General features: G+C 43.4%; 2 protein-coding genes across 2 annotated transcripts; one reads left to right on the forward strand and one right to left on the reverse strand.

Moving 5' to 3' along the window:
* The first annotated feature begins 1,285 nt into the window (after nucleotides 1–1,285).
* On the forward strand, nucleotides 1,286–29,917 carry Cd244 (CD244 molecule). Its single transcript, XM_051148354.1, has 9 exons — nucleotides 1,286–1,322; nucleotides 19,638–19,970; nucleotides 20,100–20,375; nucleotides 22,205–22,309; nucleotides 22,784–22,938; nucleotides 24,906–24,971; nucleotides 26,636–26,698; nucleotides 28,188–28,244; nucleotides 29,305–29,917. The coding sequence occupies exons 1-9, from the start codon at nucleotides 1,286–1,288 to the stop codon at nucleotides 29,383–29,385; spliced, it is 1,173 nt and encodes a 390-aa protein (XP_051004311.1). The 3' UTR covers nucleotides 29,386–29,917.
* Nucleotides 29,918–35,553: 5,636 nt separating this feature from the next.
* Nucleotides 35,554–59,658, reverse strand: LOC127190707 (T-lymphocyte surface antigen Ly-9-like). The gene is made up of 10 exons (XM_051147885.1): nucleotides 59,501–59,658; nucleotides 57,509–57,838; nucleotides 52,891–53,166; nucleotides 52,081–52,404; nucleotides 50,389–50,658; nucleotides 48,895–49,002; nucleotides 47,763–47,816; nucleotides 45,135–45,463; nucleotides 44,715–44,786; nucleotides 35,554–36,072 (listed from the first exon to the last, which is right to left on the reverse strand). Exons 1-10 carry the CDS (start codon nucleotides 59,622–59,624, stop codon nucleotides 36,007–36,009), a joined length of 1,953 nt encoding a protein of 650 aa, XP_051003842.1. The 5' UTR covers nucleotides 59,625–59,658; the 3' UTR covers nucleotides 35,554–36,006.
* Nucleotides 59,659–71,580: the final 11,922 nt, after the last annotated feature.

The following is a 71,580-nucleotide window of genomic DNA, read 5'->3' on the forward strand; positions in this document are numbered from 1 at the left end:
ACACTCCTCTCCTTCAACCGTAATGCCCAGTTACTCAGCATTTTTCTTCACAGCCCACCCTAACCCTAGGTTCCTTCCCACTTCTCCTTTCACAGTGTGTGGTGGCTTGGGGGCAGTCTGGGATAATGGCTGTTAGTTTCTCTCCACGCTGCCAGAACGGTTGAGGGCCAAGCACCAGGTTGAGGCAGACCAAGCACTAAGAATATGCCGCTGGTTCTGTGAGTCACTGTGCACGCTGAGCACCTGCCCACCGGAGGCAGCTTAGCTTGTGGGAACTGGTAGGCCTAGTGGAGGGCCTGAGGCTTTTTTCAGTGACCTTGTTAGTGCACAGCAGAAGTGAACAGCCTTGAGTTGAGGAAATTGTGGCTGGACGGGCAGGGAGGTAGATCTGACTGGTAGCTGCAGTGTCTATTGACATCTGAGCGCTTGAAGAGGAGAAGGGACCCATTAGCCTGCTCCGTCCTTGTGGGGGATGTTGGGGCAAGCTGTCTTGTTTGCATTCTTTCTGCTCCTCAGGGGCCATCAAAGCCAAGGTAAGGATTCCTATGCTGGGATGGGGCATGGCATGGACTCATGGGTGTATGTGTCTGGGAGATCAGAACTTGGAACCTCTGGTTGTGCCTTCCACATAGTCACATGGAACACAGGGAGCAACATTAGAGAAGGCAGTCAAGGTTCTACAGGCGCATGGCGCTCAGTCTGTGTGAGGCGTGGAAAGCTGCAGTGATGTGTGCACTAGGCTGCCCTTTTCTCTCCCTGAGAGCTACTTCATCACCAGCCACAGGCTTTCTTCTTCATCCTGCCACAGTTTTGCCCGAAAGCCACCTTGTCACAGTTGTTCTCCCCACTGAGAGTGTCATCAATCTTTCACTCCATTTTCTCCCATTTCCTGTCCCCACGTTACATAGCACAGTGCGTCTTTACACTATTTTCTGCCCCCTCAGCGTCTTCTTCAGCCCACCAGAATGTGAGCCCTTAGAAACAGGACTGGAACCTTTTTGCTTCATTGCTGTTCATTCTCAGCACTCAGAATCACCTCTGGCACAAGTAGATCTTCAACACACATTTATTTCCACACCCACAGCTCCCTCTCTGTTCCCATCTGCCCTCTGGATCTGTTTTGAGCAACGCTGAATTGGGCCGGGGGCTAGTCATTGAGGACTATGGTTGAATAAATTCTTTGTGTGTGAGGTCCACACGCTGCCAGCACAGAGCCATCCATGCCTGTCAGAGCGGGTGTTCAAGGTACGATTGCTGAGTGAGCAAGTACATTATTTTCTGTAACATGGAGGTGGATGAGGATGATAACTTGGGTCAGATAGGTAAGAACAGAGTTCATCTGGGGCCCTGCATTTGGATTTTTTTGGTTGTCCATTCTGAGGAAAAAGATGGGTTAGGAGTTTCAAGTGCCCGGATGCTTTGGTCTGGGTGAGATAAAGGAGATAAGAGAAGGAAGGATGGGATGTGAGTGGCTCATCCGTCAGCACTGAGGCTACTGTGCGTCACATGGGTAAGTGTTGAGCCTTGCATTTCTCAGTGACTGGTTTCTAGTTGTCACCACTCTGGAGGGGTACCCCGGGGGAGGCTCCAGCAGGTCGGAGTCATTTTCACCCGACTTCTGCTCGTCATGCCTTCTCCAAAACAAGGGGTGAGCGGAGAAGCAACTGGGCGTGGGAGAGATTTTGGCTCAGGGACCCAAAGAGGCTCTGGTTCTGCAGAAATCACTCCAGGGGAGAGTCAAATGGTGTACGTACAAACAAACCTTTCTTACTAAAGTGTGAGCTATGTCCAGAAACATTGCTTCAAGGCAACTGACTTTTTGTTTCTAGGGCCTGTGAACAGGAAATGAAATTGCAATGTCATAGCAAAAGGCCAAAGGCAAGGGGTCCATACTTTGGAACTTCTTTGACATTTGCATGAAATCCCTATAATACAGCCACTCTTGGGAGTTAGATGAAAGACCACCTTGAATTATAAACAGATTCACTATGGGCTTATTATGTTCTGAGAACTAGGCAAACATTTGCAAGGAAACCATTGAAGCCGATGTCTTATTTTTGTTTTTAAGATGGAATGCCATGTATCCCAGGCTGTCCTGGAATGCAGAGCTTTGGTCATGGGAGGCAAAAGCCCTACTAACTGAACTATATCCCACCCTCAGATTTTACTCATGAGAATCTTCAGGCAGGCAAACAGATGTGTACAATATCCACTACAAGGAAAGGCAGAAGATGCCCTGGCACATTGAAAGGGATCTGAGAGGATGATGGATTCATCGAGGTGGAGCTACAAGGGGACCGATGTGGAATGATAAGAGTTCAGGAAACTAAATAAAGTGGATCAACGCAGGCCCAGGAAATAGCCTAAATAAAAGCAAGAAAAACCCAGAGTTGGAGTGAGAGGTGTAACACAGTAGTTACCTTAGAGAAAGAGAGATACTGCAGTGAACTGGGAGTGGGAGAGAGACATGGGCTACGTTAGTTTTGACAGAAGAGCCAGAGTCAGCTTGCCTGAGAAGAGACAGCGGTCAGTCAGTACAGCGCTAAGTGGAGAGGAAGAAGGAAGTGGGCTGTGGCCTCTGGGCTTGCCTTGGCTGCTGCTGGCTCTCCCAAGAGCTCACCAGCACTGACCCGATCTGTTGTCTCCCCCCTGAACCTGGTAACACAAGCCCAACTGAGAAAAACCTCAACATCCTTTTGCAGGCTGGTGGGATTATATTATACCCCGCCCTCCCACGCACCCCGCTCCCATGCACCCCCACCCTTAGCCATAGGAGACTTTTCCCATGGCTCCCCTCTCAGGGACTTCCCAGCTTCCTGTGGGCAGCAAGTCCGGACTGGAGAAAGCTGAGCTGACTGTGATCCCTGTGGAGTGTCAGCACAGCAGCGACCCCTCTCCTTGCTGACTCAGACAGTTCCCAGAGTCACCTTGCTGCTCACTTCCCCAAGCTGCAGTGGAACTTCAACTGTTGTCACTCTCCCAAGCTGCAGTACCGGCTCATCAAATGTCCCCTGGCCTTTTATAGACTTAATATTTTACCTTATCCGTTCTTAAACACCGGAAGAGAGCCAAGGCTGTGAGCAGCAGCAGTGGTTGTGGAGTCCCTGACCACCGGAACTGGCTGTGGTCACTCCCTTCTGAACTGGCAATCACTCTTCATCTCGCCCCCTTTCTCACTCTGAGCATGTAAGAACTTGTGAACTTCTTTCTTTCTCTCAATATTTTTTTATATTAACATTTCTTATTTCTTTTCCTCCCTTGAAATGCATACCTCCCTGGGATGAGGACTAGGGTCTTCTGTCTTGCGCAGTTCTTGTCTATCTGTATCTACCCCACGCCCCAGGGTATGGCCCCTCCACAAAGTCCACACCAATTCAATTGCTTTTCTCCTTTGACTGGGCTGTTGAGACCTACAGGAGTAAATCCAGCAAAAACCAGGCATACATTCAGTCTCTGAGCTCAGCTGAGCCCTTAATGTCCTGGGAGTTCCTTTTCCCCCTTTGAAAAAAAAAATCAATTTATTCTTTGAGAAATTTATACAATATATTTTGATTACATTCTTTCTTCTTTCCCAGCTCCTCCCAGATTCTCCCCTACTTGGCAATATACCCACCCAACTTTATGTTTTTCTTCTCACTTGAAAACAACAGAAACACACACACACACACACACACATACACACACACACACACTCACTCACAATGTTGGTCAACTACTCTTGAACATGGGTCCTTCCCTGGAGTGTGGTTGATATACTCAATGTCGGTTACTGAAATTCTTCCTGCCCCTGGCAGCTGTCAGTTGTCTGTCTTAGGTAGGGGTGCCCACTTCCCTCTGGGAATTCTTGTTTGTTTCTGGTCTTCAGTCTTTATCTTCCCAAAGGTGGTTCTGTTTTCAAGGTTGCCGTTTAGCTGCTGAAGGCTGAAAGGCCCAGAAAATGCAAGCATGGTTAGGGATTTTTTTTTCTGTCCTACCCGCAATTTCCTGGTGTCTCCTACCTCGTCTGCTCCTGCACACAGTCACTTGGAGAGTGTGATTGCTCCTGTTGTTCTGTTTTTGTCCAGCACTAGCTTTCCACTCTTAGTCAAGTTTTCTCCCATTTGAAAAAATCCAAACGAACAACTGTAAGGACATCTTGGGTCTGTCTAACTTTCCCAGCCCTTCTTAGACAGGGCCTCATCAGTCCAGGCTGGTCTCAAACTTGTAACGTATCTGAGGTTGACCTTGAACTTCTGATTCTTCTGCCTTAATGTCCTAAGTATTGGAATTATTAATGAGTGCCACCATGCCCACATTATGTGGTGCTGGGACATCCCTGTTGGACTAGTTCCAATTATAAGTGAGTATATACCATGTGTATCTTTCTGGGTCTGGGTTAGCTCACTCGGGATGATCATTTCTAGTTCCATTCATTTGCCTGAAAATTTCAGGATTTCCTTGTTTTTAATAGCTGAGTAGTATTCCATAGTGTAAATGTACCACAGTTTCTTCATTCATTCTTTGACTAAGGAATATCTACGTTGTTTCCAGATTCTGGCTATTACGAATAAGGTTGCTATGAACATGGTTGAGCATATATGTTGTTGTGTGGTGGAGCATCTTTTGGGTATATTCTAAGGAGTGGAATAGCTGGGTCTTGAGGAAGCCCTATTCTTAGTTTTCTGAGAAAGCATCAGATAGATTTCCAAAGTGGTTGTACAAGTTTGCACTCCCACAAGCAATGAAGAAGTGTTCCCCTTTCTCCACATCCTTGCCAGCATGTGCTGTCACTGGAGTTTTTGATCTTAGCCATTCTGATGGGTGTAAGATGGAATCTCAGAGTCGTTTTGATCTGCATTTCTCTGATGACTAAGGACATTGAACATTTCTTTAAGTGTTTCTCAGCCATTTGATATTCCTCTGTTGAGAATTCTTTGTTTAATTCTGAGCCCCATTTCTTAATTGGGTCATTTTATTTTAGCTCTTTATATTTTGGATATTAGTCCTATGTCAGATGTAAGGTTGGTGAAGATCTTTTCCCAGTCTGTAGGCTGTCACTTTGTTCTGTTGATAGTGTCTTCTGCCTTACAGAAGCTTCTCAGCTTCATGAGGTCCCATTAATTAATTGTTGACCGTAGAGCCTGGGCTGTTGGTGTTCTGTTTAGGAAGTTGTCTCCTGTGCCGATGAGTTCCAGACTCTTCCCCCACTTTTTCTTTTAACAGATTTAGTGTCTCTGGTTTTATGTTGAGGTCTTTAATCTACTTGGACTTGAGTTTTGTGCATGGTGATAAATATGGATCTACTTGCAGTTTTCTACATGTAGACATCCAGTTAGACCAGCACCATTTGTTGAAGATGTTATCCTTTTCCCATTGAATAGATATGGCTTCTTTGTCAAAAACCAAGTGTCCATAGGTGTGTAGATTTATTTCTGGGTCTTCAATTTGATTCCATTGATCAACCAGCCTATTGCTATGCCAGTACCATGCTGTTTTAATTACTGTTACTCTATAATACAGCTTGAGATCAGGTATGGAGATTCCTCTGGAGGATCTTTTATTGTATAGGATTGTTTTAGCTATTCTTGGTTTTTGTTTTTCCATATGAAGTTGAGAATTCCTCTTTCAATGTCTTTAAAAATTGTGTAGGTAGTGTGATAGGGATTGCATTGAATCTGTAAATTGCTTTTGGTAAGATGGTCATTTTTACTGTGGCTCCCAATCCATGAACAAGGGAGATCTTTTCATCGTCTGATGCCATTTTCAATCTCCTTCTTCAGAGATTTGAATTTTTTTCAAACAATTCTTTCACTTGCTTGGTTAGAGTTACTCCTAGATACTTTATATTACTTGTGGATATCAGGAAGAGTGTAGTTTCCCTAATATCTTTCTCAGCATGATTGTCATTTGTGTACAGAAAGGCTACTGACTTTTTTGAGTTAATTTTGTATTCAGCCACTTTGCTGAAGGAGTTTATCAGCTGTAGGAGTTCTCTGGTGGAATTTTGGGGGTCACTTATATACACTGTTATATCATCTGTGAATAGGGATAAGTTGACTTCCTCCTTTCCCATTTGGATCTCCCTTTGTTGTCTTATTGCTCTGGCTAGAACTTCAAGAACTATATTGAAGAGATATGGAGAAAGTGGGCAGCCTTGTCTGGTCCCTGATTTTAGAGGAATTTTCTTGAGTTTCTTTCCATTTAATTTGATGTTGGCTATTGGCTTTCTGTATATAACCTTTATTATGTTTAGGTATGTGCCTTGTATCCCTGATCTCTCCAAAACCTTAAACATGAATGAGTGTTGGATTTTGTCAAGTGCTTTTTTGGCATCTAAAGAGATGATCATTTGGTTTTTTTCTTTCAGTTTGTTTATATGGTGGATTACATTGATGGACTCCCATGTATTGAACCATCCCTGCATGCTTGGAATGAAGCCTACTTGGTCATGTTGAATGATGTCTTTGATGTGTTCTTGGATTCTGTTTGCAAGTATTTTATTGAATATTTTTGCATCAATGTTCATAAGAGAAATTGGTCTGAAATTCTCTTTTTTTTGTTGAGTCTTTGTGAGGTTTAGATATCAAAGTGACTGTGGCCTCATAGAATGGGTTTGGTAATGTTCCATTCATTTCTGTTTTGTGGAGTAGCTTGAAGAGTATTGGTATTAGCTCTTCTTTGAAGGTCTGGTAGAATTCTGTGCTGAAATCATCTGGACTTGGGCTTTTTTTGTTTAGAAGACTTTTAATGACTGCTTCTATTTCTGTAGGAGAAATAGGACTATTTAATTTGTTTATCTGATCTTGATTCACCTTAGGCAAATGGAATTGATCAAGAAAATTGTCCATTTCCCTTAGATTTTGAAATTTTGTGGCATATAAGCCTTTGAAGTAGAACCTAATGATTCTTTGTACTTCTTCAGTGTCTGTTGTTATGTCTCCCTTTTCATTTCTGGTTTTATTGATTTGGGTAGTGTCTCTTTGCCTTTTAGTTAGTTTGGATAAGGTTTGTCTATCTTGTTGATTTTCTCAAAGACCCAGCTCCTGATTTGATTGATTCTTTGAATTCTTCTCTTTGTTTCTAATTTATTGATTTCAGCTCTGGGTTTGATTATTTCCAGCCATCTACTCCTCTTGGGTGTTTCTGCTTCTTTTTTTCTAGGGCTTCCAGATTCATCATTAAGTTGCCTTGTGAGATGTTTCCAATTTTTTAATGAAGGCACTTAGTGCTACAAAGTTTCCTCTTAGCACTGCTTTCAATGTGTTCCATAAATTTGGGTATGTTGTACCTTCTTTTTCATTGAATTTTAGGAAGTCCTTAATTTCTTTCTTTATTTCTTCCCTGACCCAGTTGTCATTAAGTAGAGAGTTGTTTAGATTCCATGTGTATTTAGGATTTTTGTTATTTCTGTTGTTGTTGTTGAAGTCCAGCTTTAGTCCATGATGATCTGACAGGATACAAGGTATTATTTCAATCTTCTTGTATCTGTTGAGGCTTGCTTTGTAACCTACTATATAATCAGTTTTGGAGAAGGTTCCATGAAGTGCTGAGAAAAAGGTATAATCTTTTGTGTTTGGGTGAAAAATTCTGTAGATATCTTTAGATCCATTTGATTCATCACATCGGTGAGTGCCATTATTTCTTGGTTTAGTTTCTGTTTCCTTTGGTGAAAAGTGGGTTGTTAAAGTCTCCCACTATTAACATGTGGGGATCAATGTGTGGTTTAAGCTTTGTTAATATTTCTTTTACAAATGTGGGTGCCATAGTATTGGGGGTGTAGATGTTCAGAATTGTGATATCATCTTGGTTAAATTTACCTTTGATGAGTATGAAGTATCCTTCCTCATGTCTTTTGATTAATTTTGGTTGAAAGTCTATTTTCTTAGATATTAAAATGGCTACCCCAGCTTGCTTCTTGTGTCCATTTGCTTGAATACCTTTTTCTGGCCTTTTACCCTGAGGTAATGTCTATCATTGTGGCTGAGATGCATTCTTGAATGCAGAAGAATGTTGGGTCTTGTTTATGCATCCATTCAGTTAGTCTGTGTTTTTTTATTGGAGTATTGAGACCATTGACATGGAGAGATATTAATGACTAGTGACTGTTAAGTCCTTTCATTTTGATTTTGGTTGCAGCAGAGTGTTTTTGTGGTTATGTTTTGCAACAGTGAAGTTATATATTTCCTGTGTTATTTTGGTTGTAGTTTGTCACTTTGGGTTGGAGTTTTTCTTCTATTAGCTTCTGGAGGACCAGATTTGTGGCTAGGTAGTGTTTGAATTTGTTTTTGTCATGGAATATCTTGTTTTCTCCATCAATGGTTATTGAAAGTTTCGCTTGGTATAGTAGTCTGGGCTGGCATCTGTGGTCTCTTAGGGTTTGCAGGACATTTGCCCAGTCCTTTCTGGCTTTTATGGTCTTTGTTGGGAAGTTGAGTGTAATTCTGATAGATTTGCCATTATATGTATTACTTAGTCTTTTTCCTTTACCACTTTTAATATTTTTTCTTTGTTCTGTACATTTTGTGTTTTGATTATTATGTGGCAGGAAGATTTTCTTTTTTGGTCTATTCTATTTGGTGTTCTATAGGCCTCTTGAATGTTTACATGCATCTCCTTTAAATTGGCGAAATTTTCTTCTATGATTTTATTGAAAATATTTTCTGGGCCTTAGAGCTGGGCATCTTCTCTTTCCTCCATTCCTATTATCCTCAGGTTTCATCTTTTCATGGCATCCTTGATTTCTTGGATGCTTTGTGTCAGGAATTTTTCAGATTTAACATTTTCTTTGATGGTTGCATCAAGTTCTTCAATTGTATCTTCCAGTCTCAAGATTCTTTCCTCCATCTCTTGAATTCTGTTAGAGAAGCTTACCTCTGAATTTCGGCTTTCTAAATTCTTTCGTGACCAGCTTTTTTTCCTGTCTGTGCTTTTATCATTGTTTCCATTTTCATCTTCAGATCTCGAGCTGTTTTATTGGTTTCCTTCATCTGATTTTTTTGTATTTTCCTGAATTTCTTCCAGTTATTTCTTCATTTCCTCTCTATAGGCCTCTTTAATATCCTCAATTTGTTTGGCTGTACCTTCCTGCATTTGCTTATGGATTTTATTCATTTCCTCCATTATCATCTTCATTACTAAGGATTTGAGGTCATTTTCTTGTGCTTCAGTTGTGTTTGAGTTCTCAGGGTTGAATTCTTTGGGAGAGCTGGGTTCTGGAGATGTCATATTGTTTTGGTTTTTGTTGTTGTGTTTTTATGCTGGCCTTTAGTTTTCTTGCTTTCTCTGACATTGGGAGGTAGTTTCTGGTGTCCTTCAATGGTTGTTGAGAGCAGTTCCTTGGTGAGTGTCTATAGGTTGAGAACCCTTACTTGTGTAGATCAGGGAACCCTTCCCTGGATTGGGCAGGTGACCTAGTTTCAGCTCCAGGGGACTCTACTCTGCTCCACACCCTGGGCTCCCCACTGGGTCAGCAGAGACCGGTGCTGGTGCTCTACAGGTCAAGGATCAGTTCAAGGTAGTGTAGATAAAGCCAGTTATCCTGCCTTTGGCTGGGCTTTAGAAACCCTGCCCCCTGGCACTGGGGCTTTGGGGGCCTAGGTTCAGTCCAGCCTGAAAGACCAGATACCACCCTCTAGCTTGTGGAAACTGGTTAGGCTTCTGCCTGATCTGTTTAGGCCAGGTCAGTCTTACCCAAGTGTGTGGCAACAGTCCACTGGGGTGGCTGGCTAGGTTTCTGCCGGATCTGTTCAGGCCATGTGGCCTTAGATCAGTCAACCCGAGAGTGTGGCTATGGAGCTGTATCTGGAGAAAGTATCATCAGCCGCTGGGGCCCCCGTGTGGGCCCTGGGTCTCTCTGTGGACTGGCGGGATGATCTGAGATCAGACCGATCTCAGATCCACACTCTCAGCTCCCGCTGGTCCAGCAGACACTGATGCTGTTTCTCTGTAGCCCACTGACCAGTCAGAGAGGGAAAGAGAAAGAGTGTAGGTACAGCAAGATAGGCTGCAGTGGGCTTTGGCTACTGTGCCCCTGTTGTTGCTAGCCCCTGGGGTTTTCTGTGGACTGGTGGGGCAGTCTGAGTTCAGATCCACCGGTTTTTTTTTGGGGTTCTCCCCAGGCCAGCAGATTCAGAGTCTGGGGCTTCACAGCCCACAGTTTTGTCCCAGATACCAAGTCTGTGATACAGAGCATGGCTGTAGTTCACAGGTAGGTATGGGTCCAGACTCTGGGGACTGGGTACCTGTCCTCCGTGGGCCAGTTGGATAGCCTGAGGCCGGAACCACCTGTGTTCTGCGCTGTGTGGACCTCTCTCACCTAGGGCTCTCCAGGTCTTGTGGTCTGTAGCTCCCAGCCTGGTTCCTAGTCTTTGTCTTGCAGATCAGATACTGTGCATGTTTGGCACTGCCATCTTGGATCCCTCAAGATTTTGGATTTTTAGAGAGATTGGATATTTTATTTGTTTGTTGGTTTGTTTTGGTTTTTCAAGACAGGGTCTCTCTGTGTAGCCTTGGCTGTTCTGGACTCACTTTGTAGACCAGGATGGCCTCAAACTCACATCGATCCACCTGCCTCTGCCTCCCTAGTGCTAAGATTAGAGATTGGATATTTTAAAGAGACTGAACTTTTAAAATATTTGAATTTTTAAGGATAACTTTTATAGTTATCTCATATTGTGATCTTAATATTAACATGCCATCTTATGGATAAATGAGAAAGATTCTAAGTGAAAAATGATGTGTTCATGTGTCAACTTGATGAGGGGTCAGTTGTAATGGTTACTTTTATGTCAACTTGACACAAGCTAGCATCATCAGAGAGAAAGGAGCCTCAATTGGGAAAAGGCCTCCAAAAGATTCAGCTGTAAAGCATTTTATTAATTTGTCATAAATGGGGAAGGGCCCGGCCCATTGTGTGTGATGCCATCCCTGCCTTAGTGGTCCTGGATTCTACAAGAAAGCAGGCTGAGCAGGCCATTTGGAGAGAGCCAGTAAGTAGCAACCCTCCATGGCCTTTGCATCAGCTCCTGCTTCCAAGTTCCTGGCCTGCTTGAGTTCCTGCCATCACTACTTTTGATAATGGACTGTTATATGGAACTATTGAGTGAAATAAGCCCTTTCCTCTGTTTTTGGTCATGGTGTTTCATCATAAAAATAATAACCTGTTGTTGGACTATATAAAAACATCTAATAATATCTGGATTATTAAATCTAATTAAATATCTGGATTGTTGCAATGCTATTATTTAACCTACAATCATAATCAATAAAAGACAGAGACACCTGTTTATTTTAGAATAAGCCTCATTTTACCTGGGGCTGGGCAGATATTAACCCCCTAAACTACCTCCCATTATCTCCCAGCCCCCATCCCAAGCCATCTGCTTTAATTGTTTCTATCTTGATCTGGGTTATTCCCCATCCACAATCCCAAAATCCTTGCTTATGCTGGTCATTTGGGCTGCTCCTTTCCATGCACAACTTCAGAGTTCCTCCTGAGTTCTTTCCTATCCCATAGCAATTCTATTCTTTCTCTCCTTTGGTATTTTTCTCTCCTCCCAAGATCTTTCTCCTCAAAGCTCTCAAACCATAGCTCTGCCCTTCATTTCTGTCCTGGTTTTGGCCTTTCCCCCCTGTAAATCAATCAACTTTAAATTAGGTGGAGCCAGGTTTACACAAGGACAGGTGTACATGAAAATTGCTTGCCTGGAGCCGGGCGTGGTGGCACACGCCTTTAATCCCAGCACTCGGGAGGCAGAGGCAGGCGGATCACTGTGAGTTCGAGGCCAGCCTGGTCTACAAAGCGAGTCCAGGACAGCCTAGGCTAACACAGAGACCCTGTCTCGAAAAAAAAGAAAATTGCTTGCCTGGGCAGCAATCAGATCTCAGGTAGCAAAATAATAACAATCAAATACGAAGCACCAGGCCATGCTGTTACAGTGACCGTAGCTAAGCCACGAACCAATGGCCTGATAACTCCATTCTTAAAAACAGAAATGGTAAAAATGCAAAAAAAAAAAAAAAAAAAAAAAAAAGCCCAAACCAAAAACAAACAAACAAACAAACAACAACAACAACAACAACACAGGTGCAGGGAAACAGCCAATCCAGAGACATCCTTGTTGATGTGCACAGATGGGAACTTCTGGCCTTGCCTTTGAGCTAGTAAGGTACATCCATGCACCAGCCAATGATGTTGGATGGTTATGGCTCCCAGCCACTACCCTTACATCCTTCTATTTCCGTTCATTTCCATTGACCAAGATTTCATTTCTTATTAAAACCCTGCCCTGCCTGTGGATTTTTAATTCTCTGGTGAGAATTTCAGGCTCTTTTCTCCAAGTCTCTAGACTTGGCACTGCTGGCTGCTCTTGGCATCTCTTCCTGTGATCCATCTATACTCTCAGTCATATGTGGGGTGGAGCTTTCAGCTTAGCAGATGGTTGATGACTTGCACATCACTGACATGGCTGCTTTTCTACTGGATCTTGCTCTTGACTATTCTTGTGGCTGGTACTTCTGGTACCAGTAGTTAGTCCCGGTACTGCTGGTACCAGTGGTCAGTCCCGGTACTGCTGGTACCAGTGGTCAGTCCTGGCTGCCCCAGGTCTGCACCTTCTTCACTTGATTGCCTGTGTTCTGAGAGGAGCACATCTATTGGTGTGTGTGTGTGTGTGTGTGTGTGTGTGTGTGTGTGTGTGTGTGTGTGTATCAACCAATCAAAAACTCCCCTCCAGCCCACTTACTCAGTCTCCTCAGTGTAATCGGCTTCCTATCCCCTTTCCCTTCTGTAGCACACAGAGTAATGTCCTGCTTCTCAGACTATTTCTTCACCAGTGCTGACAACCACAAGCCTCGCTAGGCCTGGTTATTTTACCCCCAATGTTCTGCATAGGGGAGGAAAGCTTGCCTCTCATGCATGAGGACTGGGGTTCAGACCTCAATACTGAAAAAAATCTGCAATAGGTTCATGCCCTCTGCTTGGTTCCTTTACCCCAGAGGGTTTAAACTTGTTGTGATTCATGTCCTAGAAATGTTGTTCTAATAGCTCTTGGCTAGGGATCGTTCTTATTTTCGCTTCTCAGCCAGACATATGATAGGAAGGAGGTCTTCCCTGACCAGGAATCTACAGAAATCACCACACTCCTCCAGACACTCTGGTGTCACCTTTTAAATTACAAAGGCTTTCTTTCTTTTTCTTTTTTCTTGTTTTAAAATTATGGCACTTAGGCTTCTCTGAGAAATCTTGTTGAATTTCAGCTTGTTTACAGCAAGCACTCCATCTGGAATGTGAGCTTCATGGGAAAAGAGACCTCGACTCTCTTCCTCACGTTCCACCTCAACGGCCAGAACAGCACTTCTCAATGAGGACAGTTGTCCCCTAGGGGACATTTGGCAACATCTGAAGACGTTTCTTTGTTTGTCATAACTGAGCCTAGGGTACCACCGGCATCTAGTGGGCAGAGGGCAAGGATCCTGGTAAATGATGCACTGCACAAGGTTTTTCCCAATACCAAGCAAGGTATTCTTGGGCTCTGATGATGAAGACCTGAAGTCAGGAAATCCGGTCATGCCTGGCACAAAGAGGAAATCTGATTCCCACTTCTGGTTTCTGTGGGTGACTTCATATGCCCACACCCACATATAATTTTTCTTTCTATTTCTGCAGAACTTTCTATTTCTGTTTCTGCATAATTTTGATATGGCTTGCATAAATCATTTTATGCAGTATGGCCATTTTAATAATAATGATGATTCTTTGAGTCCAAGAATGTGGGATGCCTTTCTATTCTTTTGTCCTTTTCGATTTCTTCCATTATGTTTTATAAATTTCATTATGGATATCTTTCACCTCTTTAGTTATATTTATTCCTAGGATATTTTTTGGTAGTTAGTCTGTTCTATGATAGGAGTGAGGCTACTCTCTTCTTGATTCTATTTTTATGGAAATTTTTATCCTACCCTTTCATTTTCAGGCCATGCATTTGTGCGTTTTCTTTCATTCTTTTTGAGACAAGGTCTCACATGTCTGAGGCTTGCCTCAAACTTATTAGGGAACCAAGAATAACCTTGAACTCTTGACCCTCCAACAACTACTTCCAGAGTGCTAGGATGTAGTTTATGTAGTGTTGGAGTGTAGGGAACCAGTGACATCCAGACTGAGTGAATGTATGTTTGACATGAGCTGGCCATGCTAAAAACTAAGACCTTGGGCCCCTAAGAAATTGGCAAAGCCTCTGCCCTGTGTCAAGTTGTGTTGGTGAAGTCAGTCTGTGACAACCTAGATTGATGCTAGCCTGGGTCATGCTTGGGTTTCATAGTTTCAAGGACCTGCACATCCTTGGGGGATGCACAAGGACCATGGCACAGCTGGGGGTGATGTAGGCTAAGATACACATCTGGTCTCTTAGTGCCTAGGTCTTCATTTGGTACAGGGCTTGTGTGTATGTACCTTGTCCTGCATTGCTGTTTCTACTTGGTTCTGGTTGTTACTGTGACATGTTAGTCACTGAGCTCTAAGACAAGCCTGCCTACAACCCAGCCACTGGAGTCTTACTTCCTGCCCTGCTTCTGGAAATTACCAGAAGGGAAGTGGAACATTCAGCCTCTTGGCCTAATGTGGTTCCGGTAACTCAGTCTGTGGTACTGGTTTGGTGGTAGGAGTCGTGGGGGCTCTGTAGCCAGTGGATTTCACTGCGTCAGGCCTGGTACAAGTTTCCTAAAGTCTGAGTTTAACTCGTTCATGTTCCTGAGTTGGAGACATCCTATTTTACGCCAGACTGGTTAGAGTTGGGCTGTGTGTATGTGACATGGACAGCTGTTTCTTTGTGTATTTGCATTTTGTTATAATTGGCCACTGTGGACACTCACCGGGTTTTCTTAGGTTTGATCAGGGTAATTTGGTATGGAGAGAAGATGCTGGGAGATCTTAATTAGCCACTATCTTCTTCTCCTTCTGTCTTATTTTCTTCTTAATGTGATACATTATTAAGAACCATTTGTATAACCGCCTTTCTCTCTTGCTTTATTCTCTGATCCCTTCCACCTCCACTGCACTGTCTTTAGCCTAAGACTGTCATTTTTGTTGCCTGCAGCCTCTGGGCGATGCCACATAAACTTCCTTACCAAATGGCTTCATTTACTGCTCTGGGCTGCCCTGAGGTAACTATTTAAATTTTACCACCACATTAATTAAGTCACATCTTGATCCCTAGAAGGGGAAGGGCAGACATACACCTTGGAAAGCATAGTTTAAAATTTTTTTAATGAGTATTTTTGCAGAGGCCTTCTGGTCACTAAAATGATGGCCAACATTAGTAAGGACTGCCCACCACGCAATGTGCTAAGTGCTTTGAGAGGATTGTCCATCTGTTTCTATTGTAGGACACAAGAAGGGCTATGGATTCAGTATTGTTGTTGGTCTTCTTAAAAATATTTGTTTATTTCACATATATGAGTCCTCTGTCTTCATGTACACCTGCATACCAGAAAAGCACATCAGATGCCATGGTGGCTCACAGCCACCATGTGGTTGCTGGGAATTGAACTCAGGACCTTTGGAAGAGCAGACAGTGCTCTAAACCACTGAGCCATCTCTCCAGTCCTCAGCATTGTTTTTGTTGGGTCTCACTGGCAGTTCACTATTGGCCATGCTTGGTTGCCTCAGTGTTCTGGGAGTCAGTCTTTTTTTTTTTTTTTAATCACTGTGACTAATACCTGGGCGGGTGAGGGAGCCAAATTTAAAATGGGGAAAATTTATATTTGGCTTATTAAAGTGTTTGCATTTGCCCCTTTCTTTTAAGATGAGGTCTCACATTGCCCAGACTGGCCTCTGACTTGCTATGTAGCTAAGGATGACCTAAAATTTCTGATCCTTCTGTCTCTACTTTCTAAGTGACGAGAGTGCATTTGCGTGCCATTGTTTCTGGTGTTAAGCAGGGCTGAGGGTTGAATGCAGGGCCTCGTGCATGCTAGGTAAGCATGCTACCAACAGAGATGTATCTCTAGACATATTTCAGATGTTTTAGTTCATAGTTGGCTTGCTCCTTTGCTGAGGGCCTGTGGCGAGGCAGAACATCATGGTGGGAGAGTGTGACAAAGCAAAGGTGTTTACTGTCTAGCAGTTGGGAAGCAGAGAGGGACAGTAAGGAATAGGAAAGACATAGCCTTTGAAGATGTGTTGTTAGGGGTCCACTAGCCAAGCCCCACCTTTGTGTAGCTCGTTGGTGAAGTTAGTGCCATCTCCCAATGATGTCATCATCTGAAGACCAATCCTGCAGCATATGAATCTTTTGGGGGAAACTTGACAGCCAAATTACAATGGAGTGAGTCCTATCAGTAATGTGGTGCTTTAACACTGATGGTTAAAAAATTATCCTCTAGGAGCTGAGCATGGGGGAACATGTCTGTTATCCCAGCTACTCAGTAGGGTTGTGAGTTCATAGGCAGCCTAGGCTATGTAGGGAGACCCTCTCTCAAAAATCTGAAAACAGCACATGCAGTGATGCACATTTGTAGTCCCAGCACTCTGAGAGGCAGAGGCAGGTGGATCTCTATGAGTTCAAGGCCAGCCTGGTCTACAAAGCAAGTCCAGGACAGCCAGGGCTACACAGAGAAACCTTGTCTTGAAAAACCAAAAACCAACCAACCAAATAAACAAAAAGAAAAAGAAAAAAGAAAAAAAAAATCCAGAAACAAGGGTCTAGGGAGAGGCTTAGTGGGTAATAGCACTTGCTCTGAAAGCAAGAAGTCAGTCTAGTCCAACCAATGAGTTTCAGGTTTAGTTAGAGCTCCTGTCTCCAAAAATAAGGCAGAGGGCCAGCAAGCTGGCTCAGTGCGTCGAGACGCTTGCGTCACAATCCCAACAACCCGAGTATGATCCTTGGAACCCACAAAGCGCCGATGTGGCGGCTAGCATCTGTAATACTAGTGCTTTTATGGTGAAATGGGAGGCAGAGGCAGGAGAATTACCTGGGAGCTCACGGGCTAGCTAGCTCGGAGGATGCGGAGTGGGAGAAAGAACAAGAGAAGACCCGCCTCAAAAGCATGCGAAGGGAGAATCTGTCTCTGAAAGTTGTGCTGTGGCTTCCATATGTGTGCTACAGCCTGAGCATGGCCCACAGTCTCACCCCCCTCACACACACAAACAATGTGGAGAACAATAGAGTCCTAACGTCCACCTCTGGTCTCCACATGCACAAGTGAATGCACCTGTAAACACCTATGTACGTATATAGTAAGTTATATTGAAATGAGAGCGGAACCAAAATCTCTCACTAAAGTCAAATCAGCTTCTTATCATTTTGCAGTATGGTTGGGGTTATGTACTAAACGATTTTCATATATATGTACATATATATGTATATATATATATATATAATTTTATGTTCGTTGGGTGTAAAATGTGTTTTCAAATTTTTTTCCTTTAAATGTTTCTGTTAATGTCTCCTTTCCCTACAGTGAACAATTCTCTTAACTCCTGGCCAGTCCTCCTCCCAGACTCCAGGCAAGCCCCTTGCGAGGTTTCTTCCGACTGTTCCTCCCTCAGCTCTCCAACAGTCCCTTCTCACAGTTTCCCCAGTACGAGCAGCTCCAAACTGTAACAGCTGTTTTAGCCTATCTGCTCAGCTTCTCCTGGCTCAGCTGCCACCCACTGTCTTCTCTTCCTCTGCTATCGCAATTCACTTTCAACTGTCTCCTAACTGCATCTTCTCTGGCTCAGTTGCCTTCTCTTTTCCTGCTACTCGTCCAAACCCAATCCCAACCCTCTTCCTCAGCCTCAGCTGGCTTTTTAATATCCTCTCCGGGTCTCAGAAATCCAAGGGGACACCAACACTGAAGGTCATAGGGCCAAGCAGTTCTAACAGCTAAGAGTTCTTTAAAAAAAATTATTATAAATTATTCACATTACATCTCTCACTTTTATCTTCCTGTTCTGCTCCTACTCTCCCTCCCTCTTCCATTGTATTCTTCTCCCCTAGACCTCTGACAGGTGGGGTCCTCCTCCCCAGTGGTCTGACCACTACTTATCCTGTCTCATCTGAATCAGCTAAGAATTATTTTTTTTAAAGATTTTATTTTATTTTATTGGCATATATATTTATATTATTAAACATAAGTAGAAAAATTACACACAGCAAGAAGAACCACACAAAACAATCAGGGATCACATGAATGTTACATTCATTGTGTTTTGGCCAATTGTGTTTGGCAACCCTTGTAGAAAACATTTTTCCTATCTTGGTGAGTCTAAAATTCTGAATGAGAATCAATATCTATCATATCTCATCTCTATCAACGTAAAACCTCTATCTGGACCTAAAAACATCTTAACAGCTAAGATTAATTGTAAGACTAAACTATCTGGTCTTCAACCTCATCAGAGACTTGAGAAGAAATGAAACTTAATTACTTGAGTGAACTGGAAGTGCAGGTTAGTGGCTTCCAATATGAGAAGGAAAAAAAAAATGACAGAGACAGTTTGTTGCCTGAGCAGTCACCCCAAACTCTGTATAATGTTGGAGCATCATCTTCAGCCTTCTGGCCCAATATGTCTGACAGACATATTTGTGGTGTAGGAACTTTTGAGGACTATGCTTACCCTGTCTTGGCAGTTTGGCTGTTAACTCTGCCTGCATCCAAGCTTGCCCATTTTCAGGCAGAACTCTGTCTGTGGCAGAAATGAGGACATTTTGTCCAATGGCTGGTTTGCCACATTTGAAGTCATCTCCATAAGGAGGTTCTTTGATGCTCATTATCTTCTTTGAGGTAGGCTGGGTGTTGCCAGAAGTTAACCTGTCTTGTCGTCAAAGAATCTTTAAAATATAGAATTCTTAAAGGGCCAGCAACTGTGACTAGCAAGTGTGACCAGCACAGTTGACTAGCAACTGTGACTCCTCTAAAGGGCCAGCACACAAAATAAATCACACTACAATTGGTGTTTTGCTTGACTGTATGTCTGTATGAGGGTGTCAGAAGCCCTGGAACTGAAGTTACAGACAGGTGTGAGCTCTCATGTGGTTGCTGGGAATTGCACCTGGGTCCTTTGGAAGAGCAGCCTGTGCTCTTAACTGCTGAGCCATCTCTCCAGAGACTACTTAAGTATTTTATAACTCAGTACTTTACCTGTAAAAATGAGGATAAAAAATACCTTCCCAGGCTTTTTGTGAAGTTAAGTACTTGCAACACATTGGAAACTTATCTGCCACATAGTCTGTACTCACGAGAGTCTAGTTTGGGCCCGAAGAGATGACTCAGCAGTTGAGAGTGCAGACTGCTCTTTTCGAGGGCCTGAGTTCAGTGCCTAGCACTCATGAGGTCAGCTCATAACCGTGTGTAAACACCAGCTCTAAGGGATCCAGTGCTCTCTTTCTGGCCTCCCTTGGGCACTGCCCTCATGTGCACAGACCCACACACAGACACACATGCATGTGCATATTAAAAATAAAAAACAAATCTTCAAGGGAGATTTTAGTTGTTATTGTTGGTCGGTGAGTTCCTTTTGACTAGAGGGAGAGCAGGGGGACAAGGAGCCGCAGCTGGGGTTCTGGGCTCCTCACACTGCTCCTGGATCCTTGGCGTGGGGAAATTCCAGGCAGCTGCCTACAGGCCTTAAGGCTCATTCTCTTTCAATCACCTTTAGACCAGGCTTTCTTTCCTAGGCTGCTCAGAGTTTTCTGAAGATGTGCTGGGTGTCTCAGGAGAGACTCTCTGGCTGAAGCCTTCCAACATAGAGGCAGAAACCTCTTCTGTTGATTGGAAGAAGACAGCAGGCAGAAGAACTAAGGAGGTGATCCTGCAATGGAATCCCTCTGATGACAAGGAGCTAATTAACACTTCTTCTAAGACAAACAATAGTAGCTATGTTTTTAAGACTGGGGATTTTTCTCTGGGTATCCAGTCAGCGAAGAAAAGTGATAGCGGTCATTACCATCTGGAGATTACCGACAAAAATGGAGCAGTTTGCAATAAGAAATTCCAGGTTTTTATATTTGGTGAGTTTTTTTTTTTTTTTTTTTTTTTTTTTTTTTTTTTTTTTTTTTTTTAGCACTGCCCACTCTGCCCCTCTGATTCCTGCAAGACTTGCATTTCTAAAATCCTCTGACTAGAATCTTTGCTTCTAGATCGTGTTGAGACACCTCAGCTGCACCACCAGTGGAAGACCTGGGCCAACGGGCTGTGCCAACTGTCCTTATACTGCACTGTGCCCGACGATAACAATGTGACCTATGCTTTGTACAGAGGGGACACACTGATCTCAGAACAAAGGAATGGTACCCATTGGGAGAACCAGACTGATGCCAGCAGCCTGCACACATACACCTGCAATGTTAGCAACAAAGTCAGCTGGGCAAACCATACTCTGAGCCTCACCCAGGGCTGTCAGAGTGTCCTTCTGAGTAAGTGGGGGTATTCTAGCCCACAACATGGACCCTACAACAAGACTCACATGAGACCCTGGCATGAGGTCGCATGACCTTCTGGCCCAGTGCCTTGGGTGCTTCGTCAGCAGATGCCTGGCTTCTTAGGGGCACAGGGCTGTCTTAGCCTGGGAGGATTTATATTTTCCTCTTCTATTGGAAATAGTAGTTTTCCTTCCTTGTAGGGAACACCTAGTTGTTTAGTGACTTTTGTGATTCCCTGAACATCATCTTCCTAATTTAAGAGATTGGAGACCCAATTTCTTCTGAGTGATATTTTACCTCAAGCTGGAGAGTTTTCTTGGAGGTAATGACACTGGACCATGTCAGTGGGGGCAGCAGGAAAATGCCAAGGTACTTAGCAGAGTTCTGCATTTGTTGCTTATCCCAAGTTACCTGAGTTAAGGTTGCATCACCTTCTATTAAATAAAGGCTTCATGTGCTATCACATGATACCTACAGGAAAACCAATCCAGTTCCAACCCAATCCAATCCAACCCACACAGTAACCTACCCAACCCAACCCAACCTACCGAACCCACTCAACCCAAACCATTCAACTCATTCCTACCCACCCAATCCAACCAACCACCCAACACACTCAACCCAACCCATCCCAACCTACCCAACCTACTCAATCCAATCTTACCCAACCACCCCATCATATCCAACCCAATCCATGGAGTCTCTATACATAAGTCTGCAGCAGAAACTGTGCTCAGCTCCTGACTTTGGGCTCAAGTTTTTTCTGCCATGCTAAGTTTAGGTTCATGTAGTGTGTTTTCTTATCTTGGGATCAGGCACATCTCCCCTCTCTCAGAGGAGGAAAACACTGAAAAAGCAGAAGGAATAAGTCCTCAGAATATTTCCCTGGAGCAGCCCTTGGGGTTCTCACAAGGCTGGACTTGAAGTATTCCATGTACCTTACTCAGGCCTGGACTCTCAATGCAGAGAGTCCTTAAGACACAAGGACAATTGGCATTGCTATTTGCTGCCAAGAAAGTGTCATGGCAGTGTCCTGTGTCACTACTCCACCCAGTGTCCTGTGCCTCTGAGCCTCCTTACTTCAGTGGGAGATGCCAAGGGAGTGCAGTTTCCAAATTCTTAGTGAGCAGTCAGAGCAAAATGCCCAATTCTTAGCCTCCAGAAGTTCATGGCTGAGAGAATAGGGAATCCCTCCTGTAGGAATCCTGAGCTAAGGTCCCTCTGTGAAACTCTATACCTGAACAGGATTGACTCAAAGTGTAGATGCTGAAGGAGAAAACAGAAGTAGTAAACTAACACTATAAAGAATCTCCCTGCTGATAAGTTTGCTTACATATATTAAGTTACTCAAAAGAGAATGCAGCGGCGGAAACATTGCTTTCATTAGGCAGTTGAAAGGTCACTCACAGCTGACCATGAGGCTCCTTTCCCACACCAAAACGAGCATGCCTCTGCTGGAAGATTTTGAGAAGATGACCTTGGCTGATAGATGCTCTTCAAGCCCTCTCTCCACCTTTTATCAGGGAAAGCATAGTTCTGCAAGGCAGGCAAAGTGAAACTAACAGCTTCCCTGGAAATCAAGAAAACTGAAAATATCTTTTCATTGTAAATGTCCCCAAACAACCAAACTTGCAGTTTCTGTCCCAGAGACTTTGAACAATTAAACATGTTTTACCAACTGAGGAAGAACAGCAAGGGTAACAAATTCATAGGATGCGAGGAGAGAGGCCACATGAGAGAGGACAGTGGGTTTGGGGATAGTTCCTGAAGCTAACATGTGAGAAAAGGAGGGCTCAGTCCTCCTACCTTTTGTGTCCATTCAGAGTTCAAACTTCTGGCTTTGGTGGTGCTCACTGTTATTCTGGTCACATTATTTCTTGGTGCTATCATTTGCTTCTGCATGTGGGCTAAGAAGAGGAGGCAGTCACGTAAGTAGAAAGCTCCGGAAGGGATGCTGTTGCTTGAGGCATCAGGTCGGGTGGGTGGGCCCTGTGTCCATGGGCTATATTCTAAACATGGCATCTCCTTTTCCTGGGAGGGGTGTTGGGATATATGTGAATATGGATGGAGGAGGAGGAGAGCAACCAATGTCTGAAGCCTCCTGTTCACACTATCTATGGTGGCTTCAGGACAGTTACAGCATGGTCCTCAGTGTACCGGTTTACCTAAGGTGCTGGGTTTGGTTGGTGACTTCCTAGCATGGTGGCAAATATATGTCAGGGATAATTGCTCTACTGTGCTCTTTGGGTACCCTGGCAAGAGCATCAGCCTGCCTGTTTTCTAGAGCCATTTTAAAGATCTTCACCATCCTAGGGAGAGGTGTGGCTTATGATATGCAAGTCTGGACAGAAAACCTTCTGAAGGTTTCTGAAGTTCTAGTCTTTATTTTCTTCCTCACACAGAGTCCAGCCTTAAAGAAAATTTGACAATATATGAATATATCATGGACCCACAAGTCAGGAGGGATCAACACAGACATTCCAGGGTCTCAGGATCTTCCCCCTTTGTCCAGGAAGATGAAAGGGGACAAAGAGAACGGGACAACTGTCTTTATAAGGTGATCTTCAGCTCTCTTCTTCTTCTTTTTTTCCCTCCGCTAATTTCCTGGCTCTGCCTAAAGAGAAAAGGGGGGGGGGGAACAGCATCAGAGAAGATGAAAATGAGGCAGAAGGGCATCACAGTGCTGTACTGTATCTGCTGAGATGGGGCGGACCTGGAAAGAAGTCAGTAGCAGAGGGCCGGATGTGTCTACCATGGTCTTCCAGGCCACATCCTGGCCTCTTCCTCATTCCAGCTCAGTCTTACCAGTTGGGCTGAATGCCAGGATGAGTGCAACTGTCATAGAGTTATTGTTTGCAGTGTTATGGTTGAACCTATCTAAATGGTAAAGAATCTCTGCTCAGGGCCAGTTTCCCTTTGTGCATTAGCTGGCTGAAGACAGCTCCCTTTGCCTGCTTCCTTGTCCCAGCAGTGGAATACTGAACTGCGGAAACTAAAAAGAAGATAGATTTTTTTTTCCCACTGCTCTTGGGCCTTAGGGTACATGCACCCACCAGATACCCAAGTGCTTATTAAAAACAACAACAACAACAACAAAAAACAATGTCATAAAATAAAGATGACATTAGAGTAGATCAAATATGGGAGCTAGAGGAAGAAATATTATTTATATAAAAAAGGCCTCTTGGGAACTCAGGCTGTTGACCACTTTTTTCTTATTTTTTCATATGACTATTTATCAGGATAATAGCATTAGGTTCTCCTCTCAGCTCTCTCATCTAGTCAGCCACAGGCTTTTCATCTAGTTATTGGTATGAGGAATTAGTTTCATCTTTTTTGGAGTGCATTTTAAATACAATCAGAAGCTGATTGGTGAATCAAATAATAAGCATAGCATTGTTTATGTCAGTGGGCATATCTTTTCAGGCCATTTGTTACTGTTCCTTACAGGATTCACAGCCACGTAAGACTTGTTGACCACCTTTTGACTTGGGGTTCCTCCCTGTCCGACCTCAGCCTGGTGTCTTCTCACTATTTCCAGGTTTTGACTTGGAGGCCTCCACCCCAAGTTTCTTATGGCCTCTCTTTGGGCTGCAGATCTAACCTTTATGGAGACACATTCACATGGGTTTGGACAGAAGAGAACAGCAACACTCTCCTGTTGACTTTCTAGCTGCCAAGAACGGTTGATGTTTCTCTACTTCTCAACCTCTTACTTCTAGAGAGCTCAGCTACTGAACTCTCGTAGCCTTCCTGACCTTCCTGGCAGCCCCACTTGGCACTGTGTTTTGGGGGGCATGCAAGATGGAATACTTCCATTTCTAACTGCCTGTGGGGTAGAAATGAGGGGAGGCAAGCAGGGAGGGGCCAGTACAAGGTAGCCTCTGGACTCTGTAGCCCATCCCATTCCAGCCTTAGAGGGCTTCCTAAGCCTCACTTAAAGCACACTGTTGGATAGAGAATGAGGCATTGGTGTCCCCTGGGGTCTGGAAGACAGCCTCAGGTGCTTCAGCAAGTTGTTTGAAATGATCAGTGCACTCAGAGTGTGTTTATAACTTCTCTGGGGTTGGACTGAGGCCAAGAGTAAGCCAACCATGAATCCTGGATCTAGAGAGGGGCCTTAAGATTGCCACATCTTTTTAAATGTTTGGACCCTTGAAATTTCAATGTCCTGAGGAGGAAAGGTTCAGGCCACAAATCTGCCTAGAGCTCTGCCTACTGTCAGTGGTTATGTTGACAGCTCATACTCAGAAGTCAGCAAAGGTGAGAGGGAGTTCTAAAGTTGCTGAAGGGAAGGAAGAGACAGGGAACCTGTTGGACTGTTGACTCCTGGGTGGTTCCTTGCTGCTGGTCTACTGCACAATCGCTTTTCTTCCCATCTCTTCTGGGGTGTTTGGTGATGAGGCTCTCCCAGCTTTGCACCTGTCTCCTACTGGAGACCCATTCTTCTTTGTGATGTCTCTCACTGCTCAACCCAAGTCCAGACAGAGATTAATTTATGTCCCTTTACTCTTTTCTGTGCAGGATCAGATGCTGGAGCAGAAATCCCCTGGAAATGAAGGAACCATCTACTCTATGATCCAGTACAAGGTACCCTCTGGCCTCTCCTGCCCATCCCATTCCAGCCTACAGGGCTTCCTACACACTGTCGGATGGAGAATGAGGCATTGGTGTCCCCTGGGGTCTGGAAGACAGCCTCAGGTGCTTTAGGAAGCTGTTTGCATCGATCATCTCTTCACATCTAGCAGAAGTCTAGACTAGGTAGTCTATGGGAGAGTGACCTTTGTTACAGGATCCAGCTTATGGTTTTCTCTGATTATTTTATTTTATTTTTTTTTAAAGATTTATTTATTATTTATACAGTATCCTACTGCATGTGAGCTAGCACACCAGAGGAGGGCACCAGGTCTCATTCTAGATGCTTTTGAAGCACTGTGTGCTTGCTGGGAATTGAACTCGGGACCTTTGGAAGATCAGCCAGTGCTCTTAACCTCTGAGCCACCTCTCCAGCCCTTCTCTGATTATTTTAAGGGTACTATTAATCACTATCTCTGTCAAGGAAAGAATAAATGTGTATTGGTCTTTTCTAAAACTCTTATTTAGATTTAACAGTATTGGCCATTTTCTTAATAACTCCCACTTGACAGTCTTGGGAAGTTTACAGATGAAGAAACCAAGATTCAGGCTAATTGACATGTTCAAGGACACATAGCTGAATAGTAAGAAAGTTGAGCAGGACAGTTTTTCAGTTTTCACCCCTCCTCTTTTTGCCATGCATCTAACTCCTGATAATACAGAAGTTCATGCATGAATTGTAAAGATATTCTCTAGTGTTGGCAGAGGCACGATTTCACTGATTACCAGCGTCAAGTGTTCTCTTCCAAGGGAAAACGCCTGGTGATGGACAGCAGTGAAAAGTTCCTGATAAAAACCTTTTCATCCTGTTATCGCCTGTTCCCTTTTCTCCTCCCCTCCTTTTTCTTCTTTCCCATCTCTTCTCTTCACCTCTCATTTGTCTTTCCTCTTTTCCTCTCCTCCCCTCTTTAAGGACTAAGTCCAGGAAGAGCAAAGCCCTCACTTAGCTTGTTGGTAAAATTGTATCATAAAGCAATCCATCCTAAAAGTGGTCAGTACCTGCCAGTTCTCTGGCTTTAGGCACATTGGGCTCCAAAGAGAATAATTTGAATAAATTCAAAGAAGGACTTATCTTGATCAGGGTGCTAAATGAGAATGTGACTCCTCCTCTGGAACATCTTCCCATGGAGAGGGTTGCCTGCCCTGATGAGCATGCAATGCACTTCAGGTCTAGAAAAGGACAACATTACCACAGGGAGCCATTGAGCTGTTAAGGAGACCCTGGAAAATTTTGGGTTTGAATTCTTCTACTGTGTGCCGTGATCATCTTCGTCTTTTTCTTCCTCCACCTCTTCTTTCTCCTCCTCATTCTTCCTCTTTACCTTTCCCTCCTTCTTCTGAATCTGTAAACTTGCTTGTGGCAGAAGGAACATTACCTTAAAAAAAAAAAGGAATAACATAAGGGTTAGGAAATAAAATATATAGCTGAAATAAGTGCACAACAAATAGTGGTAATTGTTACTGACAGTAACAGTGGGACTGATGCCAGTCGTTATGTCCCAGCTACTCCAGGCTTCTTCTCATTGATAAACAGAGCTCATAGCTTCCATTTAGGCAGGGCTCATGCAAAGTGTTATGCTCAATCTATATTTCTGAAATACTTTTTTTCCCCTCATTAGCCTTCTGACTCCACATCACAAGAAAAATGCTCAATATATTCAACAGTCCAGCCTTGCAGGAAGGTGAGGAGTCTAGTCCTGTGGAGGGTTCTGTTGAACAAGAGTGCATCTTGCATGTGTGTAGTCTTCTGTGTTTGCAGGTCTGTGCTTGCAGAACATGTATATGTATGCCCAGTGAGCTGTCTTCCATTCTGTGCAGCTGAGTGGCTTCTGCTAAATGGTTATATGTAAATGTTAAGGGCCTGGGAGGGAGAAATGCCTCTCCAGTTCCGCCTGGAGAAAAAGAGCAGTTCTGAGATCCAGAAAGCATCAGGCTCTAGGGTTTTCTTAGACTTCTTGTGGTAGGTAAAGGATAGGGACAGACAAGTAGCGTTTTGTACAGGAAGATCCCAGGGTTGTTTCTAGGTTATTGTAAGAGCTGCTGGAGAGGTTTCCAAGGTAATGGCTTGATGATTGGAGCTGAAGGTGTGAACTGAACTAAGAAGGCACAATATTCACATTCAAAGACCAAAGGTTCTAGCCAGTGCTACCAGTGGAGGCTCCTCACCTGAAGCAGCCCGCCACCATGACCTTGAGTCAAGCAGATTCAAGGGCTGCTCAGCCTCAGCTCTCAACATATTGGGGACCACAGGGTCCTGTGCTCATGTTTGTCCATTCAGCTGGTAAGAGGGAATAGGGATGAGTGGTGCTGTTGTGGCTGGAACCACGGAGTAGAGCTACAGGCTACGCCTCAGCAGAATGGAAAGTTAGAATTCCACAAAACTGAGACTCTATGCAGGTCAGGGACTGTGGTTTGAAGGGGTTTAGGACAAAATTTCAGACTTCATTCATTTTCTTCTAATCCAATAAGCCATCAATCCACTTGGATTCCACTATGAGACATACTTATTTTTAATTACATGCTGTGATATAAGCACACATAAATGCTCATAGGCATGGTGGCATGGTTTGGTATTCTATTAAAAGAAAATCTTAGGGCTGATGAGATTGGCTAAACATAAGAGCACCAGCTATGCAAGCCAAATCACCTGCGTTTGAGCTCTAGAACCTGTGGTGGAAAGAGCGAACTGACTCCTGAAAAGCTGACCTCTAATCTCCACATGCAACTGCAGCACACATGCCCATACATGCGCCATATACACAATAATAAAAATTACTATGTACTACTCAGAGCATAGCTAATGATTCATAAAACCACCGTGCTCAGGGCATGCGCTAAGGATAGCACACTAGGTCTGTTTATGTTAGAGGAGGGTGCACTGAAATGATGCATTGGTTCAGGTGGTCCTGCCTGAAGGACATGGGTTTGGATGTGTGAACACTAGGAATGTGTGTCCCTGGATTGGAGGGCTGTGTGGATATGGGACACTAAATTCTGACTTTAGCTCGGAAGGTCATATCATAGGCCAGAATGTATTGGGCTTCTCCTGGTACTATCAAGTATCACTGTTGACTCTTGCCTAGCGGGCTTTCTCTTTAGGATTTTGCATGTGAGTCAGGAGTAAGGCATCTCTCATCTTAAACTTAAACCTTCTTAACTCTCAACTTCTAGTCTGGATCCGAGAAGAAGAACCAGAGCACTTCCTCAAGTTATTCTGTGTATGAAGAGGTAAGATTCTGGAACTCTCCTTCACAGTGGGTTTAGTGTCTGTGGACTCTTGAGATCCAGCCAAGGGGACATATTTATAACAAGATCATCCATACGGCCTTAGAGTTACTGGGGTTCCAGGGACCCTTCATGAAGATACTGAGGTCCCAGAAAACTGAATATCTTAACTCAAAGCCATATCATGTGTTGAAGGCTGGGAAGCCTGGGTTCTAAACTAGGGCCGTCCCTAAGCTAATTATCTACCTATGTGTTAATGTTGAAGGTTATATGTGAGACATACAGAGGATAATCCGAGAGGGGAAAATAAAGGACTCTAAATCATTTCCTAAAATTAGGAAGTCATTGGGAATCATTTTAGAATGCAGGGGATCTTAGACTTCTACAGCGGACGTCCTTCAAATGTGACACTGAATGTTATAGTTAACTGAGGGTCTTAGTGTTTATTAAGGTGATACTCCTAAGGTGTAGAGCAAGTTGGCACTGCCTGGGTATAATTGCCTCACTTAATGTTTGAAGGATGCTGTAAGGTAGCATTTGTTCTTCTTAGTATTAGCTATGGAACAGAGGACCTTGGGTATGCTAAACAAGTATTCTGTCAGTGAGTGATAGCCCTGTCTTTATACTTGCAGTCTATATCCCAAGAACTCAAGGCACAAAGAGCACCCTAAGGATTAGCTTCATAATAATCAAAACACCCAAGATCTAATACATATGTTTTTAGTCACGTGATTGCCCATGGGGATTCTTAGCATTACAGTGGTAGCTCAACCTTAATGCTGATCTGACAGTCCAGAGTTATAAAGGAGGCAGTGGCCAGGCAAGGCTAGGAGTCACCAAGAAGCATGGAGCATTAAAAACAGCAGCAGAACTGAAGAGAAGAGTGGATTCAAGTTGTGCCTTCACATCCCACTGATTACTGGCCTTGAGGAATGTATCATAATGCTCTGATCTTTTTTTTTTTTAAATTAGTATGTAATATGGGATAGCAGGCCACACCCTATGAGATTATTTTAAGGATAATCCAGAGCGAAGGTCTGAAATTTCTCCCTTTCCCCTGCAGGTTGGAAAGCTGAGCCTCAAGGCCCACAATCCTGCCAGACTGAGCCGCAGAGAGCTGGAGAACTTCGATGTTTATTTCTAGTTGTTGGCAGTGTGCTCATCTGTGTTATGATCAGCATTGACTTTGGAAAGGAGCATGGAAAATGATTATGAATCTGCATGAGTCTATGGGACAGCTTCTAGGCTGGAGAAAATGTAGTTTATTCATGGTTCATATTTTATATTATATTTTATTTTATTTTAGGCTAGATCTGACATAGCCCAGCATGGCCTGCATTTGCTAAGCAGCCAAGTAGGACCTTAAACTTCTGATTCTCCCGCCTGTACTTCCCAAGTGTTGGGATAACAGGAATGTACCACTATATATGGCTTGAAAACAAATTTTAACAGCCACTGTAAGACCAAGGTTGTTTAAAAAAAAAAACAAACAAACAAACCAAAAAACAAACCTCCCAAACTTAAAGACCAGACAAGAATGGGTAGACAGGTTGTATTGGCCACATTCTGAAACACTGCAATCCAGGGCTTACATTTTATAATATATTATAAATTGTATAATTTAAAATTATCCAACACTGTATAAATGTGCTGCATAATTGTGAATCTCTAAGATGTTATCCACCACCCCGTGGCAGCATTAGTATGGCATGCCTTTCCCTTGCCCAACTTCCAAAGCGAGAACAGCCAGAGGTGACGGTGACTCAGAGCGGGAGGAAGCACGCTTCCTCTTTGAGGCTGCGCTGTCTGGCTGGGAGCTAGCTGGCACTTCTCCCATGAAAGCAGGAGTCTTGGCTTCTCTCAAATTCAGGAAACCTCTGATCACCCCACATCTTTGCTTCTGGTCAGTTGTCCACAAGCGACAGTGGGAAGAAGTGCAGTAGAGGGTGTAGGGTCAAGCAGGTCTCTGGACGGAGGAATCAGCCGGAGGGTATGCCATCCTGGGTAACAGTTAGCATCAGTGTTGCTCACACTGTGATGGTTGCCTTACAAAATCCTATCACCAGAAATCTATCTTGTCACTGTCTTCTTTGTCACCATCTTCATCTTCTTCAGGACAGTTTTTCTCTGTGTAGCTCAGGATGGCCTGGAACTCACTATGCACACCAGACTGGCCTGAAGTTCACAGAGATCCACCTGCTGTGCCTTCCGAGTGGCAGCAACAGTGCTGTGTGCCACCACACCAGCCCATGTCGTCTTCTTTGCAGAAATCTCTCAGGAACCCAAGCTACCCAAATCCAGAATCTTGAGGAGTGCTCCCTGTGGGAAGGTTCAAACAGTTGATTGCTGCAGATGAGGCAGTTGGGGACTGCATGCCATGCTGTCTCTCTCTTCAGGCTAACTCCTTCAGCAGTGCAGGAGGAGCAGGCCCACGACTCTGGATGAGCTGAGGAAAACAAGTGTGAACTGAGAGAGGACACGACTCAGAGTCAAGGCTCTTTTTTTTTTTTTTTTTTTTTTTTTTTTTTTGAGACAGGGTCTCACTGTACAACCCTAGCTATCTTGGACTTCACTGTGTGAACCACACTGGACTTGAACTCACAAAAGTCCTCCCTCCTTTGCTGGAATTAAAGGCACATGCCACTATCCTTGGCTCAGACTCTTGCTCTTGCTCTTTAGAAATTTCACCTTGCATTGCTTAACACAGGAATTTGACATGAACGTTTGCTCTCACACAGAGTCAGTGTTAATCCTTTGCTTGGATTAAATGGATGAACTTCTCTATACTCAGCAGTGTGGGTCATTGATTAGCCTTCACTTGCATGTCTGTTTAAATTCTGCTGGAGGTAGGGATGACTTCTTGGCTTACTGTTAGTGTTGTTCTCACAGAGGTAGCAGAGAGCAAGCCGCCCAGGCCTGTGCAGCCTCCTGAAGGCAGCCAAGGCATGTGCTTGCTTGTGCTTAACTCGATCCCTCATCCCTGTACACACCTAGTAGGCTGGCCTCCCCTTAGGTAGAAACACAGAGCATATCTTAAAGCAAGTGCTAAGAATGGAATATATTTAAAGCAGGTTGCCAAGAAGAGACTTGATACCCTATGAGCATATACAGGGGGAGGTAATCCCCCTCAGGAACAGTCATAGGGGAGGGGAGTAAGGGGAAAATGGGAGGGAGGGAAGAATGGGAGGATACAAGAGATGGGATAAACATTGAGATGTAACAAGAATAAATTAATAAAATAATTAAAAAAAAAGAGTCTGGGTTCTTAAGGCAGATATTAGGATGTGAGTTAAGGAGTTTGGTAAGCAGAGACAATAAGAAATAATGGGGAAGCCAGGCGCGGTGGCACATGCTTTTAATTCCACCACGAGGGAGGCAGAGGCAGGAGAATCTCTGTGAGTTTGAGGCCAGCCTGATCTACGAATGAGTCCCAGGACATCCAGGGCTAGACAGAGAAACCTTGTCTCAAAGAAACCAAATAGAAAAAGAAATGATGGAGAGAAGGGGGTGGACAGACGGCTCAGTGTTTACGAGCACTTGCTGCTCTTCTAGAAGACCCGGGTGAAGTTCTTAACACCCACATCAGATGGCTCACGACAGGCTGTAATCCAACACTCTCTCTGGACCTTCACAGGTGGTACTGCATGCATGTAGTGTACATACGTACATGCAGGCAAAATGATCATACACACAAAAGAAGATTTTTAAAAAGATGGCATCAGCACATTGCAGATGAACACCAATGATACTAACATTGATTTCCTTTTTAAAAAAATACTAATACTAATAATACTAATAATAATATATTGGTGGGTGCATGGCATGCATGTAGAGCTCACAGGCCAACTTTGTAGAGTTGATTCTTTTGACCTTTTCATGAGCTCTGGGGATTAAACTCATGTCTCCAGGCTGGACAACAAGGACTTTCCCCACTGAGCCATCTTGCCAACACTATCATTGATTTCTTCTGGTCTTTGAAGTGTCATGGGCTGTGCAGCTCTTGAGAACAGAGAGAAACGCTAAGGCCCAGGGGTTTTTGGAAGGCTGTGTTGTGTGCACTGCCACTGTATTGTGTGTATGATTGTTGAGCTCTTGTGGTAATGCTTCACAGTGACCCACACATCTAAGTAGTGAACAGTTGGTAATTAAGATCTTGAGTATAAACACAATCTGAATGCCTAGGAGCACCCATGTATTTACAGCATGGAACATCCACGTAGATTTCAAGGCCATATGGCTTTAAGAGCATCTGCAGGAGAGCAGGGGCACAACATTGAAGGACAGAGGGCTGCAAGATGCATGGGACATGAGTGTATACCACAGGGACATGAATATATGCCACACACACTTCATCTAGATAGGGGTTGGGTTGCAGCCAAAATTTGAGGAGAAGAAGTAATCCAGTCTGATAAGAAGGAGGGCGTTCTTTTGGCTGAATACAGCCATACATACATACATACATACATACTTTTGGGGGGGTTGAGTCAGATTTACACATGTGCATCACAAGCTGTGATCTTTCTGCCTCAGTTCCTGTGTAGATGTTACATGCATGTAACACCATACCTGGCTTAAACATTTTAAGGAACTATCAAGTTAGATGTTGCAAAGATGGCTCGGCTGGTCAAGTATCTACCACACAAGCATGAAGACCTGAGTTTGGAACCCCACCACCCCACTTAAGAAGCTGGGAGTGTCAGTACACTTGTATAATCTTGCTGCTGGCACAGAGTCAGGGGATATGGGAGATAGGAGAGGCCAAGACAGATGTATCCTTGAATCTCATTGGCCAGCTAGTCGAATCCAATTGGTGAGCATCTCCAGGTATTTGCAAATACCCCAACACAAACCTATACATACATGCATAATTATAAGTGAAACAAATATTTTAAAAAGAGTTATTAAAACACATGTAAGTTTATTTTTAATCAAGCAATACAAAAATTTTATTCAATAAAAAGTCTCCTCACTCTAAGATTCTCTGTGGCTCTTCTGGAAGCAGCCACTGAATTTGTAGTTCCATTTAGACTTGCCATGCCTACATAAGCATGTAGATTTACAGTCTTCTAATCCATCAGGTGTCATTCAATATATACTGCTCTGGACTTTGCTTTTCACACTCAATCACGTATTCCATATAACGCATTAGTCTTTGCTTCCTTTACAAATTTGCCACTGTTTGGGAATGTTTCCATGTTTTTAACCAGGGTCTCACTACATGGGCACTTAGATCATTCCACATTTTCTTTCTTCTTTTTTTTTTTCTCTTACGGATCAGATTTTATTGGTTCAACAAGAAGAGGCAAAAGGAAACATTAACCATCATTTTGGGGGGGCGGCATCATCCATAGACGTGAAAGGAGCCTTTCGAAAGCCACATTTTCTATTTTTAATAATACTAGAGTGAGCACCGTTTCACATAGACCTGTGTACTCATGTGTGAAAATACCTGGGTTCATTTTGGGCGGCTGTCTAAAAGAGAATGTGGAGGAGGATTAGTCCTGGTCCCCTTCAACATCATTTGACCAGAAGAAACTCTATGCAAGTAGTTATTTTTGGATGCTCTGTTCTGATACCCTATTATAGAATTGTGTATCTGATTGCTGAGCCTTTACCATGATACTACACAAAGAGTGATACCTGCGATGAGCTGACAAACTGTCTGTCTTTGTCAATGTTCTATTGCTGCGAAGAGAGAGTGTGACCACAACAACTCTTATAGGAGAAAGCATTTAAGTGAGGCCTGCTTACAATGTCAGAGGTTTAGCTCGTCATCATCTTGATGGGCAGTGAGGTGGCACACAGGCAGACATGGCACTGAAGAATGAGCTGAGAGGTGTACATCTCGAACCCCAGTCAGCAGGAAGAGAGAGCCACTGGTCCTGGCTGGGCTTTAGAAACCTTAAAGTCCAACTCCAGTAACACACTTCCTCCAAGAGGGCCACACCTTCATTCCTTCTCAAGTAAGCATTTAAATATGTGGACCCATCGGGGCAATTTTTATTCAAAAATCGTATTTCACTCCCTGGCCCGCATAAGCTTACACTTACAGTATGCAAAATGCATATGGTTTAACTTTAAATGTTCTCATAGTCTGTCACAGTCTCAAAACTGTTTAAAACTCCAAAATTCAGAGTCTTTTCTGAGACCCATGGTTCTTTCTTTCTTTCTTCCCTTTTTTCTTTTTTGAGACAGGGTTTCTCTGTGTAGCCTTAATTATCCTGAACTTGCTTTGTAGACCAGGCTGGCCTCGAACTCACAGCCTCTGCCTCCTGAGTGCTGGCATTAAAGGTGTGCACCACCACCACCCGTCTTCATGGTAATTTCTTAACTGTAATTCTCCATAAAATTAAAAAGGCAGATCATATATTTCCAACATTCAAAGTCATAGGATATACATTTCTGTTCCAAAAAAGGAGAAAAGAGTGCATAGTGAGCAAATACTGGAGCAAAACAACACGAGAACCAACAAGACAGACTCTAACTTCTGTGTCTCCATGTTTGAGGTCAAAGCTCTGTTGACTCCCACAGACTTCTCCAGTATGGGCTGGTTCCACACCCAGTCTGCAGCTCTTCTTGGAAGGTATCCTATGGTTCCACACCCAGTCTGCAGCTCTTCTTGGAAGATATCCCATGGCTCTGGCCTCTCCAGTACCTTGGGGTTTCCAAGGTAATCCAGACTTCATAGCTTCACCTTCACAGGTTCATGCAATGGCCTCTCAGGGTCTCCATGTAGGGACACCCCTAATTCTTCCCTCCTGAAACCTCTTGAGCTGGGCCTCCACAGTTCACATCGGTCTCAGTTCATGCTCCTACTAGATGCCCCATTAAGCTCTGCTTAAAGCATTCAACTACTTTCCTAATCCAAAGTCCCAAAGTCTTCCATATTCCTCCAACAAACAGCTTATTCAGGCCTGTCACAGTAATACTCCACTCCCTGGTATCAACTTCGATCTTAACTAGTGTTCTTTTGCTGTGAAGAGACACCACGACCAAGGCAACTCTTATGTGAGAAGTCATTTAATTGGGGCTGGCTTACAATTTCAGAGGCTTAGTTCGTTGTCATCATGGCAGGAAGCATGGTGGTATGTAAGTAGACATGGTGCTGGGGAAGCAGCTCAGAGTTCCACATCCAGATGCCCAGGGAGCAGGAAGAGAAAGAGAGACCTTGGTCTTGGAATGGGCTTTTTGAAACATCAAAGTTCCACCCCCATTGGCACACGTCTACTGACAAGGCCACATCTACTCCAACAAGGGCACACACACTCCTAATCCTTCTCAAGTAGTGCTATCCCCCTCCCCCTACCAACTGATTAATAAGCATCAAGTATATGCTTATGGGGACCGTTCTTATTCAAACCATCACACTGGTCATACATAAGCTCCTACTGACTATAAAGCTCTGCCTGAAAGACTAGACACACCTATGTATGCAATACAGGGCACAGAAGACATGAGGATCCAAGGCCATGTGCAGGAAAGAACTCTTTGTAGGGTTTTAGTTCAGAGGAGGAACTGTAAATGTTGAATAGAGACAAATAAAGCAAGGAGGTTCAAAGACTTTAGGCTCCAAGGAGTCTCTGTCTGACTTATAAACGGGCTAATGAGGTAACGGGGACGGGAAGAAGAGGAAGAGATAAAATTCAGGCAAGTCTGAGCCATGGCAGGAAATTCCAATGTGTTCTTTTTGTAGAAACAACAGAATTTATGAGGTCTCTTTTTCTCCAGATCCTCACCCCAGGAAAGATAGCAGCTGCTTTTTGCTTCAGGTGAAATTCTCATAGGTACGGCTTCCAGAAGGCTCGGCATCTTGCTGTGGTGTTTGCACCATCTAGATGAGTCAAAAAGGACATGTGAGAGTGAAGTTAACAAAGCCTTGGGGAGCCCGACTCTCCTCAGTTTGTGCTGGTAAGAGGCAAGGCCAGGACAAGGATGCCCCATCTTGTAATTTGTGGGAAGTCTTCTAGTACTAAGGGCCATGGGCTGCACACTCCCCAGGGCAGTACTAGACAGTTAAGTGCAGCAGATCTAGCACTTTAAAAAGGACCTTGCATTTCAGAAGCTACCATCGAGTCTCTGCCCTTAACTGGAGGAAGAAGGCAAACATGTCTGTAATAATGTAGATGGAAGAGGTTAGGTTCGGGTTAGACTTCAGTTCTAGGGGAATAAATGGCAAATACCCTACAGAGGAGATGCAACCTAAGATGCTGATGATGGGGAGAAGGTTAGGTTGTCAAGACACTGTCCAGAGATATGTGTTAGAAAATGGTTAATACAGGGTCAAGAAATTACTGATCCAAAGATGATGGCTTTGGCCCAGAACTACAACTCCTTGTCCCAGAAACTCTAAAGACAGCTTGATAAATTCTGTCAAGAACATAATTGAGGAAACACACTGGTTTCTACTTTCTGTGGGTTATGGTGGGAATGCTGGGCAGACCTGCGTGTGTAGGATGGGGATGCTGTGGTGGCTTGTGGGTGACGTTAAAAGTCAGAGCAATGAGCAATCAATATTCTTGGCTTTAAGTTTGATCCAAAGAACTAGACTGGAGAGGAAAGCAGCTCTGAAGTGTAATGAATTATATAGATAAATCCCCAAAGTCTACAGCAAAATCTAAGCATCAAACCATAGGCTTGAAGTCAGAAGGAGGGAGAGGATGATGAGCTAACTGCCTCAGTAGGTATTTATTGAGTCTGTTCAATCTTCTTCTTCTTCCCTCTTGACTTGGTTTTGCTATATGGCCCAGTTGGCCTAAAACTGGCAGTTCTCCTGATTCAGCTATGTGAGGCCACGCCACCGTACCTGACATAGGGTCCATCTTTAAAAGCCCAGCTCAACTTTCATCTTCTGAAGTCCTATCTGCTCTATTTCTCAGTGCAGTGACAGCTGCTACAACTAACATCCGAAGGAAAAAAAAAACCCTTGGAATTTCACAAGCTACTTATTAAGTGATCATAGACTGTTTTTTTTTTTTTCTCTTCCCTCTGACAGATTCAACTCTAATCTCTATTAAATGACAGGTAAAATGTCAAATCCTCAGGGTCACGGTGCTGCTGCAAACACATCTGAATCCTCACAGTGCCCACCCAAGTATGAATAAAAGGCATTCAGTAAACATTACTGATTGGACCATTAATTACATTCAAGTAACAGACAAGTTTTAGAGTTAAAAAATTCTTATTGAATGCTTTACACGAGAATGGGTGAAATGTGGGGGTAGATCCCAAAGCAAAAGCGTTGGATGACTCAGTGTTTTTAGGAAAGTGAGAATGAAATAGCCAGATTCAGAGCAAGAATAATTAGTGAGGCATATTTAAGAAAAAAAAACCTCTTAAAACTGATAAATACTTTCAGCAAAGGAGAAAGATATAAATTTGACATACAAAGTCAGTAGCCTCCCTACAGACCAGTGGCAGACACGCTGAGAAAGCAATTAGGAGAAAAATGCCATCACAATTGCTAGAAAATAAAATGAAACAAACAAAACAGATCCAACAAAAAACAAAACAAACCCTCGGAATAAAAGGGAGTGAACGATATCTGCGATGAACACTTAACAGCAACTAAACAAGTTGAAGACACCAGGGGACAGAAAGACTTTCTTGGCAATCTCCACCAAAGTTCAGTACCATACCATTCTTCACACACACACACACACACACACACACACACACACACACACACACCCCCCTTAAAGTTCACAGAGAAGCACAAAAACATCCACAGTCATTCCAAATAAGACGAATAATGCTGGAGGTACCACAATATGTGACTTCAAGTTATAGGGACTAAGGCCAACAATCAACAAATGGGACCCATGAGGTTAAAAAGTCCGAGATTTGATCACCTCCTCTTGGCAGCAAGGCCCTTCTGGCACATAGAGGAAGCAGGTGTGTGCCTGTGTGTGTGGGGTGTTGGGGGGTTGAGGGGTAGGGGGTGGGGGGAGGGGGGAATGAAGGCCATCAGGACAAGACCTGATAGGCTGTGGTCAGCTGGTAGGGGAGGAGGCCCGCCCCCCATCAGAGGTCTATGGCAGGGGAATAGGGGGGGGCAGAGGAAGGGGGATGGGAATAGGGGGCAGAGGGAGGGGGATGGGAATAGGGGGGCAGAGGGAGGGGGATGGGAATAGGGGGGCAGAGGGAGGGGGATGGGAAGAAACAAGAAAGCAAGGAGATAATAATTGGGATGTAATGTGAATACATTATAAAAATAGCTTTAGTATATCAAAGAGAACAATTAGCTGGGTGAAGAGCCTGCAGACTGGGAGAACATCATTGCAATGTCTACCTGGGACAGAGGATTGATAACCCATAGCACACACAGAACTGAAAAAATCCTCATCAACACAACAGCAGCAGCAAAACATCCACACCAGTCGGTAAATAGGATAGTGAGCTGAACAGAAAATGCTACCCCTAAAAATACAAAAGTACATAAACATATTAAAATGTTCAACTTCACTAACCATCAGAGAAATGAAAATTAAGAAAAATAGATTTAGATTCCATTTTACCTATTCAGAACATCAGTTAGGAAAACAAATGCCAAGTGCTACCAAGGATGTGCACAAAGGGAACCTCTACATTGCTGGCGGGAGTGTAATCTAATCTACTCACTATGGAATCAGCACTGAGAAGTCTTTAAAAACTACAGTTGGTGTTGGGATTGATGCTCATTGTTGAGAGAACTGGCTGCTCTTGCAGAAGACCAGAGTTTGATTCCCAGCACCTACATGACAGTTTACAACTGTCTGTAACTCTAGTCCAGGGATCGGATGCCTTCTTCTAGCCATTGTGGGCACTGCATGCATGAGGTGTAAAGGGATACATACAGGAAAACATGCATAGAAATAACAAAAATTTAAATGAAACAGAGAGAGAGAAAGACAAAGAGGAGAGAGAGAGAGAGAGAGAGAGAGAGAGAGGGAGGGAGGGAGAGAGGGAGGGAGAGGGAGAGGGAGAGAGGGAGGGAGAGGGAGAGGGAGAGAGGGAGGGAGAGGGAGAGGGAGAGGGAGAGAGGGAGGGAGGGAGAGAGGGAGGGAGGGATAGAGGGAGGGAGAGAGGGAGGGAGAGGGAGAGGACTAGAGGACTAGAGTAGATCTACCATTTGTAAGCCAGCCCTCTTAACACTGGGTATTCACGCAAAGGACATCAATTCAGCACATCATAGATACAAATTCTGTTTGCTGCTGTACTAGTCACAGGAGCTAAATTCTGGACCCAGCCTGTGCGTCCAACAAGAGAGGACAGGTTAAAGAAAATATGGCATATTTATATGCTATACATGTTTTTTAACTATAAAGAGGAATAAAATCATGTTATCTGTGGAAAAAAATGGATGCAATTGAAGATAAAAATCAGTGGATTAAGGCAGTCTCAGAAAAGACATACATCCTATGTTTCCTCTCATATTGTATACACTAATAGTTACATGAAAGTAGAAGTAAAACTGTCCAGGGGAACCAAGGGCACTATTGGGAAGTGAGGGACAATAAAAGGGAAGGTAGAAGGCACTGGGAGGAATAGACTCAACATAAGATATATATTTGCATGGAAACTTTTTAAGAGTGTAAGCGCTTGTGGTTTGCAGCACTGGAACGTCCAATTATCATGGACTTGACAAGAGGCAAAAGTAATTTCTCTGAGTCAGCTTCTTCAGCTTTCAAATGTGAATGACAACACATTTCCAGAGATTGTTACAGGATGTAAGGGGCCATGTTTGTCAAAGCCTTATGAACTGTGAGACTTTATATAAAAGCTAATGATTGTAGACATTATTATTTAATGGTAAATTCTAACATTAAGAGATCCATTCAATACTATAATACGCCAATATATTGCGTTATTGACACATTTTCTTGCCATCAAATTGTTGGGCAATTTTCAATTGTTTTGGTAAGTCATCATTTTGGTGGTCCAGAGTCTTAGATTGTGTGTGTGTGTGTGTGTGTGTGTCAAATAAAAGTAGGATTTTATATATATGTGTGTGTGTGTGTGTGTGTGTGTGTGTGTATGTGTGTGTGTATGTATGTAATAGTGCTATAGACTTATGGTTAATGTTAAGAATAGTCAACATAAGATGTTAAATCTATTATTAAATGTTCAGGCATCAGTCACACAGGTATGAATCACATCTCTGTTGGCCATAGAATGCGTCAGAACTATACTTACCAAGCAGATTTGAGTTCCTCAGCCATGCAAATCTCAGACTTTCAGATAAAAATAGTTGGGAACAGTTCCTTACTTTATGGTTCGTGGGAAAGAGAAAACTGTTCTCACCTTTTTAGGCTTCTGTACAGAGCTGTAGATTGTATTTGGGCCTTCTTTCTTCTGAGGAACTGGGGTATCTCTCTGTAACAGGTGAGTAACAGATTAGCACCACCCATTAAATGAATGCTTTCCATTTAACCCACAGCCCTCGAGGCCAGAGGACATCCTTCTGTGTCCTGGCCTCAGAAGTTGGGAGCTGCCTTGGTGCTGGGGACAGTGTCCTTGCTTCTCTTCTGAGGTTGATGGCCCAAGAATGAGTTCCTCCATGTCAAAGGAGCTCAAGGTTTGTTAGTCATGGATGAACTGAGTGTCTGTCTGAATGGTCCTTGTCCTATGCCCAGACAACCCCCAGTTTGTAGACACTTTCTAGGCCATCAGACAGGCCAGAAGTAGAAGGAGGATGAAGGTGTGTTACTCAGAAGTGCTCACCTGCACAATCAGGCACACTTGTGTATATGCCGTGTCCTCTTCATCCTCATCTTAACCACCGTGTCATCTGGAGTGACTATATTGTACTCTGCTTGACCCTCAGAGGACAAATCATGTGTGGTGTCCTTTTGAGTGACCATCCTGCAGTGCAGTGGCACCTGCTGTATAATCCAGTGCAGTGACAGCTGTTCCAGCACTCATTGCAGTGACACCTGTTCTATCTTGTAGTGCAGTGACACCTGCTACTCCTAGCATCTATAAAGCCTTTGGAATTTCTCTTCTTAAATTGGAATTTCTTTTTTTCTCATAGAAATACAGACATTTGACTCAAAAGGAGCTTAAAAACGCATCCAGTGTACCCAGAGTATAGCCTTAGCAAAATACCAAATCAAGACAAAAAACAAAAGAAAGTATCAAAAAATAACAAAGTTTCCAACAAAAACAACAAAGTGAAACCCCAAACAAGTAAAACACAAACCCAACCAACCAACCAACCAACCAACCAAACAAACAATGAGGTTAAGATAAGCAGCATTCTCTTGATGGAGATTTAGTGGTATTGACCTACACCATATGGCCTGCCTTGGACACCTAGTAGGAAGGCAGCCACAGATTGTAATAACCTTTTCAAGATAAGTGTAGAGACAAGTGTACTTTGGGGCTTTGTAGGCCAATCCCTGGCCAAGGCTGATCCTATAATATGTTGGCCACCTCATGATCTTTCAGCCAACACATGTCAGTGTGCTTATTCAAGACCAAGAAAATCCATGGGAGCATCCTCTGTCCAAAGAGATCAAAGTCACTCTGACATCTCCTCTGAATCCTTTCTCAGGTCCGTTCACTTCAATCCAGGCTGTGAAACTGGAGACTGCAGCCAGCTAGCTTCCTTGTGGAAGCACATGCGACTAGCACACTAGCAAGAGACACTTGTCATCTCTGCAGAGCATTAACATCAGCATCACAGGAGCATAATTTGAGTAGCTTCAGCACTGGACTGGGGTGAGAATATGATGGGGTTTGGGGGTGCTCTGTTTGGATAGCAGTGTGACATCAATGGAGTTTCCCCTGATAGGTTTCCTACCACATATGAAGGGCTGAGGACTTAGTTTACCTACTAAGATCACAGCAATAAACTGGCAGCGACTATGAGCAGGGACACACCATCCCCTGTGTTGTTGTCCTTTTCCCTGGGGCCACTTGCTGATGGATGTCAGGTTTCTGAGAAATACTCAGTGGAAATCCTCGGAATTCCAGAAATAATTTATTTTTTAAAAAAATCACATAGCATTTTTTCCTTTCTCCCGCTGACAGATTCAACCCTAATCTCTATTAAATGACAGAGAAAATGACAAATTCTCAGGGTGAAGGTGCTGCTGCAAACACATCTGGATGCTCACAGTCCCCACCCAACTGTGAATAAAAGTCATTCAATAAGCATTATGGACTGGATCATTAATTACAGACAAATAGTACGTTTGAATAGTTTTAGAGTTTAAAACATTCTTGTGAAGCAGGGTGAAGGTGGCTCACGCCTGGAACCACAGCACTTGTACTTGGGAGGCAGAGGCAGGAAGATCTCTGTGAGTTTGAGGCCAGCCTAGTCTATAAACTGAGTTCGAGGACAGACAAGACGACATGAAGAAACCCTGTCTCAAAAACAAACAAAAAAACAAAAAAAGAAAAAAGGAAAAATTCTTGTAAATGATTTTCAGGGTGAAATTTGGGGGGTAGATTCAAAAGCAGAAATGTTAGAGGATTCAATGTTTTTGGAAAGCAAGAATGAAATAGTGAGCCAGATTTAGAGCAAGAATAACTAATGAGACATATTTAAGAAAAAAATACTTTTAGCAAAGGGGAAAGATACAAAATTGACATACAAAGTCAGTAGCTTCCCTATGAACCAGTGGCAGACAGGCTGAGAAAGAAATTAGGAGAAAGGTGCCATCACAATTGCTACAAAACGAAACAAACATATAGATCCAACAAAACAAAACAAAACCTTGGAATAAAGCTAACCAAGGGAGTGAAAGATATCTGTAATGAACATCTATAATAAATAAGTTGAAGACACCAGGAGAAAGACCTTCTATACTTATGGATTAGAAAAGTTAATATTATGAAAGTGATCATCTTGCTAAGAGCAATATATAGACTCATTCAATGTCCACCAAACTCCAATACCATTCTACATACACACACACGCACACACAAACACACACACACATGCACACACACAGAGACACAATCTTTTTTTTTTTAATCTATGTGCATTGGTGTGAAAGTGTCAGATCTTGGAATTACAGACAGTTGTGAGCTGTCATGTGGGTGCTGGGAATTGAACCCGGGTCCTTTGGAAGAACAGGTCGTGCTCTTAACCACTGAGCCATCTCTCCAGCCCCCCAGAGACACAATCTTAAAGTTCATATGGAAGCCCGAAAACATTCACAGTCATTCCAAATAAAAAGAACAATGCTGGAGGCACTGTAATACCTGATATCAAGTTATAGTATAGCCATAGTGACAAAAACAGCACAGCAATGCCAGGAAACAGACACATAGATCAATGGAATAGAACACGGGACTCAGATGTAAAGTCACATAGCTTCAGCCACTTGATTTTTGACCAAGATACCAAAAACATGCACTGGAGAAAAGAGAATCTTTTCAGCAAATAGTGATGGTGAGCTTTGTGTGTCCACATATAGAAAGATGAGGCTAGATTCTTAGCTCTCATTCTGCACGAAATCAACCCCCAACAGTTCAAAGGCCTTAATGTGGGATCTGAAACTTTGAAGCTTCTAGAGAAAAGAATTGCAGACCAATTCAAAGTGGAGACATAGGTAACAACTCTCTGAATAGTACTCCAGTTGTTCAGGAACTAAGGACAACAATTGACAAACGGGTCCCATGAGGTTAAAAAGCTTTAGTACATCAAAGAGAACAGTTAGCTGGGTGAAGAGCCTGCAAACTGGGAGAACATCATTGCAATGTCTACCTGGGACAGAGGATTGATAACCCATAGCACACACGAAACTGAAAAAATCCTCATCAACACAACAGCAGCAAAACATCCACACCAGTTGGTAAATAGGATAGTGAGCTGAACAGAAAATGCTACCCCTAAAAATACAAAAGTACATAAACATATTAAAATGTTCAACTTCACTAACCATCAGAGAAATGAAAATTAAGAAAAATAGATTTAGATTCTATCTTACCTATTCAGAATGTCAGTTAGGAAAACAAATCCCAAGTTTTGCCAAGCCAAGGATGTGCACAAAGGGAACCTCTACACTGTTGGTGGGAGTGTAATCTAATCTACTCACTATGGAATCAGCATTCAGATGCCTTTAAAAAACTACAGTTGGTGTTGGGATTGATGCTCATTGTTGAGAGAACTGGCTGCTCTTGCAGAAGACCAGGGTTTGGGTCCCAGAGCCTACATGACAGTTTACAACTGTCTGTAACTCTAGTCCAGGCATCGGATCGTGTGTGTATATGTGTGTGTGTGTGTGTGTGTGTATACATAAATAATAGCTCTATAGACTTATGGTAAATGTTGAAAATAATCAAAATCAGATATTAAATGTTCAGGCATCAGTCACACAGGTCACAGGTGTGAATCACATCTCTGTTGGCCATAGAACGTGTCAGAACTATACTTACCAAGCAGATTTGAGTTCCTCAGCCATGCGAATCTCAGACTTTCAGATAAAAATAGTTGGGAACGGTTTCTTACTTTATGGTTCGTGGGAAAGAGAAAACTGTTCTCACCTTCTTAGGCTTCTGTACAGAGCAGTAGATTGTATTTGAGGCTTCTTTCTTCTGAAGAACTGAGGTGTCTCCCTGTAACAGGTGAGTAACAGATTAGCATCACCCATTGAATGAATGCTTTCCATTTAACCCACAGCCCTCGATGCCAGAGGATATCCTTCTGTGTCCTGGCCTCAGAAGTTGGGAGCTGCCTTGGTGCTGGGGACAGTGCCCCTGCTTCTCTTCTGAGGTTGATGGCCCAAGAATGAGTTCCTCCATGTCAAAGGAGCTCAAGGTTTGTTAGTCATGGATGAACTGAGTGTCTGTCTGAATGGTCCTTGTCCTATGCCCAGACAACCCCCAGTTTGTAGACACTTTCTAGGCCACCAGACAGGCTAGAAGTAGAAGGAGGATGAAGGTGTGTTACTCAGAAGTGCTCACCTGCACAATCAGGCACACTTGTGTATATGCCGTGTCCTCTTCATCCTCAGTCTTAAGCACTGTGTCATCTAGGGTGACTGTGTCGTACTCTGCTTGACCCTCAGAGGACAAATCATGTGCGGTGTCCTCTTGAGTGACCAAGTCACACACCCCATTTCTCCCATCGACAGTGCTGTGCACTCTGATCTTCTCCTCGTTCTCTTCTGTAGTTGAACTACTCTCAGAACTGGTATCCGGTGTGGGTGCAGGCCTGGTAGTCTTGGCAGGCATGTCTAATTTCTCATACCTTTGGGAGAGCATGGCAAATTTCATGTGGCCGCCTGGGGTTTCTAGAACACATTGTGTAGGGTTAACAAAAGTGTGCCAACCCCTACATCTTTCTTAATTTGCTACAAAGACCCAATTTGCTCTGACTTCTGTTCTAGATGATAACTCAAGGCTGGAAGAGTTTCCATCTGTCTTTTGTTAGGGAGTTCTGTTATGTTCTCCCTTCCTCCTTTTTAGTCACTAAATAGTTCATTCATCTGATAGATGAATAAATCTCACTACACATAATGTATGATGGTCTTTCCAGTAACCTTAGTGAAGAGGACTGGCCCACAGGATAACAATGGACATAGAAAGGTATTCTGAGGAAACACAAAGATGAGTCAGATCTGGTCTTGTAGTTCACTGTCTATCTGGAGAAGGGGAGTCATATGCCTGAATATTTATTATCCATTAATATAAGGTGGCCTCTGATAGGTGTTATGTGGAAGGTGGAAGAAAAGCACTGAAGTGAGAGGATACGGCTTCTGGTTAGAACAAGAAATACTTTAAAAGTGGCTGAGTTGAGGTGAGCTTTAAAGTATTTTGTGTGGGTAGCAGCACGATTAAGGCAGTTGTGAAACATGGATCATCCTCCCTTGAGAACAGATACATTCATAATACTTAATGAAAGCAATGGCCTGGGCTTAGGGCAATCAGAACAGGTGTCTGTCACAGTAACTAGCAAGGCATATTGAGTGGGTACCGACTCTTATTGGGGGTAAATAAATTAGCTCATCATACCCAAGTGTAGGGCAAACATGTGTATCATTTACTAAGTATCTATGATGTGTCAGATGATGCTCCAAATGTCTCTCATCTGCCTAAAACAGCATGGAGTACAGAAATGAGAAAGCTCAATCTGCTACAGATTGAGCGTGTCCTCACTTACATGCTAGAGCCCAGACAGATGCAAGTGGCTTGGTCTTTGGTGCTTTCTCTGGCTTTGTGTCAGGGTGAAATAAAATATGACTTGGCTTTATAGTCAACTACAGTAATCATCACTCAGTGACCATTTTGAACATCACTCCACTCTGGTCCTCACACAAAATGAAGGACCACTATATTTGCATATTAAAAAAAGGATGGTAGAGCTTGAATTATCTAAGATGCTCTCCTTGGTAGGGAAGAGAAGCAGTGTCTAAACAGGGTTGTCTGACCTGAGTCCATACATCTGACAACTAAGTTCTGTTGACTTTAGAACACAGCAAAGCCACGAGGACTCATTGATGGTTTCTCTTTCATCTCCTTCTGCTAGGGGTTTGCATTATTTTTCTCAGAAAGTCTACATTGTGTAATGACTTCAGCCCCAGTCCCTCCTCTGACCCCATCTCCTCGGTAGATAGATCTCCCTCATGAGATGTGACAGAGAGTTTTTAGAAGTATGGTTTGGGTTGAGGAGAGGAGCTCTTAGCATGCCAGAGCTGTGGAGTTCAAGGTGGTAATTTGGGGTACCATGGAATGGTCATGGGAAAGTAAAAGCAAGCATCTCAGCTCTGCACCCCAACACCCACCAGAACAGTTCTGCTTTTACATGCTTTGTGCTATTGGAGTGTTGAATAAGAGTTTGTTTCGGGAAAGCATACTATAGCTTAGGTCTAACTGGAAACCCACTGATGATGCTCCTGAGCAGCGGTTCTCAACCTTCCTAATGTGGCGACCCTTTAATACATTTCCTCATGTGTGGTGATCTCCAACCAAAATATCATTTCATGGCTACTTCATAACTGTAATTTTCCACAGTTATGAATTGTAATATAAATACCTGATATACAAGTTCTCTGATATGTGACCCCTGTGAGGGTTATGACCCACAGGTTGAGAACTGCTGCTCTTGAGTAATAGGTGTCTGTGTACCTAATAAAATTAGAAATTTGCTTCTGACTTTGCTCCTGCCACAGCTTTACTATTTCACCTGGCCTTTGTTTCTGTGCTCTCAGAATTGAGAAAATAACCTGCTCTTCATGGTAGGTCACATTCAAGGGGTAACAGTCAACACCCAAGGGACCCAAGAGGTTCCAGAAGACAGGCCTCCCCTCCTAGTTCCAGTCATTAACTCTAAGGGAACCATCTTCCTTGAGCTTTTGCTCCTAAACCACTCCCTTTCAGCACACTGCTTTTTCAAACTGTGGCAGCCATATGGGTCCTCTAAATGCAGCTTTGGAGTCAGTATTCTGGTGGAAGTGATCAAGATTCAGTGGTTTTTAACAAGCTGCCAAGTAATCCACGTTGCTGGTTGGCTCACTACACTTTGAGTAGCTAGGCTTTGGGACTAATATCTGGAACAGAGACCCTATGTTCCAGGGTCACTGATGCCATTACCTGGTATTTCAGCTGGGACCTCGGCTTGCCTGTACTTGATGGCCAAAGATGAACCTGAGAAGGCAAGCAGAAGAAGTTACAAAGAGGACTCTGCATAGGGAGATGCCTTTGATTTTGTGAGACTGAAGAGAGAGGGCGAGAGGCTTTTGAAGACACAGTCAACAAGGAGACTATGGAGAAGGAGGGGACCCTAAGGCAAGCATAGGGCCAAGGGTAGCATAGGGTCACCTTCATCTGGAAAGAATGCTGGGGGACCTTCTGGCATCTCTCTGAAAGACAGAACTCTAACTCTCCTAGAAGCAATTCTTCCAGGGCTCCATGTGTGTTAGCCTGCCTGCTCTTTGGTTGAAATTCTCCTTTATCACTCTAATATTAAGATTCTAGAGGGAGACATCAGTCATGAACACTTATCTCCTTGTCTGCAGTGATTGGTCCAACAGCAAGCACATGACTTCCACCTGGGTGATTAGGGATATTTCTTACATCCTTCAGATTGAAGTTGGAGGGAAACATCCTCCTTCTCCAGCCTTTAGAGCACTATTAGAAGCTACAGTTGGCTGTGCTGTGGTAAGCCCCTCCTCTTGACCCTCAGCTGTGCTGCAGTAGGAGAGTCAAGCTGGCTCCAAGATAACAACACAGATAGGATATGAGGAGATCTAGTGGTTTCTGAGCTTCTGCTGCCATTTGTCCATTTAGGCCACTGAGTCATGAAATAATAAATACTTCCTCCACACTCTAAATATCTAAGCTAGGGCTGAAGAGATGGCTCAGTGGTTAAGGGGACTAGGTATCCTTCCAGAGGATCTGTGTTTGGTGCTGTCTCTCAAGCATCTGTAAATCCAGTTTCAAGGAATCTGATGTCCTCTTCTGGCCTTCATAAGCACCAGATACATACATGGTGTACAGACATACATGCAGGCAAAACTCATATACACATAGAATAATAAAAAGTATAAAATCAAGTTTCAGTTGGGCTACAACTATTTTTAACTAAAGACCCTCAACTAATACCCAGCCTCCCCAGCATTCTGAGAAGACACTAGGTCTGGATTTATGGGAGGGTTTAGAAGTCTCTGTAGGTTGCAAACACAAAGGCTCCTCAGGGTGTGTAAAGTTATTCTAGAACACTTACACTGCTTCTTTTGCTTCAAGATATAGCAACCACCGAGCATCCCCGAGAACAACAGGATGGTGGACACCAGCAGGAGTGTGATCCAAAGCTTCATGTGTCCCTTAGGACCTTGGAGAGAATAATGAGGATATTAATGCAAATCCTGACAGAGAAATCAGGGCAAATGACTGATAGAGCACGATGGCCATCTCAACTGACTCTTGAAATCCTGTGACAGCCCAAAGGACATACATTATTCCTTCATTCAATCTATAGCCATTTTTCCAGCAAGCCTTCTAGGCAAGAGGTGACAGCAGTACACAGGCAGACACAGACTCCCCAGAGATTGTTTTATGGCTTACCCAGAATTTTAAGGATCTGACATGAGACATGAATGAGAATTGCCAATCTCAAAACAGGCTTGACCCCTGCACTGTTGCCTTTCTCTGTAAGTGAGACGGAAGGTCCAAACCCCAGGAAGAAAGTGTTCAGATTCCTACGAAGCCACACTCTAGGTGTCATTCCTGACTCAGCCTGCCCAGCACCACTGCATCCTAGATAGACTCTACCTTCTTCCTGCTTTTTTTCCTTCTTCAGTTTTTGCAGTGCTATGGATTACACCCAGGTTCTCACACATACTAGAGAAGTACTTTTTTTTTTTTTTACTTACGATATTTATTTCATTTTTAATTATGTGTATTTGTATGCGTGTCTCTATGAGTTTACCGTATGAGTGAAGTTACCTGCATAGGATAAAGGAAGGTTTCAGACCCCTTGGGGCTGGAATTGTGGGTGGTTGTGATCTGCCTGGCACAAGTTTGTGGAACTGAACTCAGATCTTCTGGACAAACAGCAAGTAATAATGACTGATACATCTGTCCAGTGCCCTCAGAATAGATGCATTATTCGTGTTGGATTCACTAGAGAAGTACTTTACCAACTGAATTAAATCCACAGCTTTGTGTCTGTCTGTTTTGTTTTGTTTTGTTTTTTTGAGACAAGTTCTAACTTTGTAGCTCAGGCTGAATTCAAATCTGTAATCCTTCTACCTCAGTCCTCCATGTGTTTGGATACAGGTAGTTCCTAACATGTTTGTCTCTTTTGCTTTTAATAACACAGCTATTAGAGCATTAGCATTATATATCTGGATCCCATTACACTGAAATGATGCTCTAATTGATTCCCTCTCATACTCTCTCACTGACTTTCTTAAGTAGCTTGGAAAACAAACACTAAACATCAAGCTCCTGCTTCTGCAGCCTAAGTGGAGAGAGGGAGAGAGAGAGAGAGAGAGAGAGAGAGAGAGAGAGAGAGAGAGAGAGAGAGAGAGAAAAGAGAAGAAGAAGAAGAAGAAGAAGAAGAAGAAGAAGAAGAAGAAGAAGAAGAAAGTAGGAGGAGGAAGTGGAGGAGGAGGAAGTGGAGGAGGAGGGAGGTACAGGAGGGGAAAGGAGGAGGGAGGAGGGGGGAGGACAGGGGATGGGATGGGAAGGCAGGGAGGGAGGGAGAGAGAGAGACCTGAACAAATGGTCTCAGAAGAAAATAGTCTGGAGCTGTTGCTGACAGGGTTGTGGGCTGTGCATGTAACGTCCGGCAGACGTTCACCACTTTTCCAAGAGACGCTGAGGTCTGAGTTTTCTTGGGACATAACAGCTTCCTTTTGCAGGGACATCCATGTGTAGGTCATGTTGTTTCCACCATCTTCCACTGAGCAGGTCAAGGTGACCTTGCAGATGTCATTCTTCATTTGCACAGGACTCTGGGTGACACTGGGCTCCTTCAGTCTCTCTGTGTGACGGAAAGGCAGAGCCAGTGTAGAACTAGACTTGTCAGAGAACTGCCTTGCTGCCAAGGCCAAGGCCCTGAGTTTGAGTCCCAAGACTTACATAGTAGAATGAAAAACCAACTCCTAACACTACTCTCTGTTTACACACACACACACACACACACACACACACACACACACACACACACACACACATACACACACACACACTTAAAAAAAAAGAACAAAATACATTCATGAAGAATGTATTGTGCCCTCATGAGTCACCTACAAAATGTCATATGCACCACTTTACCTCTTTGGACCCTGATACTCAGGTGTGAAATAGGGCTGGTTATAGGGAAATATGAAAAAAACCTGCTTGTTACAAACACTGGCTTACAGTGAAAAATTGTCCAGTTAATCAACACAAACACAGTCAGCTCTTCTAAACACAATGTTTTAAACTTTACCAAGCATTTTAAAAAGAAAAAAAAATTTAAATAAATACCACATTCATTTTTTTATTGATAGACAATTATTTTATATTTGCCTATTTGTTTAGTGACAGCGTCTCATGTGTTCATATATTCTGACCTCCATTTGCTCTGTAGCCTAGGGTGTTCTTGGCATTCTTGACGTCCTGTCTCCACATCTTAAGTGTTGGGATTACGAGCAGAAGCCACCATACCTGGTTTATTTAGTGCTAAAGGGACAACCCATGGCTTCCTTTGGGTTGGAGGATACTCAACTACCTAAGATACATTCTCAGCTCTCATAACTATTTTAAAATAAATGATAAGACTGGTGTTTTGGTTTGTTTGTTTGTGGTTTTTTCCCTCTCAGCCTGCTAATGTTTTATTTAATGTTCTTTAAAATGCTTAATTATATGTTTAACTTTTAGCATTTGTGTGACTATATGAACTTAACATGAACCTAACCAGGTTGCTGAACATGTTAACGGGACAGTGAAGAGATGGGAAACACAGGGACCTAGACAAGAGCAAACTTGAGCAGAGACCATGCTTACTGTAAGTGAACAGACAGGGAAAAGAGCTGGCAGGCTTAGACCATACAAAACATCAAGTCAAACTACTGTACAAGCCCAAGAGTGAGGAGAAAGAATACAAATTCTGTGTTTCCCACACTGGCTACTGGAGTGGCCCATTCTACTGCATGGCAGTGTTTTGAGAGATCAAGAGCTTTTGTCCAGTCTACTCTGCCTCCGCCCTGCTTATCCCCACCCCTGATCTAATGATGATGGAGCATAAAAGGTGTCAGAGGCGTAGATCAAGGAACACCTTGGCAGGGGGGTTCTGCTCACCTGATGGTAGTTTTGTTCCCTTCCTGAGTACACAGTGTGGATTGACTAGCTGTTACTATCGCCCTGAGGCTTGTTGGCAGGACAGGAGAGGAAGAGAGGAAGCCAGTGAGGGGATACTCACTGTAGATGAGCAGGGTGAAGTGCTTCACACTAGGGTTTCTGGAGGCCTCTGAGCACACATAGGCATGGTAGGGGCCAGCATCCTCCATCTTCAGCTGGCTGATCTTCAGGGAGTAGTCCTCCTCAGAGATCCTCACTCTTTTTTCTTCAGGATCTTTGAGTGTCTGGCGAGGATCGGCTGTTGCTGCTCCTTTCCATTCTTTGCTGATAGACAGCCAGACAACATTCCTGGTGTCTTGACTGGCCAGAGATGCCAAGGAGAGCGTCACTGGCTCTCCTAGGATCCCTACTACGGTCTCCCCGACTGTCTTCCTTCTGAAGGCTCCTGAATTTAAAGTCAGAGATGAGACATCACAGCAGCTTCAGCCTCTATTCCTATCTCCCTTGTCCCCACCCCCTCAAGTCAAGCTGTAGGAGACAGGGACCCCACATCCTTTTCCCATTGCACCCTGCTTCAAGAGGCATCCCTGCTATTCTCCGGAGACCACCTGCTTTACTTGGTTATTTTCACGCTTGGCTTGTCCAGCCCTCCCCACTTTTGAGGTGATCCTGGGAGACAGGGTATCACTCAAGGAAAGCTCAATTTGTACTTTTGCCTCAGAACACTCCCACCCCTTGTTGTACCCTTGGGTGCCACAGTGGCCCGGGGTTTCTAAGTCTGTCCAGCCTTTCTTAGGCTCTGAGCAGAAGGCCTTTGGTTTGTCCTCTTTCTTTTCTCTTCCATCTATGTCTCACCAAAACAAACCTTAGACCCTGTGGGTGTTCACGATGTTTCTAGAGTACCCTGGAAGATCTGAGTGGAGCCACTTGCCTGTACAGAACGGCCAGACACGGACAGGTTGGGAGCTGCTCTGGCTGACTGGATTCCGGGCTGTGCAGGTATATGGTAGGTCCGGGTCACAGGCACTCAGGGAAACGTTGAGGATGTGGCTGCCGTGGGATTCATTAGAATGGGTGTCCATTTGGGCCCAGCTGTAGTGGACATCGTCCTCTGTCCCATTCACTGTGCACATCAGGGTGACGATGCAGGAGTCATTCTCAGATGAGGTGACAGATTTCATGGACACCTGAGGCTCCTTTAGCTGCTCTGGGGGAGGAGGGGGTAACAGCATCAGGAAGATTCTCAGTTTGGAATCCTTACCAGGGAAAGGCTGCCCGAAGAAGGTGATGGCAGAGAAGCCAGGATTGGAGGACAGCCAGACCTGCCTGTTCTAAGGAAGGTGTGTCTGCAGCCTAGGCTGAGCGTCTCTCCTCTGTGTTTCGAAGACACTCTCTGCGGGTCTTACTATGACAACAGTTCAACGTTCCTGGGAGGGCAATTCTCCCTGTCTCTACCCTGTGCTCGGGACCCCAGTGCACTGAGCAAACACTGCATGACCTAGGCAGTGGGGAGCTCATGGTCTAGAATTTTAATCACCCCTGCGTTTTGGTCTGAACTTAGGACCCCCAACTTTTTCCCCCTAGGCTTTCCTTTTTATTGCAACTCCTCTGTTCAACTGGTATTTAATCTTATTGAACAGGTGACAGGTCCACGCACAACCCTGAACAGAAGCAAAGGCAGATGTGATTTTAGAAAAGTGACCATTACTACCCCAACACCTGCTTCTTCTTCCTTGTTAGTTTTCTGGAGTCAGTGACTCCTAAGAGTTTCTTTTTAAAGCCACATTTTTAATTACTTTCCCGAGGGGTTTGTACTGTATATCTTGGTCCTATTCATCTTCAGCTGCACAATCGATTAGTGTACAACACGTACATACAAAGTTTCCTGCTGATCCTTCTAGCGATCGTCTAGATCCACACATAAGCGACAGCATGCTCTTCATACTGTTTGGGACTTATTAAACAGTAGCAATGCATGTGAAAAATATCACGACATGTTAATGACCTATCCTAAGCTTATTAGCAGCACAAAACTTTCTTAATATATACAGAACACCCTAGAAATCAACAAAGGTTTCAAAGTACCTGATCGATGGAAAGATGTTATTATGAAGTGGATAATATTTCTCAAAACTTCATATATTCAAACCCTGGCCTCCAACATGTCAGAACGTGACTTAGGAGACAGGTTTGTGTTTGGAGGTAGATGTGAATAAGATACACTAGGCCCCAATTCTATTATTCTTATTAGAAGATAAATAGGACGCCGACTATATAGACAATCATCTAAGGACAAAGACGGCCATTTTCTTTCTCTCTCTCTCTTTTTTGTTTTTGTTTTTTTTTTGTTTTTGTTTTTTTGAGACAGAGTTTCTCTATGTAGCCCTAGCTATCCTGGACTCGCTTTGTAGGCCAGGCTGGCCTCAAACTCACAATGATCCACCTGCCTCTGCCTCCGGAGTGCTGGGATTAATGAATGTGCCACCATGCCTGGCTGAATATGGCCATTTTCAATCCAAAAACAGACTTCAGAAATACAAACCTACGGATATCATGATCAGACTGAAAAATTGTAACAAAACAGACTTTGATTGTTTTATCTACTCAGCCAATGATATATTAAAGAAACGCATGTGTTCGAGTGTTTTGCCTGCATGTATTTCTGTGTGCCACATGCATGCAGTGTACATTGAGGCCAGAAGAGGGCACCAGATCCCCTTGGAACTAGAGTTTACTGACGCCTGTTAATGGCCATGCTTGGAGTTGAACCTGGATCCTCTAGATGAGCAGCCAGTGCTCTAACCACTGAACCCTCTATCCAGTGCCATCAGAGAACACTATTTTGTTATGGCAATCTTAGTAAACCACTAGAGATTTTCATGCCAAAAGTGAGGTGTTGTAACAAACATCTAAAAATATGAAAGGTATCTGGAACTGGCTTGTGCATAGAGGTTGGGAATTTTTTTTTATTGAGACAGGGCTTCAAGTGTAGCCCTGGCTGCCCTGGAACTCACTTTGTACACCAGACTGGCCCCGAACTCATGGAGATCCACCTGCCTCTCTAGTGCTGGTATTAAAGGAGTGCGCCTTCATTGCCCAGCTTGAGGTTGGGAGAACTTTGAATAGCGTGTTCATAAAAACCCATGTTGTAGAAAGATGATGTTAAAACCAGATTCTGAAGACTCAGAAAGAAAAGAGGGCATTGTAAGGGAATATAGTGTCATTTATGTACATATGTATTTCATCTATAAAGATCATAAACAGAATTTGATAGAAATGAGGACATTTAAAGTCTTTCTGGTGATGTTTCAGAAATTAAGAATATTCCCTTAGACACTGGAGAGCAGTAAAGTTTACATAAAGTGGGGTAGAACTTGGCTGAATTGTATGCTACTGTTTTGTGGAAAGTAGAATGTTTCACTAAGACAATGTATTTCTGAGCAAAATGTTAAAGGTAAGGAGCTGGAGAGATGGACCAGTGGCTGAGAACACTTTCTGCTCTCACAGAAGGTCACAGTTCGATTCCCAGTACTCACACTGGGTGGCTCACATTCGCTGTGACTCTGTTCTGGGACATTTGGTACCTTACACTGTCCCCCATGGGTGTACCACATGCACAACATGCACACACAAACACACACACATGTACACATAAATAAGTAATAAAATACATCTTTAAAAAGTGTGGAGGGCATGCCTTGTTTCTCTTAACACTTAACAAAAAATAAAGAGCAGAGAGATACATGGAATGGAAAAACAGGGATTTCTTTGGGTTTATTTATATTGCAAAACATAAGAAAGCACATCTTGGAAGAACATGTGTGTGGCCAATGTTTTCTGAAGAGATAGTGCGTGTGACATATCGACTATATTGCTTAAATACCGCAAGCATTCCTCAAGACCCAGCTATTCCACTCCTTGGAATATACCCAGAAGATGCTCCAGCACACAACAAGGACATACGCTCAACCATATTTATAATAGCCAGAACATGGAAACAGCCTAAGTGTCCCTCATTAGAAGAATGGATAAAGAAACTGCGGTACATTTACACTATGGAATACTACTCAGCTATTAAAAACAAGGAATTCCCGAAATTTGGGACAAATGGATTGAACTAGAAATGATAACAATGAGTGAGTTAACCCAGAAGCAGAAAGAGTCAAATAGTATATACTCACTTATATCTGGATACTAGCCCAAGGGGCATGTCCTATGAAAGTCTTCACTTACCAGGAAAGTGGGACAGAAGGAAGAACATCCTATTGGGACTCTAGGTGAGGAAAGCATGGAAGAATGGGGGAAATAGAAGGATCCAGAGGGTCCTAGAAACCTACAAGAACATTATGATGGGCAGATTTGGGCCTGGGGGTCCTGTGCAAACTATGGCATCAGCCAAGGACAATATACATACAGTAAACATCGAACCCTTACTCAGATCTAGCCAATGGACAGGACATTCTCCACAGTTGAGTGGAGAGTGGGGACTGACTTTCACACGAACTCTGGTGCCCCATATTTGACCATGTTCTCTGCATCAGGAGTCCTGGTGGCACTCGGAGGAAGGATAGCAGGCTACCAAGAAGAGACTTGATATCCTATGAGCATATACAGGGGGGAGGAGGTCCCCCTCAGTCACAGTCATGGGGGAGGGGAGTAGGGGGAAAGCAGTAGGGAGGGAGGATACAAGGGAGGTGATGGCAATTGAGATGTAATATGAATAAGTTAATAAAATATTAAAAAAAATACTACAAGCATAGACTGAACAAAGTAAAACATGATAGAAAGAAACCTGTCAGTCCTTTGGAATTCTGTAAGACAATGCAGTGAGGTGCAGGGATGTAAGTACGTGCTGCCCATGAAGAAGGAACAGACGCCAAATGCAGGCAGTTCAATGGTTTTCAGGGCTCGCCCTGTCACCATGAGCCTGAAGAGACAGGTGTGCACAGTATTGGATGCTTTCTTTCTTTCTTTCTTTCTTTCTTTCTTTCTTTCTTTTGGTTTTGGAGACAGAAGAGTGCCTAACTAAGGTCAAAAAGTGGGGTGGCCACCCCAGGAACATGGAAGGATTTGCAGCCATAACAAAGGGCCCAGAAGATAAGGCACAGAGCCTTAACGTATAATGAAAATAGCTTTAGCTTTGCTTGGTGTCTGTGACTCCTTTCTTTCTATTTTTCCCTCTTTCAGGATGGGAATGTTTACTATGTGCCCAAATCCACCACTGTATTCTGGAAGCAGAGAACTTGTCTTGTTTCATCGGTTCACAATTGGAGAATGACTTTAACTATCATTCATGCCTGAGTTAGGTAAGAGTTTGGAATTAAAGTTGATACTTGACTTGAGCACGTTAAAACTTTGGGCGCTGATGGAATGACGTTAATATATTTTGCATGTGAGAAGAGCATGGATTTGGGAAGGTCAGAGACAGAGTTTTTAGGGATTGGTAGGGAATGGTTGGTGGGGTGGAGGTGGAAGTGATAGGGTTCATTAGGATCGGTGGTTATGTGGGGTGGTGTGGAAAATCCCCCCTCAAGCTCTCGGGCACTCACCATAGATGTGCAGTATGAAATTTTCCACTGTGGTGACAACAGAATTTTTTTTGTTTATCTGAGCATGGTAGGATCCCGAATCTTCCTTTTTTAAGTTGGTCATGCACAAGGAGTAGCTGCCGTTGCTGATCTTGAGTCGGCCACTGTATTCTTTGTCTAGAATTAATATATCGCCTTTGGAGTGTGCTAAAGCAAGACTCTTTGGGGGAAAGCTCCACGCAACATGCTCAATATCTTCACCCCCTGAGCTGTTTAGCAGGAAAGTCACAGAACCACCTAGGATCCCTGACAACACTCTAGGGGATGTTTCCTTTCCAGAGGCTCCTAGTCCTGTGGAGAGAGAAGAGGGACTTGGAAGAACAGCTGATCTCCTCCAAGGAGCTTTCATCTGTTCACTCAATAAACATGTATTTGTCACAAATTCCATATGTTCAGAAAGAACAAGACTCCAGACTTTCTCCTTCTAAGTCATCCATCCATTTATTCATCCATCCATGCATCCATGTATCCATCCATCCATCCATCCATGCATACTTTCGACCACTCATTCACAAAACTCTCTCCCATGAAAGCAGTTATAGGCATCAATAATACGTTGTTTCTAAATTTCTGTTTTAACTGGGGAATTAGCCTATGACTGGCTGAGTTTTTCTGAGAACCATCTTATTGATCTGTAAGACTGAGAAACTCATCATAACTGCATCATGTACCGGGGATACTATGATAACATTTAAATGAAAGCAGGTGCTGCAAATTGTGAAGAGCTAGAAATTAAAAAAGACATCCTCTTTAAAAATAAGATGAACAGGAAGGTACCTAGAGACTGGAGAGACAGCTAGGTGAGTGATAGAAAAATAAAAGGACCCTTGATAGAACCTAGATGCTCGGCAAGGGGAGAAGACCATCACTGAGAAACTAAAAAAATAGTAATTCCCCCATAGTGAATATTCCATGCTGCTGTGCTAAGCATATGCCTGATCAATATAAAATTCTCTCACTGTTTTTAAGTTTGAAAAGTTTTTAGTCAGCCTTCCTTCCATGTCATCATTAGGGATCTAAGATTGTCTCTCACTTCGTCATGTCTGGCTTTTGATTGGGGAGAGATGATAGCGCAAGCCCACTCCTGATATTTTGTCTCAAGCAAGATCAATATTTCTGATAGATATTGTTATCAAACCTCTGAAGAGCTCAGGAGTTTGGCCACCAGAACCTGTTTTCCTATGAAGACTCTGTGGTATCTTCTGGATGCCTAGACCCCCCAGATGCCAGGGCTCCTGGGGCTTTCTAGAGTACACTGGGAATTTAGATTAAATCAGATGAGAGCTGGAGCAAGGCTACTCCAGGAATTCTCAGTGGGAAAATAATAGAAAATTATGAGAAAATACAAAGATATAGAAGTATAGCCTAATGAGAAAAGAGAAAGAGAAGGAGGAAGAGGAGGAGGAGGAGGAAGAGAAGTCACATTGTCTAGGGCCACCTGACTATATGAAGTTTCTACAGCCCAGAGGATATAAGAATTATGACAGGAAGTAGAAAAAAAACCAAAACATAGTTTTTGTGCCCCTAGGACATCTCAAGGCAGCTTGTCATCAGAAGTGTTTGCTCAGATCCCTCTGTGAATTTATACACACTACACAGGAAACAACCTGAAGTTGGCATTTCTTAGCAGGAAACTGTGAGGGTGAAGGGAACAAGGTTTCATGGCAGAATTACTTGAAATTGGGGCTAGAGTGTCACTTCCTTATGGTGCATCAAAGTCCTTTCTCTCTCTCAAACACACACAAAGACACACACACACACACATACTCACACACAGACTACATACATACTCACTCTTAAAAATGTACAGATCTTAGAATAAATAGAACTGCAGAGTAATTACCACAAGGAAGGTAATTTTCTCATTTTACCAACAAGAATCTCTCTTCCAGGCAGAAAACCAGCCTAAGAGACCGCCAGTAGCAAGTGGTAGTGGCTATAACACTGACTTACCCATGAGAAGGAAGAGGAGAGGGATCCAAATAATGGAATGAAATATCTGCAGCTGACTCTTCCTCCTTGCGTCTGGGAATGGCTCTAGAGCCCAGTCACACCCGTATCTCTTTAGCTCCGCCATGATGTTGTACTTTCAGTCCCAGAAGACGCACTTACCACAGCTTCCTCTATTACGTGAGTGCAGGCGCAGGCGCAGGCGAAGGCGCAGGCGCAGGTGCAGACACAGGCATGTGGTGTGTGTGTGTGTGTGTGTGTGTGTGTGTGTGTGTGTGTGTGTGTGAAAGCTGTTTATATTGAGCACTGCAGACCCCTGGAGGGCCCAAGCACATCCAGACCCTTCAAGGAATTTGTCAACCAGTGTTGTGGTAAAGATGCTTGCTAAATATCTTCACCTCTGGACATTGCTGTCCTTGTGTAATCCCTCTTCTTGGATCCAGGCTGCACTCAGCGACAGCTTATAATGAGCACAATGTGACAGTAGTGAGATGTCACTTTTGAATACAGTTTTAAAGGAAGGCTGTGGTTTCCCCCTTTTTCTTTTCCATTTTCAATTCCTTCCCTGTCTTCTCTTTCCCCTCTATTTCTCTCATCTCACACTCTCTCTTCATTCTCTCTCTATCCCTACCCCCACCCTACCGCCTTAGTTCACTCTGAGAGAAGCTGGGTATGAAGTCATAAGCCAGCTTTTGCAGAAATCTCCAAGGGAAATAACTGAGGGGCACCTTCAGCTGATGTGCACCAAGGAACAGATTGCTCTGGCTAATTGTCAGTGAGGACTTAAGGCTTAAGGGAGTGGAGCACATCCCTGACCTTGATTGTAGCCTGTGAAAGACCCTGAACAGGGTACCCAGCTGAACTATGCAGGCTTTCTGATCTGTAAAACGGTGAATAACAAATGCTAGTTTCTTTGAACATTAAGTTTGGGGGCTATTTTCTTATACAGAGGTAGATAATGAACACAAATTCCCTATTTTTCTGGAACCAATTTGTGCTGGCTTTCTGTTTCTTGAAACTGAAAGATGTTTTAGCTGACATGAAAAAATGGTGCCAATCACACTGCATTAAGGCAGATGTCACAGTGTTGTGAAATTGGGGGTGCTAGTTCTCTCTTTCCACTCCATGGGATCCGGTGATCAAACTCAGATCATCAGTATTTGTAGCAGTGTCTTTGCACAGAAAGTCATCTCTCTTGTTGCTTGCACTGTGTAGATGTGGGTGGCCTGCCTTCTGGGACCGGGGTGGGAGGGTGTCACAGCTCTGAGAGCTGGGGAGGTATCCCAGCTATGAGGTGGGTCAGTGTCCCAAGGGTGTCCTGAGGTATGAGAGTCCAGGAACCTCACAGCTTTGAGAGGAGGCCTCCTCAACAGAGCCGATGCAACTCATAGGGAAGGGATGTCCCTAAACCCTGAGGAACTGAGGAGCTTGGAGTTTGAGTCCAGCTCCATTATTTCTTCTTCTTCTTCTTCTTCTTCTTCTTCTTCTTCTTCTTCTTCTTCTTCTTCTTCTTCTTCTTCTTCCTCTTCTTCTTCTTCCTCTTCTTCCTCCTCCTCCTCCTCCTCTTCTTCCTCCTCCTCTGATAAAAGAGTCACAGCAAAAAGTAAATCTCTTAAATCCAAGAGAGGAGGGAGGAATCCAGGAGTGGGTGCCTCTGCTCCAGAGGGGAGACAGTAGAGAACTGGGCAGACACACATTTACATTGTGTTTCTTAGGGGTCAGAGCATCCGGGGGCAGGGATTTCCAGAGTGTGGATTGGTAGGATTTCAAGACTGAGCTGGGGGATGCTCAGGGATTTTTTTTTTTGGGGGTGTGGACTTCTCACCTCAAATTTACATAATCTTGGATGAGTCCTACTGAGGGCCTGGAGATGGCAGTTACAGAGGTCTGGGGCGGGCGTGGGTGGGATGGCGTGGTGGAGCTTTCTCAGGTGGAGGTCAGGCCAATTTTCTGCCTTGAGGGATAACAAAATACACAATGTGTCCACAATTTACAAAGAGTGAAGGCAGTAGGCTGAAGCAGGAAAGGACAGCTCCCGTGGGGGCGGCAGCAGGCTTTCTGAGGCAGGAAAGGTGTCCGGTTTTCACAGAAGTAGGCTGAAGCAGGAATAGTCACCATGAACAGCTCCCATGCAGGTGGCAGGAAAGAGTCAGCCAGCTGTGGCAGGAATAGTGGCCAGGTACAGCTATCCCTGAGGTGCTGACAGGAGCATTGGCCATGTTCTCTCCCTATCTCCACAGGCCCAGGGCAGAAAGGAGAAGCTGACTGCCCTGAGTCAAGAAGGAGGTCTGGCAACAAGCTTGCGAAAGGTATTCTGTCACCGGGTTGTGTGTGTGTGTCAGCAGTGGATAGTAGCAGGCTAGTGGAGAAATCACTACGTGTATGTGTGTGAGTGTGTATGAGTGTGTGTGTGACTGTGTATGAGTGTGTGTGTGTGTGTGTGTGTGTGTGTGTGTGTGTGTGTGAGAATGTGACTGGGTGTCTCCAAAGCCTATCCCCTTTGCTCTGGATGAGGCCTCAATCTGGCCACTGCAGTACAGAGGCTGTGGTGGCAGCAGCCTTGATCTGGAAGGCAGTGACTAGCCACTTCCACAGTGGCTGAATGCCTAAATCTTGTTTCTTCAGGTCTTATAGACTAGGGTGAGCTGGAAAAAATGCATTTTGGGCAGCATAATTTCTTTTATTTTTCCTTGAGTAGCTGACCAGATTTGTTCTTCCTTTGTTGTTTGCCCTACAAAAGTCCTTAACTATTGCATGTTGCCCACTATCACTTGGTGAAGATGATCTCCTTTACCTGACATACTGGTTTAAAAACATCTCACCCAAAATTAACATCTTATCAAATCACTGGCCATGCGTTAGGCCAGTGAAGCTGACCTATAAAATTCACATTTATAAGTCTACCCTTGTCAACTTGGTATGCCCATATTTCAACATATTCACTATTCTCATACAAAGGAAATAACAATGTCATGCTACAACCTAATGTGACACAACAATCTTTCACTCAAACAAAAAAAATGCACCAACCCAATCCCCATAAAAGAAGGTCAAGTTATTAGGTAATTGCCTATTAGGTGAGGGCTAAGGGAGCTAGGAGAGAGAATTGAACAGTTTGAATATAATTTAAGAATGTTTCTCAGGGGTTATGTGTTGGAGCTTGATTTTCATGGGGAGGGGCTGGGGTTGGAAGGTTAAGATGAGGAAGCAAGTGGACAGTGATTAGGACAGCAGGATCACTGTCACTAGGGAAGAAGGTTGCTCTCATGGCGTGAGGTGGTGCACACGAGAGTGGATTCTAAGCCAAGGTTGAGCTTCCCTTCTTGCATTTCCTACCACTCCTTTCATCTCATGATTTCCTTTTTATGTTCTGCCACTGTGACTCCAGTAGCTAAGTGGTATGGCCAAGAAGGCCCTCAGCAGAAAAGAATTTCAAGACGAGTCAGAAGCAAAGTTAGAGTTAGAGTTTATTGAGAAAAGAAAGTACCCTAAAAGAGAGACTGAATCCATTGTGGAAATTCAGAGTGATGCAACCCCAGTGCCTTAGCAGTAGCTATACACATCTGATTTTGTGGTTTTTGAAGTTCCACTGAAATATGAGTCTATGTTGGGGTTTGAAGATTAAGTAAAAATGTTTTGGTATGTATATTTTATCTAAAGTATCTTTCTTTTGTAGATGAGATTACAAGCCGGGCGTGGTGGCGCACGCCTTTAATCCCAGCACTCGGGAGGCAGAGGCAGGCGGATCGCTGTGTCAAGGCCAGCCTGGTCTACAAAGTGAGTCCAGGATGGCCAAGGCTACACAGAGAAACCCTGTCTTGAAAAACTAAAAAAAAAAAAAAAAAGAGAGAGAGAGAAAGAGAGATTACAAGGTGGCGTGTGAGGTTCCTTGTGTTGGTTTCTAGATTGTTCCCGACCCGCGGGTTCAGTTATTCGTGGAGTGGCGAGGAGGGTCGCGACCTGTGAATAAAGAATAGGGCGAAAGAAAGGCACGAGCCCAGGAAAAACTTTGCTTATCGAGGGCCGTTTATTATAAGGGGGTATCCAAATTTATAATAAGCTTCTGAAAGGGCGGGGTGAGAAGGAATGCAGTGGAAAGTTACAAAATCTTCTGGGCCAGGCCCAAGGAATGCAGGTGTGGAGTGGGGCGACTATACAGAAGTCTCGATACACCGAATGTTCTCTTTCTCAAGGTCAGGCTGGATCTTTGTGGTAGCCAGGCAGAATAATTATCTCAAGTATGCAGACAGCTGTGGCTTTCAGCCAGTAGGGCCTCTCAGCCACTGGGGCAGGTCAGGCAAGGTCCTATGGCTCCTGACACTAGATAAGAAAGTAATGCTGGCAAGATAAGAGCATATCATAAGAGTCAAGGGAATTCTCGCTATGTGTGGGTCACAAGAAAGTCAAACTATATTTTGACTGTAAGTATGATTCATTAATTGTCTTAACAATCTTGTTTGTGGGGTTGTCTCAGAAAGTTAGCATAATCCTTTGCAGATAGTATTAGAAGTGACTTAGTCCGTGGAACGCTTAAACTACATCCAGTGAAGTCATCTCTTCACTTTTCCATGACTTTCTATCTTGCCTCTATATTTTGGTCATAATTTCACATATCCAATCAAACAACAGAGATCTCTAAAATCCTTGGATGCCATGTCCAATGGAAAAGTCGTCTTAGTGAGCCCATATCATTACAATTGGCTTGATCCAGCTTCAAGTTCCTTCCATCATCATTCCTCATCACCAGTGACTATTCCTGTAGATGTTTCTTGAATCAGTGAAAAGACTGCAAGTAGTTCTTTTGATGTGCCTTCTCATGGCTCACACTAGGTACTTTCCTGTTGTTAGGTACAAGATAGACATGGGCAAGAAAGCAGGGAGAAAGGCTTCCTAAAGCACAGTTCAAACCCTATTCTTGTCTGTACAACCCATCAAGCTGTAAAACTTTGGTCCTAACTCTTGTGATAAAGCTTCAGTTGATAGAGTAACAGGATGCCTTAACCCCGTGGGGAAAGATTGTCTTAACTGATAGACAGCAACAGAGTCAATCAAGAAACCTTGAGAATCCCAAGAAGGAGTTGGATACATTGTAATCAAGAAAACTACAGCTGTGTCTTGGTATCCTGATGGCTGTCATGTCTCTTTGTGTTGAATATCCTTAGACTGAGATAGGTTGTTCCTGGTGTATCAAATACTAAGACTCCAGGTCATTTTTTCACACATGTGTACAAGAAAAGTCTCTCTATTCATTACAGATATGAGAAGCTCTCTCCCATCCCCACATCCTTTGTAGAGGATATAGGAAGAAAAACCTCCAAAACGAGTTCTGACCAACCATGCTTTGAAAGGAGCAAAGGGTCATTTTAGTCCACAAATGTACCTTATAAATCTTTATAAAAAAACCTCAAGATTCCCAAAGCAGAAATCAACTTCTGGCTACCACCCTCCTCGAGACAGCTCACTCCATCTTGCCTTTGGAATGCTTTGATAGTATTTTTCTGCAATAGTTTTCTGTGACTCTTGACTGAATTCTTTCCCAGAGAAGACAGGAAGAGCCTCATGTCAACCAATATCTTTAAGAACATGCTGAGGCTTATGTCTGGTTATAGATCTAAAGCTGCAGAAGCTCGGGGAGATATGTTCTGAGGAGAATCAGCATCCTGTTGTATGGTAATTTTCTCTGGGAGAGCTGTTACTGTTTCCTCAGACAGTACACTGCGAATAGTCCCAGACAAAGGGAGAAAAGTGGAGATCCATGGGTGTAGAGGTGCCTACAGCACTGCAGTTGGTGAGGCGTATGTTGACATTGAGGCCGAGCTACTGGGCTCATGTGTCCACTTTTCCAGGTAACAGTGTTGCTTCAGTGCTTGTGAGAAGTCACTTTCCATTGGGAAAAATGACTCATCAGATTTAGAGGCTCGGTATCCCAAGAATGATTTGTTTTTCTCTTCACACCTTCCCAACCCACTCTATAAGATCCATTCTCTCCAACTCTAGCCTGCTCTGAAAGTAGCACCCTTTAAGTCTCAGCTCAGCTTGCCTTGTAGTTCATTCAATTGCTGAAAAAGGCTTTGGGCCGAATTTTCAGTAATTTTGTCTTTATATGTGGTGATAGGAGATAGTGCTGTCATCCTTCAAGGTTCATCTAGAGGCCCTACAGTTTTTTTCTCTTATTGAAAATAGATTTTTTTTTTCATACAACATATGCTGTTCCTAGTTTTTCTGCCCTCAGCTCCCATTCCTCCTTACCCACCTCCTACCCAGCTCCACATTTTCTTTCTCCCAATAGGAAAAAAAAAAAAACCCAAACAAAACAGGCATATAAATAATAATAATAAAAGGAGGAGTGTGAGCTCCTAAATTCTAAGGAGTGCATTTTGGCCAGTAGAAGAGGTCTCCCCAGGATCAGTGAAAGTTCCTGTAGAATTGCTGTCTCCAACCAAGCAAAAGTGCCTGAAAATTCTGTAGACCTGGCCTCTCCACTTGAGTAGTGGTGGTCTCTTGTTACTCTAACAAGACTGTTCATATCCAGTGATCTCAGCCTTTCCTCTTCAGTCTGAGAAGACTAGTTCTGCATTGCCCACAGAAACTGAAACGACTTGTGGGAGGCAAGAGAGTGCCAGTTCTCCTCCCTTCCCACATCCACTCCTTCACAGTAGCAACTAGGTTCGACTCGTGTAAACCCTTCAAGGTGAAGGACTAAGGAGGACTCGATGGTAATATACTCTATTCTCTAAAGAACCGCTTGGGTTTGTTTCATTTATAGTGTGGAAGTTAGGGTGGCACTAGGTATCAAAGCTGTGGAATAATTGTGGAAGGAGCATGAATTTGAACCAAGCCAAATTTAAAGATACAGTGGCATATATCGAGATCCTGGATTGCATACTGCAACTCTTGAGTTAAAAGAGAAGGTCTCTGACATTTACCTGATTTGTTGAGTGAAACATGAACCAAATGACATTTTCTGAGTTGGCAACCCAGCCCTGTGATGACAGTGGATTACACAGCACTTACAGCTCTCAGCATGAAAGGGGCAGCATTGTGTTCTTGCTGGAAGATACAGCTTAGCTATGAATGTGCTTTTCCTAGACATAAACATTCTACCCAAGCTCTCATCTTTGGACCTAGAGGATGCCTCTTTCATCATTATGGTTGTTAATATGGTGCTACCAGTCAATCAACTTACTTTGCTGTGCAATGGGCTCAAGATCTTTCACTGTCTTACTGTGTTCCTCCCCAGTTTGAAACAGGTGACTTGTGAGAACAATAGGATTTTTTTTGAGGACTCAGCAAAACTTAGTCTGTTTCTCTTTAATACCAAGTTCCAGCTCACTTAGTCTTTTTTTTCTTTCTTTGATACTTTGTGTGGGTTCTTCTCCTATATCTTAATATCTTCTCTAGCTCAGCTCAGCTTCTCCTGACTCAATTGTTTTCTCACTCTGCAACCTAACTCACCTTCAACTGCCTCTTATTTTTTAACTCTTCAATTTCTTTTCTTCTCTCTAGCCCTACTTAATCTTATTTCTTACTGTCTTCTCTCACCCTACTGTCTAACCCAACTCTTCTGCCTATTCCAATCCTACTCAATTTCTCTCAACCTCTGCTAGCTTTAAAAAAAATCTTCGCCTGTTCCCCAGAATTTCAAGAGCCAGCTGACACTGAAGGGCTTAGGGTCCTTTAAAGGGCCAGCCCCACAAAAGCTACTAATTATGCAGTTTTGGAGCCACAACCATGCTACTGTGATGATTTTTGTTTCTCCATTTGTTCCAATGTCTTTTTCAGAGTTCTCTGGTGTCTGGTATGAACCTTCTGTTGTTCTCTCAGGAGCATTATCTACAATGGAGATAAGAACCTAACAGTGATGCTTCCCCTTCCTGTAACTTTGGTCCCACTTCTCAATTTCTAGACTGTCTTATCTTCTGGCATCTTGTGTTTGGGAGGTCTGTGCTGAAGGCTCTTAATCTTTGCTCCCAGCTCTGTGAACCTTTGGCTTGCAGCCCCAACATGGGCATGCAGGATGCAGTGTTTAGCATAGTCTGTCTTAAAGTCATGCTCATAGGCCTGTTGCTGCTCTGCACTGCCGATGACTCTGCTTTGCAGGAGACCAAAGTCCTGCTTGTAGGCCAGGCAGTGGTTAGGTTCTGAACATTTTTGTTCAGAGTTTTCTGGCTGGAAAAAGGAAGGCATTTGTTGGTCAAGCTCTCTTTTTTGCTCTTTGTGGGTCAATGTCCAAGGTTTTCGGAAGACCTCTTCTGCTCAACTCTGAGATGTATTAGTTTTGCTGGTATCTACAGCCTTTTGTTTTTGTATAAACATAAACAAACCAGCAACCCCAACCCAAAACATTTGCTGAATTCCACTCTGATGTTAACACATCCTTATAGTATACAGGAGAATTTAATTCCACAGGTATTTTCTATAACCCAGCGTCTCTGAGTCAGTCAAAGTTATATAATTGGTCTGATTGCTAGTCAGTCAGAGCTATGAGATGCCCTGAACATGATTGTCTGGCTCACTTCTCCCTCTCCTCTGTGTGCAGCCCTGTCAACAATGACCCTAATTTGGGGAAGGCCCCAAGCATCTGGCACCTAAACAGGGATCTGTAGAAGTAAGTCTACTTTTGGTATGGATAAGACTTCATCAGAGTCCTTCCTGAATCCACTGGGTCACAAATGGGAAACGTTGAAAAGTGTTGAAAAACAAGAACTATAAACAAGTCAAGGGCCATAAGCCCTCTAAAGAAATAAGAGTCTTAGCTGGACGTGGTGGTGCACGCCTTTAATCCCAGCACTCGGGAGGCAGAGGCAGGCGGATCGCTGTGAGTTCAAGGCCAGCCTGGTCTACAAAGCGAGTCCGGGACAGCCAAGGCTATACAAAGAGACACTGTCTCGAAAAAGAAAAACAAACAAACAAAAAAGAAATAAGAGTCTTTATAGATTTATACAGCATACTTTAAAGAATAGGAGAATCAAAGTTAGTACTTCTCAATCAACTGCTTTATTAAAAGTTGTGCAGCAATGTAGCTCTTGGTTCCTGGACCACAGGAGTTTGGATTTAGAAACCTAGGAAAGGATATTCAAGTTTGGTATCAGAAGAATAGATCTAAGAATGGCTCCCCTTTATTGGAAAAATTTTATGCAAACTTTAGATACTGATGAGCTGCAAGAAAAGGACACTTAGCCTTGCTCTTCTGTAGGACACGACGATGGAGAAGATACTCCATCATTAGTTCATAAGATTAAAAATGAATCCCCCACTATATTCCCTGTTTCCCATAAGCCTTTTAAGATTCAGAATGATGAAGTTGTGGGTGACGTTGAGAAAGATACAGTTTCTCCTAAGGAAAAGACAGATTTAGAGGAAGAGGTATAGAAACAATATTCCTCCCCAACACAGTGCAAGTCCCTCCTTTTCAGCAGTCAGTAAGTCTGGTGCTCTCCAGTTCTGTAGAATAACCCCTGCTAGAGAAGTGATCTGTTGCTCAAGGGACTTAAGATTGCCTGTGTTGGAAGCCATGGCCTAGTCAAGCTTATCCTGGAAGTTGTCAGACATATGTGTTAGGTCCTTTTGCTCTGAAAACATAAAAACTTCATTGTAGGTACATTTCTGTATTAACACAAGTGTGGAATGTGCATTGTGCACAAATCAGTTAACGATGATTTTCTGCTATATGTTTGAGCAGGTGAAAGGCAACTCTCAGCTTCATAAGTTCTCTTGGATTGTATAACCAAACTGTAATATAAATCCTTGTTCACGCCATATGAAAGGATGGCCTGTAATAGGAAGTCATGAGTAGCAGGTGGCTGACAAGATTATTGGCTATTGTAAAGACATTTATGTCTCAGTTATTTCCATGTAAGGGACTCAGCATTTATGTCACCCATTTTGTTGTTTTTCATGTCTGCAATCAAGATTTTCAGTGGGTCTTTCCTTGTCAAATCTAATTTTTATTAACTTTGAAGGAATCAACAGCTTTTTGATTCCCATTGTTCCATTGAAACAATGTCTTTCCCGTTGAATGCAAGACATGTCCTGACTTTCATTCTGAGGTTCACATATTTTTCGAGGATATAAGCTGATTTAATTCATCAATCCTTTCTAAAATCTAGTAGTTTTTGTTTTATTTTGTTTTGTTTTGTTTTTGCAGCTGATCTACCTGTCTCATTGACATTTGAAAAGTTTAGAAGTCAATAAAGCATCATTTAGTCTATTCCTGGGAGACTTTATATCCCCCTTTTGTTTTATAAGCATGTACTTTAAGATGCAGTTAGACCTTTTAATAATTGCTTGATCAATAGCATTTTTAAAAAAGATTTATTTATTTATTTATGTATTCAGTGTTCTGGCTGCATGTACAACTGCATGCCAGAAGAGGGCACAATATTTCATTATAAATGACTGTGAGCCACCATGTGGTTGCTGGGAATTGAACTCAGGGCCTTTGGAAGAACAGCCAGTGTTCTTAGGCTCTGAGTTATCTCTCCAGCCCCATAAGATTTTTGTTTTTGTTTTGTTTTGTTTTGAGACAGGGTTTCTCTTGTAGTCCTGGCTGTCCTGGACTCTCTTTATGGACCTGACTGGCCTCCAACTCACTGAGCTCCACCTACCTCTGTTCCTAAGTGCTGTGATTACAGGCCTGCTCCACCGAGCCCAGCACACCAACAATACATTTTATGTTACTATTGGATACAGATATTGGGGGCATTATCAGTTTTACTCTATAAAAATAGTCCCATGACAGCTATTACTTATAATAAATGTAATTATAATATAACTGAATCAGTCTTTTTAGAACTCAAGGCAGGAGACCATTGAAATCCTGAACAGTTATCAATTTTGTGATGTACATATTTTAATTTTCCAAGATCTGCAAAATGAAACACATCCATCTACACAATTTTATGTCTTTGGGTACCTTTAGGGTTACTTTCAGCAGATGATGAAACTTGATTATATAAAGAACAAGTAGGATAATTCTTTATACTGTCCTTGGCTTATTATCTGGGTATATCTGTATAAAAGGTAGACCTTGAAACAAATTGGTGTTTGATCGTATGTGGAAGAATCCAGTAGTTTTCTTTATAAACTAAAGTTGCTTGGTTTCAAGGTATTTGTTGCTAATATATCCTAGATAATCAACAGAATTCCCTCCCTGTATTTCTTTAGGAGCAATCTACAGTCCCCAATAAGGCCAAGTTACATTTTATTTCATCAAACATTTTCTTTAAGGTTATCTACATCTGAATCAGCCAGTAAGATATCCTCCATGTAACAGATGCCTAATACCTTTGGAAATGTAAGCAGCATTGGCCTAGTACTTTATGTTTTATGTGTGGTTTTGGACCAGAAGTCTAGCTTCCCTGGATTTTGTTTTTCATGAAGTCATCATTTAAAATTAGTTATTTGTGTTATTATGGGGAAACAAAAAACAAACAAACAAACAACAACAACAACAACAAAAAACCCAACCAACCAACCAAAAACCCATTTAAACAAAATCAAGCAAAGAAGCAACAACAGTCTAAGTTCTGGGCTAGCTACATTGTCTCAGGCTGTAGCAGCAAACTTCTGTCTGTCATTCTTGTAGTTGAGGTGTTGTAGCTCTGTCCTCATGGGCCCTTAAGTAAAAAGGGTGACAGGCACCTTGCTGCCAGAGACCTCTGGGTACCAGCTACAATCAACTTCTTCTTCTAGTGGAAACCTTTGCAGCATCTGAGACAGACTGTCTTGGGGGCACTGTGGATCCCTCACGGGGAGGGTCTTTTTATTTTCTGTTCTTGCTGAACCTTCCATTCACATATTATCCTCTCTTTGCATGCAGCCAGCAATGGTTGTCAGGCATTCTGGCCACAAGTACCAGTGGAGCCTTGGGTGAGGTTGGCAACCAAGAAAACATCCACCTTGCTAGTAAGGCTCAACTGGGTCCAGGACCAGTGGCTAGGAGTTGGGGGTAGGGTGGGGTGCATCACTGGTGATGCCTGACCATGAATGCTACAGGTCCCCAGCAGTGGCTCCCACTGAACCCTGTGGAGGATTGGGTGGGGCCAGAGCATTTGTGGGGAGGAGGGACTTTTATTTCTTTT

The sequence above is a fragment of the Acomys russatus genome, chromosome 6, assembly GCF_903995435.1.
Source record: "Acomys russatus chromosome 6, mAcoRus1.1, whole genome shotgun sequence".
NCBI lineage: Eukaryota > Metazoa > Chordata > Mammalia > Rodentia > Muridae > Acomys > Acomys russatus.

Bases quoted from the DNA above. Each gene is read 5' to 3' on its own strand.
- Cd244 (XM_051148354.1), top strand. From the start codon at position 1,286: ATGGAGGTGGATGAGGATGATAACTTGGGTCAGATAG. The intron at 20,376-22,204 runs GTAAGTGGGGGT...GTGTCCATTCAG, and splicing joins CTGTCAGAGTGTCCTTCTGA to AGTTCAAACTTCTGGCTTTG. The intron at 24,972-26,635 runs GTACCCTCTGGC...TCCCCTCATTAG, and splicing joins ACTCTATGATCCAGTACAAG to CCTTCTGACTCCACATCACA.
- LOC127190707 (XM_051147885.1), bottom strand. From the start codon at position 59,624: ATGGCGGAGCTAAAGAGATACGGGTGTGACTGGGCTCTAGAGCCATTC. The intron at 52,405-52,890 runs GCAAGTGGCTCC...CTTTAAATTCAG, and splicing joins TGTCTGGCCGTTCTGTACAG to GAGCCTTCAGAAGGAAGACA. The intron at 36,073-44,714 runs GTGAGAACAGTT...TGACTCATCTAG, and splicing joins CTGTACAGAAGCCTAAGAAG to ATGGTGCAAACACCACAGCA.